Source organism: Mchenga conophoros, linkage group LG20, assembly GCF_057382185.1.
Source record: "Mchenga conophoros isolate Kocher_MC1m ecotype Shallow Benthic linkage group LG20, M_conophoros_male_GT1.1, whole genome shotgun sequence".
NCBI lineage: Eukaryota > Metazoa > Chordata > Actinopteri > Cichliformes > Cichlidae > Mchenga > Mchenga conophoros.
Genome location: NC_140545.1, coordinates 30,783,874 through 30,844,821, shown reverse-complemented (window position 1 = coordinate 30,844,821; position 60,948 = coordinate 30,783,874). Strand labels below are relative to the sequence as shown.

At 38.8% G+C, this 60,948-nt stretch overlaps 1 protein-coding gene across 1 annotated transcript; it reads right to left on the bottom strand.

Annotated features, from left to right (window-relative positions):
- Positions 1 to 14,497: 14,497 nt before the first annotated feature.
- Positions 14,498 to 16,467, bottom strand: LOC146551132 (putative N-acetyltransferase camello). Its single transcript, XM_085260258.1, has 2 exons — positions 16,303 to 16,467; positions 14,498 to 15,762 (listed from the first exon to the last, which is right to left on the bottom strand). Exons 1-2 carry the CDS (start codon positions 16,319 to 16,321, stop codon positions 15,011 to 15,013), a joined length of 771 nt encoding a protein of 256 aa, XP_085116384.1. The 5' UTR covers positions 16,322 to 16,467; the 3' UTR covers positions 14,498 to 15,010.
- Between the last annotated feature and the right edge of the window lie 44,481 nt (positions 16,468 to 60,948).

Here is a 60,948-nt window from a genome sequence, read left to right as displayed (position 1 = left end):
AGCTATATTAGCATAATATAAACACAGTGAAGCTGGAGGATAAACGCTAACTTTTTTCCACTCGATAAAAGTTAACGTGAGGGTTCCCGATGGAGGACAAATGCAATCGCATGGCAGGATGCTGTAAACGGACCAAACTTCAGTCAGGAGAACAACTGAGATAATCCATCCACAATACAAGGTTACCGGTAGTTATTAACATACTACTGCATGGCTGAGCTGTAGTTACATGTAAGGTTTTAAAAACTGAGCTTAAAAATGATTAGCGGTAATAAAAACCAAGAGAGGCCAACAGTGATCACCGACTGTTTTTAGGGGCTTGTTGAGATTAAATAGAACAAGATTCAAACCATTAAAACATGTTAAAAACACAATAGCCGAGAGTAGTTTGGGCCCGGAAGCAGGATTCATCATGTCATCACTCAAAGCCCAGATAGCGGCAACCACCATGTGGCCTATTGTTTTATTATATTGAAATTAAAAATAGTTTACAATTATTATTATTATATTTGTATTCATCACAACTTAATGCATAACAAAATATTGCTGTAACCTCAAAAGCTGAGGACCACTCATGAATTATGCAAAAACATACAGTGCAAATATATTTGCAAACATGTGAGCATATATGGATTGGATTATTTTCAGATAAGTATATGATTTTAACAACAACACCAACATGCTGCCCACTGAGTCCACCACCAGCTCCTTGCTCCAGCTGAACGTCAGCAAGACCAAGGAGCTGGTGATGGACTTCAGAAGGGGTCAGCACAGAGACTACAAGCCCATTATCATCAATGGAGCTCCAGTGGAGAGGGTGCAGTCCTTCAAGTATCTTGGTGTCCACATCTCCTCAGACCTGACATGGGCTGCCCACATTCAGGTCCAGACCAAAAAGGCTAGGCAGCGCCTGTATCACCTACGACAACTGAGGAAGTTCAGGGTCTCTCCAAAGATCCTCAGGATTTTCTATACAGGCGCTGTGGAGAGCATCCTCACACAGAACATGACATCGTGGTTTGGGAACAGCTGTGTGAAGGACCAAAAAGCTCTCCAGAGAGTGATCCGCACAGCAGAACGCTGCTGCAGGATTGCTCTCCCCCCGCTTCAGGACACCTACACCAGGAGATGCCGGACTAGAGCAGCGCAGATACTGAAGGACCCGTCCCATCCTGGCAACAAACTGTTCCAACTTCTGCAATCTGGTAGAAGGTTCCGCATCATCTGGGCAAGGACAGAGAGACTCAAGAGGAGCTTCTATCCCCAAGCCATCCGTGCCCTAAACACACACACCCGCCCTCTCACATCATCTATAATTGACTGAGACAGGACTCTTCCAGACACTAAACCAAGGCACAATGTACATTTCATTTCCTTTAATTTTAAATATGTTTATATTGTCTATCCTGTAAAATAGTCAGATGTCTATTCATATTAATGTACAGAATTCACCTGCTTGCTGCTACTACTGCACATTCACCCAATGTATATACTACATATATATATATATATATATATATATATATATATATATATATAATGTTTTTCCTCTACACCCCCCCCCAATTTTTTTGCACATGTCGAGGAGCGTGTCAGGCTACATTTCACTGTGTGTTATACTTGTATAACTATGCATGTGACAAATAAAGAACCTTGACCTTGCAATATTTAGAAAAATAAAAAACAAACAAACAAACAAAAAACCCCATAATATTTAGTGTTGTTACCTAAGTACTAGTGCATAGTATAGCATAATTTCAGGAACAGAGTTGCAACTTTATAGTGATCTACCTCAAACTGTCTGGATTCCGCCATTTGGTAAGGCATGTAATCCAAGCAATTATGAAATCAACAAACTTTACAGGATTGAAAACACCTTTACACTCATCCGCTGAGTTTCCCTCAGGTACAAGAAGAATCCCCTTTATTAAAATCTTCCCTTGTTAGAAAAAAGTCATAGAAGTCACATTTGTGAAGCTTACTTCAGATACACACATTCTCCTGACAGGCTTTTAAAGCAGTCTTTTTTTTTCTGACAGCATCTTTCAGATTTCACATTTGACACGTTGCTTTTTTTCTGCCATGAAGACATTTTAAGTCTAGCCCACCAGCTTTAAGCTATAAACAACCCCGAATGCAATAGAAGGCTGGTGACATCAACATGGAAATACTCAATAAATCTTCTCTACATCCAACCATATTTTCTAGAAATGATGTTTATGCACTGCTAATGACTAAGGATTTGTTTTTCTCCCCAATTTATCTAAATGTATGTGTTAGTTGTTGGGAGATGATTGGGCTAGACTGTGGGTGCACACCGCATATGACTTTATTTCAAACATTTTGTTTGGTTGTAGATATTTATGAATGAAAAACCGACATTAAGAGCAAACGTTTGGTAAAGAATCTTACTATGATCATCCTAAGACTCAGCACAAACCACACAGGTCTGTGCTTTTTGATCAAAATGACTGACAGCAACCAGGCGTTACACTCAAACAATCCATCAACTGACAACCAGTTTTGATTTAGAAATATTGCTGACTGCTGCTGAAGTGAGTGTGACCTTACTTCATTTATGAGTCACATCCTATTTGAAGTAGAAAGGAGAGCACAAGGAAAAAACGAAATAAACAAAGCCTCTCCTTCAACCAAACAGTTTTATTCCTTCCAGAGAACATTGTGTTCGTGTAGCATAACAGTAGTAACTAAGAAGCGATGCAAAATATAGATTCTGGGGTCTTTAACCTTGTTACCCTTATTTTAGTGACAGTGTGGACACAGGACCGCTCATTCAAGTAGTGAATGTTCCCAATGATGTCACATTGTCATTGTTTCTGTTTCTGCTTTGATTAGTGCTTTTTAAAAAACACAAATGCTTTAGAGTCCCAGGTGACTCGCCCGCTTTATTAAACTGAGCTATTTATTCAGTTAATGTTTGCCACAGGTACCAAGTGGGTATGGTTATTCTGTCAGTCATTTTAAAGAGGAGCTGCTACATCGCTGCGTTTATCACCTGGATAAGGAACTTTCCAGGCTGGAAGTTTTCCGAACATTGGTGATGTTGTCGGATCTCTTTGAGACAGCTGAGCCGTGCCCTGGTCATGCCACACATGAAAAAGAAAACTGATCCTGCTACACTGTAAGCCTCAACCCGAGCAGCAATGACCCTCTTGGGAGCGAGAAAAACTTCACCTGCTGATGTGACCGTGCAACGCTTGGCTGGAAAATCTGCTTGAAAAAGGGGTTACCTTTGCTCCTGGAGCACTGACAAGAAGGTAGCAAGTGTTTGTTTCTCCTGTCACTTGCCGGCATGCTCTGAGCAACACATGAGATAAACTGTGTGCTATCAGTGCTTGAAGTGTGCGTTTAGTTTTAGTTGTTTTTTTTATTGTTTCTATACAACAGTAGTGAGAGATTAGTTCACATTGCAAGCAATGAATCAGAGTCATTCCTGGTGGGTGTTGGTCTCCACCAGGACGGTAATCTGTCAAAGGTTCTGCTCATAACTTTAATGGACAGACTTTCTCGGTGCAGCCAACAGGAGGAGGGTGTCAGATCTCAGGATCTCATCTTTGCTTTTTGTAGATTTTGTGGCTCTCTTGGCTTCCTCCAGCTCACACTGGGGTGGTTTGCAGCTGAGTGTGATGTATCAGGAATGACAATTAGCATGTCCAATCTGAGTGTATGGTTCTCAGCCAGAAGAGGGTGGGGTGCCCACTCTGGGTCAGGAATGAGGGGCTCCCCTAAGTAGAGGAGTTCAAGTATCTTGGGGTCTTGTTCAAAAGTAACGTGAAAGAGCATGAGACTGACAGACAGATTACTGCTGCAATGTGGATGCTGTACTGATGTGTTATGCGATATGAAGGAGAGAGGAGGTGAAGCTGTAAATTAACAGGTTGATCTATGAGTCTACCCTCAGCTACAGCCACAAGCTCTGGGTGGTGAAAGAACAAGATAGCAAATAGAAGCAGGCGAAGTCTGTTAGCTTGCGGAGCACAGCCAATCCGGAGGGACTAAAAGTAGACCCAGTACTCCTCTTCATCGAACGGACCCAGATGAGACGGTTCAAGCATCTGAATTTGATGCTTCCTGGATGCCTCATACATAAGGTTTTGGGCATGTCTGCAAGGAGGCTCAGGGGAAGGACATGTTGGAGAGATTAAGTCTCAGAGCTGGCCATTTGTTCTTTAATTTCAGTTATTTAATATTTAGGTCAAAATGAGCCCAGCTGGTCTCATAATACAAATACAACAATAATAATATTTACTTGAAATTACTTAAAGCCTGACACCAGAATCAAAACACAGTAAAGTGGATTATACTTTGGATAAAAGCTGAAAATTGTATTAAAGACAAGTGCAGAATTTCATTTTATAAAATATGCAAATGAATTCTAGCTATGCAAATTCAATATTTGTCCTTTTTTATTATTTAGATGAGGTCAATTTGATAACGAATAATGCTCTGATTAAATTTAAGTGTTGCTATTATAATTATTTTGGTGTTATTTGTTCTTGATGCCTCGAATCAGTCGTCAGTGTACAGGGCTGACATCCACCAGTTTAGGGTTGAAGATCTTACGTACCAAATGTTTGAGTCTTCTGAACTGGTGTAACTTCTATAAGAAGCAGTTGGCATTAATCAAATCCCAATCCTAATCCTAACTCTAGATGGACTGATAACAGCCTGTTGGATGTTGGTACGGTTGCAGAAAGAGGTTTCAGTTAAATGCTACAGTAAATCACAGTGGTTAGCACTGTTGCTTGCGTGGGTTTCCTCTTGGGGTTCCGGCTTCTCCCACCATTAAAAACTTAATTAAAACCTGAGGTGATTCGCCTGTTATTGTGCCCTTGTGCAAGGCACTCACCTATGGATGCAATTAGTCTCTGGGCGTTGCTTCTGCCCACAGCATCTGATGCTAAAGATGAGATTGTCCTGTTTATACATACACATTTATCCAAAATACTGATATTTAAAACTCCCATAAAGTCTCATTTTCATTTAGTTTTTTCAAACGCATACTGCTGGAAATCTGAATATATAGCTCAGGCAACGTTATGCTGGTGCTAGAAAAAAGAAGCATATGAAAGCGAATTTATAGAGGGGCCAGGTTTGCCACTTTCCCAGCTGCTGGACCAGCATGTCCTATCTTTGCTTGCATCCATCCATCCATCATCTTCTTCATTCTTATTTTTGTAAGGAGACTTATTTTGAACCTGTGATCTGCCTGCGTGGATTCTTTTTTATGATGCTCAGAGCTTTTTTTATATATATAATCCACACCGTTGTTGGAGGAACTGTACTGTAAATCCTATTTTCTCCAAGCTGGTATGTCTCTGTTTCATTTTGAGAAGAAATCCATTTCGGCCCTCTGCTCGAGAAGTAAGAATCCATCCCAAAATGATCCTCCGAAACACCTGAATTGTAGCAACCGCAGCACACTGTTTATAAATATCTTCTAGGTTTGTCAGCTTGTCCAAACATTAATACCCCTGAGAAACAGCATCATGAAAAATGTAAGTTGTTTCTCTGTCTGGGCCTATTAAATCCCCTATTAAGCTTCCAAAGGCAGTCAATACCCAGTGTCTGAACCATTTGATTCACTTTAGAGATCACATCTCACCTTGCACATTCTCCAGTCACACTGTGTTTTGTCTTGTTGCTCAGTGCTGACAGTGACACCCGGCTGAGAAAAACACAAAGCTTTTAAGACAGCTTTTAAGATGTATAAACATCCCACTGCGCTCTCTTATAACCAATAATTTATAAAATGCCAACATCCCAGCCAATAAAAGCTTTAATTTGACACTTTAATAGTCTTTTTGAAGTGTGTGCCAAGTCCAAGAATTGTTCATACATGTAAATTGCCTAAAATGAGAACAAAAGCTTCTGACGCGGCGTTGAAGGCGCAGAAAGGTTAGACCGAGCTATCTAGTGTTACAGCTGCTAATACAAACAGCAGCACGGCTAACAACTGCATAATCTGTCTGGATATGACAGCTGGCATGTATGGAGTTACATAACAGATGGCAACAAGCGCTCTATAACTGCGAGGCTGCTGTGCATCCTTGCAGTCGTTTCCTCGAGGAGAAATCGAAGTCCATAACAGGTCTATTTCTCTCACTCGGAAGCGCAAATCTCATCACCGAAGACTGAGACGTTATCCCTTCCTCACTTTAATACTGTGACACGTGGCAGATATCCTCACCGCAGCACAACTTAATCCGTGACTCACTGAGCGTGCATGATAAAGTGCCGTCGTCCAACTTCCTTGTCAAATCGCTTCTTTAATTAATACAGATATCGATCAAAGCCATATTTTTAATGGTTTATGTGGGCCAGTTGTGATAGGGATTATTTTCTTCACTTCCTTCAATAACCCTGGAAACTCTGAGATATGGTGTACATCATCAGAAATGATTGATTTTCCCAATATATTGGATCAGGACCTATGCTGTCATTTAAGAAATATAGAAAAAGTATCACGGAGCAAAGACAGAGATGTGGATTTATGTTTCACTTGAACGTTCATTTATGATGGTTAGTATAAAATAACACAGCGAAAAAACACTGATGCCAATAATATGTCTTTATGTCATCAATTATTTTGTCTCATTAGAAATTGACATTTTTTAGAAGCAGAAGAAATGCAAGTCTTTAATAATAGCTGTACATCATCTCTCAGAAAGCGATATTTCTCAGCAGGCTTCTTTAAGAAAGCACAACTACAGAAAATGCCTAGTAACATTACCCCGAACTCACTATCAAAATGTCCCCGACTGCTTCAACCAATGAATGAACTTAAATCAAACAGGCCGGCCTCGGCTGCTCGCAGTTTGGAACACGAATATTATCAGTTAATCAATGCGGCACCTCTTCTTTAGTCTGTAAGTGATGTGTTTTGACATTTAGTGCTGAGCTCTCATCTGTGCTTGCACTCACAAAAGATCTTACGTAATCACTCAGAGTTAAATGCCAATAAAAGTTTCCTCTTAAGGGATATCACAAGGCTGAAGCTTCCAAAAGTTAACAAAACAAATCATCCCTCTTTGATGTGGTAATACCACATAAAGCACCAATTTTGCTAGATTATTCAGGAGAAATCACAAACATTTATGTATTTTTGCAGCTAATGATTATTTAATGTGAACTTAATGAACTGTCGAACAAATTGGGGCCTGAAGAGTGCACTTTTTATTTGATGAATAATTCTATCAGATAGCTGAGGCTGAGATTATCAGCGCTGCAAGCTTTCTTTTTCCTGTGAACAAGTAGTATATAATTGTGCAAACGATCAGCGTCAGTGTTATTGATTTTGTTGGTGAGTCACATCACCCGCAACCAGTGTTGGGGAGTAACAGATTACATGTATCGGAGGTATTTAAAATACAAAATATGAGTAACTGTATTCCGTTACAGTTACCACTTAAAAATGTGGTATACAGAATACAGTTACTTTGTGGAAATATTTTTGGTAATTCCACGCCGGTGGAAATGGTAAATGGTATGTTGTATTGTATAGCACTTTACTCAGTCCCTAAGGACCCCAAAGTGCTTTACACTACATTCAGTCATTCACCCATTCACACACACATTGGCAAGCTACATTGTAGCCACAGCTGCCCTGGGGCGCACTGACAGAAGCGAGGCTGCCGGACACTGGCGCCACCGGGCCCTCTGACCACCACCAGTAGGCAAACACGGGGTTAGTGTCTTGCCCAAGGATATTAGGCATGCAGCCAGGAGGCAGCCTGGGATCAAACCACCGACCTTCTGATTAGTGGCTGACCTGCTCTGCCACCTGAGCTACAGCCACCCCTTTTATAAACACGCTGAATAGTTTTCTATACGAGATCGCTGCAAAAAGTGCAGTCTTGTCCACCCTACTGTTACTCATTTTATATTAAGATTCAAAAATCTAGTTGGTATTGGTATGACGAGCATCCTTCAGTAATAGTAATAAATCACACAGCAATAGTACATTCATGTAGTTGTAAAAAGCATGACAATATATTAAGTAATCCAAAGTATTCAGAATACGTTACTCTCATTGACTAACGTAGTGGAATACTTTACAAAATACATCTTTGGGGCATGTATTCTGTAATCTGTAGTGGAATACATTTTAAAAGTAACCTTCCCAACACTGCCTGCAACCCATGTGGGTTGCAGGTAATGCAGGTTTCCTACTGCAAAAATGTCTTAGTGTTTCTAGACCAACGGCTGGCACGCCCAATATTCTTATTGGTTTCTCCCAACTTGGTCAGGAGATATTTTTATCATTAATAAGACACTTTCTCCATATGCATATTAATGTTGTTGGACTATATTGCCAACCTTCTTTGATTGTCACAGCAAACCTAAACTGGAGCAGGTTTATTTAGTTAAAACAAGATGTAAGACCGACCTAAATGGTGTCAGTGAGTCATGGCCACTCCATTCATACAAGAGGAACCAGTTGCAATCTGTGCATTAGTAATAAGATTTCAAGTGGAAAGAATATAGCACAATCGTTATTATGATCCTTTAGCTTACCCTGACTCATTACTTTTTGAGAGGTGCCACTTCAGCCAGGAGGGAAAAATTCACAAATAGGGTTTATTAGCACCTATATTAGAAGCCAAGTGTTACATTTCCTGCCGCTGCTGCCAAATAATTATAAATGAGTAAAAAAAAAAAAATTACACAAAGGCCGTCCTTCCTTTTACATCTTCGAAAATTTGCTGTTATGATGATTTTGGTTGATACCCAACCAAAATGTGATGTTACATTAGACCCATCTGGTTCTGACTTGTTTTTCTTTTGTTTGTTTTTTCAACCTGTCCTCTTTATATTTGCTGTAACTGGGAAGAAACCCTTAAATGCACCTCTTTAGCGTAAAGTGTACATAAAGGTAATAGCTTCAAAGGAAGAAAACTGAAGCCAAAGCAGAAGTGCCTAAAACTACACATAGGAAAATAGCCTTTGGGATTCCTTTATCCATAACCTTGGCGAGTTTATGATCTCAACCACTATTTCAGAGTCTTATTTAATAAAGTAAAAGCTCTGCTTTGTGCCAGGGTTTTTAAAAAAAAAGAATATATGTCAGGTTCTGAGGAACGTTATGATTGACAAGTTAGCATCAGATGAGCGTGTAGAGTGCATCTTGGATTATTCAGATACAAATGATCATAAGATCATCAACACCATGGACATATAAAGGTTCAATGCAAGTAACATTTTGCTTTTGGAATTTGATTCTTCTACACCAATTCTCACACTTGTATTTTTCTTAGTTTAAACTATCCTTGGATTATTTTTATTTTTTAAGAGGGCTTCTTCTGTGAAGGTTAAGCTTTGTTACCTTAGAGTTGTTCTAATTTCTGCTTCCTTTTTTTTAACTACTATTACTGGTGTGCTGTAGTAGAAGCATATTAAAATGAATGCATTTCCTTAAGGTGAACTGTTTATCTGTTTAATTTGTCTGACGCCACCACTTCTCTCTTGTTTGTGCCGCTTTTGTGATTCCTTTAGGTCAAATTATCTGGTTCCTCTGAACCCTCCAATACAAGTTCTCATTCACTTCAAGTGAAACTTTTGCCCTCCCATGTTATTCCTTCAGCCAGAGAGTTGTCAGTCATGGTTTCCCTAGTTAGTCAAGAGTATGCAGGCACCTCGTACAGCTGAAGACATCTATTCTTATCAAATTGTCATGTGGCTTTGAAGAACAGAGCAAACTGCTCTCGCAAATGAAATGGAGTCTTTGAAGTGACGTAAGCAGACCAGGTTCTTTGCACCTTTCACATTTGTTTTGATTATTTGGGATGTGGACTGAGCTAAAGGCTTGAATAGGGCAACAGCTATAGCCGGTGACTCTGCTCAAGTCACACAAGCGTATAGCTCATGATCACAAGATAACATTAACACAGAACGTGAGACCAAAATAAATGTTCTGTATAAAAAACCTGGAAAAGGTGTTATGTAGCCTGCTGTTACATATCTGTTTTTCAAATAAGCAGCGTGAAAGACTGCAAAAATCTGGTCAGAGCTGTATGTTGTGTAGCTACTTTTTTATTAAATATTGTACGTAACGCAGCCATATTTGTGCCACAAATACAGGCAGTTGCTTTTTGAGATACTGGTGGGACAGAACCAAAGAACGAATATGAGCATGTATATGAATTATATCACTGGGGAGGTTTTTTGTTTTGTTTGGCCTTTTTTTCTGTTGTTGTTAGTTTAGTTTTTTATTAAAACAAATTTAACATTCAGCCTCCTACTCCAATAACTTTCATGTAAAAGTCTACAAAAGTATTTCATTTCAAGTCGCATTTGTACATTTTTAATAATATGCTAAACTCTCAGTGTGATTGAGATCTGTGTCTCAAGGTTCATTATCCTAAAATATTGCAGAATTATTTAAAGCACAAGAGGATCCGACTATAACTATTACCCTTCACCATATTGGAATGCAGCTATTCTGGGTAACTTGGCATTGCGTCTGAAATATGAAAAAAATTGATTGTCCCATATTTCTCCTAATTATAACAGCTGTGATCAATTTTTCCGTTGTTGTTTTGTCCAATTACTTGCTTGACCAAATCCCCACAGTCCTCTTGGATTGAAGCTGGAGCTCAGCAAACGAGCCACTGCCTAATACTGTGTGGAACATTTATCCATGATGTAGAGGTTCGCTTTTCGTGTAAACATATTTAATACCAACTCATTAGCTACATCTAATCCCACATTTATCCTCATAATTTGACTTCCAATCTTGAATGCTAATGAGACAGTAATTATGCTTTCAGACATGTTCCAGTCCTTAGGTATAATTCAATAGATGCAGTCAACACATTTGTCCTGATTTTATGCTTTAGTTGTTAGTGTCTCAGACTGCGCGCTGTGGTCTAATATTCTGCTGTTATAGATAAAAAGTATATTTATCATTCTTGAACCATGCAGCAAATAATTGACCAATTATTCAGTAAAAAGGAAGTGCACACTCTGCATAATGTCAGGTTCCCAAAATGCAGCAAACCTGTTTGTGTAAATGCACGGTATGCTGTTGTTACTTGTGATTTAACAGCTAACAGAATGGGCCAGGTGCTTTCTTCTGCAGTGAATTACAGCAGAACGGCCAAGAAAGTAACTTCCAGTGGTGAAACGAAGAAGATGAAAAGCGATTATGCGAGGCTGTGGTGAATAGTATATGATGATGTATGAGCCAAACAAATCTACTTTTGGCTTTCACACAACAGCACATAGGCGGCTGTTACCCTCATGTAATTAATCTCCATAATCTTTGCCTTTTCAATAAGGGTGCTAATCTAGAAAAAGAGACAGACCTCTTCACAAGCAGGCACTGTTTACAATGTTGATTACTTCCTTTGTTGTTGTCAGAGTTTGCCTGAAGATACATTAGCTCCTTTCTTATGATAAGCTAGATGGCGTAGATCTCGATATGAGTCCGATCAGTAAGATACTGAAAGAAATACGTTATTGTTAATATGCATGCATGCGGGATTTCTCAAGATAATCCCTGCCCACACACACACACACACCACACAGGTGTGCACTCACCATCCCACCCTATAGGGGACAAAAAGATGTTTTCCTAATCGGATTTCTGAGCTCATCCTATGATGAGAGTCTGCCCATTTTATTGATCTTATGTTATCTCAAATTGGAAACCTTTGGTCCAGTAATGAGAGATAGATGGAAGGACGTTTTAAAGTTTCTCTATTGATACCTCAAACCAGGAAAAAATAAATAAATACAAGAAATTTCAAAGTAATGCTTTCCTACCCTCGGAGTTCCTCTGTAAAGTCAGTACTCTAATTAAGAATACAAATAAATCAGTTTTTCTCTGTTGCATTTAATTTCTGTGCATGCATGGAAAATTACATTTCACACCATATTTCACTTCATTTGATACTTTCCAAATATTATTGTTTTACAACACTAAATCTAACCAGAATTAATGTCTGTTAATGTCTGTTTGCTCAACAGAAGCCCTTTCTTTACTGAGTGATAAGGTTAAATAAAATCCATATTTATTAAAAGCTATTAGTACTTACAATTAATCAAATGAAAATCACGTCTGTGCTGTGGAATGGTTTAATTTATTAAAGTGGATATGGAAACTTCAGCTTTTGCAACACAAAGCTACTTAGGAATGGCTTAGCAAGGGTCAACGTTGTGGAGCTGCCAAATCTAAATGTACGTGTGATTATTGGTTACACACAAAACACGTCACCATCTTTTTCTTCAAATGAAGTGCAAACAGAGCCTTCTCTATCCCCCTGAGCTTTTTTATTATCTCATCTTGGTACTATATGTGTATTTTATTCAATGTCAGCGGCCCCCAACCTTTTTTGCGCCACGGACCGCTTTATGTCCGACAATATTTTCTTTTTTTTTCTTTTCTTTTTTTTGCCTGTCCCGTTTGGCTCTTTTGCCATCAGAATTGTTGTCTAACGGCAAAGAAAGATGCCCAACGGATTTACTTTACCAAACTGACCATCCCAGCCTTGCCGTAATGGTCCATTTGATTCACCTTTTATTGTTTATTTTATTTTCACTTGCTGAATACGGGACAGACTTGACTGGGGGAAATAAGGGGAGAAAGAAAGAGGGAAAGAGAAACAGCTGAGAAGAGGGACGGGGGAGAAGGGCAAAAAACAAAAACCAACAGAATAAGCAGAGAAAAAAAATGCATATATCGATCACCTGGATCACCTGTTGAGAAAGAAAAAAGAAAACAAGCAGAAGAAAACAAGAGTAATAGAATAAACAACATCACAATGATATATGGGAATATGACAGTAAATACCAAATATTAAACATTATTGTGCAGCACATAAGATCAACAGCACACAGTGTGCTTTGAGGTAGGAGCCAAAAAGGGTGTAGTTTGTGGGTGTGACCACCCGTGTGTACACCTGTGAGCATGAGCGCGCTTGTTTTTTTAAAAGGTTCCTTCTTGTAATGATCTGCTAGACAATATTTTCACACCGGCCTTTAAGGTGTCACGGATAAATACAACAAAATAAAACCAGTACCAGTTCCAAAAAAAAGAAGAGTTATTCATAACACATGGGAAAAGACCCAGGAAAACTCAGTTAACGAACCCAGGGAAACCGAGCCTCAACTCTCGCGGCCTGGTACCAAACGACTCACAGACCGGTACCGGTCCGTGGCGCGGGGGTTGGGGACTGCTGTTCTATGTTGTAAATAAAGGTTAAAAATCAGCCTATTCATTTACATAATGTGATATAAACATGGATAGCTTTGTCCAGAGAATAAATTCCGTCTGTCTTTCTTGAATTTATACATCTGCCTCACACACTACTCCCAATTTGTATTTTACATTTATGTTTTGCTGTTAAAAGGTTATTTTCTAGTGATCAGTGCACATCAAGCGTGTGACATCATTGCTATGAGGCAATAAAACACGACAACTTCTGAGGGGCTGAATGGTTTTCATAGACATTGTGGCAGCATGGATTTTGACGTTACGGAGAGTAGTTGCACAGCAGCTTCATCTCATATCATTGTCCCCAAAATGGCAACTGACTCATCTGTGCAGCATGTGTATGACAGGAATTACAATCAAGCTGTCATTACCTTGAGGCCAATTGTACTGGTAATTGTGAGAGGATGACAACAGGTTGGCCAGAATTAAGGCTCATCTTCCTTTGGCTAGTTCAGCACCTGCCTGCTGGCCACAGGCCGAATTTTTTTCTGACAGCCTCAGCAGGAATGATTGATGCCTGAAGGCCTCTGATGGGTGTGTGTGTGTGTTTCTCAGTGCCAAGCTGCTTTATCCATCCAGCACCCTCTCTTGAAGCTCATTTAGGTCGCACCTGTCATTGCACACATTGGTTGCTTGATGTTTTTTCCTTATAGGCTCGTCGTCTGCGGACGCATACCCTTTAAAGAAAAGCAGCTACTGTGCGGTGATGATAATATTCTGGAAATTGTAATCACCTTTAGCAGATGTCTGGTGCAATGTAGGTTAAGAAAGGTGTAAATCTACATTGTTTAGCAGATGCTGCACCATGCATGTCACTAGGTTTTTCCTGCATCAGGTTCTATAATGAACAGAAATGCTGTTTTTTGCATTGTTTCAGAGTCAACGATCACATTTTTTATTTTATAAAAGAAAAATTTCCATGGGTTTTCCACCTGGATTCACCCAATCCCTCCTCCCATACACACACATACCATAGGACCACCTATAAAGAAACAGTTAAACTTTTTCTCTATTGTTTGGTGTTGATAATCTCAGTATTTGCCGTGTGTACAATGACCTGAATGCACTGCAGTATACCAAAGTCTTTATCCTATTTTTATGCCACACACTCACAGCTCTTTTAGCTCCAAAGAATTTTAAACCTCCCAATGTCCTGATACTATTGCATTTTTCATTGGTATTTTAAGCAAAGAGTTGTGAGGTCTTAGAAGTCAGCTGGCATTAATTCCTCTGAGGCAGAGGGATTCAGCCTCTCCCTGGAAAGAGGCTTAAAAGAAAGTTCTCCTGCTTCCAAATGACTACACTTCTCCTTTCTCACATACATTTTTATATTCCTTAGTGGACAGGAGAACAATAGATAATTGAACGTGACTACGTTTAAAATACAATAAATTCTTTTATTAGAAACTTACTGGGGTGTACTAGACTTGCATATGCAAATACGTTCATTTAACTAAGTTTGAGAAGTTGACTAATTGTCTCATTGTTCTCTATGTTTGTGGGAAACAGACTGTCAGGGGTGCAGGTGTATACATAATAGATCAAAGCAAGAAGAAATACGAGGAAACTGAGATCGTTAATCCTGCTTTGTGGAAAAAAAACATGAAATTTAATATATTTTTCAAACTACCATGATAGCAAATTTGAGAAACCAGTGACCAATATCACACAGAGTTTTTTCCAATGATGGTACAAGATTAAATTAAGTGACATATTCATGATATGCTGTACATTTTAGGTTCTAATAGCTGCTCGCTATATTAAATTTTATCTTTAAATTAACTTCTCCATTCGCATCACATTTATTCTGGCGAGGTTGGAGAACCAGCGGTTGGCGTGCGTGTTGCGATGGGATGAGGTTTGCACAAAGCCGGCTTTCTCGAACAGGGAAATGGCTGCTGTCTGTGGAGAGCTCACATCCAGGATTAGACGGCCGAAGCCTCTCTCTTTGCAGAAATCCAAAGCCTTCCGTGTTAACTGCGAGCCCAAGTTTTTGCGGCGCCACGAAAATGCCACGACCATGTGACACATCTCACCATAACTTCCATCCCCGGCATCTTGAGCCAGCTCAGAGCCTCCTCCCGTCACTCCGCCATTCCAGTCTTCAAACCTTTCGCCTTCTTCCTCTCCGCTTTTTCCAGTCACTGCCACCATCCCTACCACCTTGGATTGGCCATTGATGTCTGTCTCTGCTACCCAGAAGCCGTTATCTGGGTTTTCCAGGTAGCTGGCCTGAATGTCGGCCATATCTGCGCTTTGCCTCCTCATCATGTAGCCCTCATAGATATCATGGCAGCAATAATAAATAAGGCCAGCCCATGCACTGCCAAACAGTAGAGCTTGGAAGTAGGAGCTGCCTCCAAGCACATAACCAGCCATCGAAATGCTCAGAGCAACACCAATATGGTCTGGATGGCTCATGGCCTTGAAAAAGGCTGGGTAAACATGCTCAAAAATCCCATCCTTAAATAGTGACATGACCACATGTTGATCTGAAGGTCTATATTCCCTGATGGAGAACTGAACTGCATGTTAGAGGAAAAGAGAAGGGAGGGAGAGAATGAGAGCTCGGTGAGACTAATCTGCCTGTTGTTGCAATCAGAAATTCCTGCTGGATTTCACAATGGGCTAAATATGCTCACGTAACCTGTTAAATAAATATAAAATAAATCACTATGCCTCTCACTGATTCTTACCCTTTTCATTTTTAATTCATTTCTATTCCACATAAATATGAAAATGCCATTTTCATGTGACAACCTGAGGTGAAAATCACAATTAAAATTATTACTACTATTAAGATTCCAAGAGTGAGAGTCATTCTGGGGATGCAATACAATTAGGTCTCAAATGTGCTAATGATCGGAATCAAACGAAGGTGATCCTGAGGCAACAAACAAAAGCGTTTTAGTTTTATTGAAACGTGTTTATGTCATTAAGGGTTGTTAGTACTGCCATTCATCTGCACCCGTGCTGTCTTATTAGTTCTCTTGTTCATAACCAACATGACAAGAACAACAACAAAAATAGCATAAAAGATGAAAATAATCAGAAGTTTAACTTACAATTGTTTTTCTGGGCCATGCTGACGCCTTCCCCTCGTCTTTTGGTCTTTTTCTCACTCTGACAGACTTAAAGCTGCCCCAGACTTAATCTACAGATTGTGATAATCAGCCATTCACAAAAGGAATTGAAATTAGTCTGAGCATGCTCACCTATGAGTTCACACCACACACACACACACAGACCTGAAATGACTTTGAAGTATAACTGCTACTGTTTGTATAAAACATTGAGGTTTATATAAGAAATTTTACACTTTGATTTAGATTCTGTGGAAGCGTGCTTTAAGTTAATTGAAATTAAACACAGGATTGTTTTGGTTATTTAATTTTTTTTAACTTAATTGGGCTTAGTCAACAGAGTAAAGAACTTCATCACTGGATTTGTCAGGGAGGATGAGCACAGATCCTGAACATATTAAATCAGAAAAATGATCAGAATGTGAATTCAGGAACCATTCGAAAACTTCAAAGATACTTCCAAGAATAAAATGTTCTTATTAATCTCTTTTTTGGGTGCTTCAGTTTTGGTGGTTTTCTCTCGGGAATCTGCTTTGGATCTCCAGACCGCTTCTTCTGCACAATATAAGGTGAAAGTAAAATTAATATTGTCTAGGCCCCTGACATAAAAGTGTCCTATAGCGCTGGTGATAGTGTCTTGTGCAATAACCTGGTGGCCCTCTGACATGATTAAATTTCCTCAGCAGGAGAAAGGCCTTTACACCTGTTTAAATCAATAGCACTGCCTCATGAATCTGTGAGCCCTGGAAGGTCAAGCAACTGTGGAACTTTCTGAAACCATTTCACATCTGCAGAGTGAATTCTGAATGCAGAAGTGAAACCTCCTCCACTCCTGTAATCACGTTCGGTAAGCATGTGAGCACACTGTGTTCTGTTGATCTTATGTGCTGCACAATAATGTTTAATATTTAGTATTTACTGTCATATTCCCATATATCATTGTGATGTTGTTTATTCTATTACTCTTGTTCTCTTCTGCTCGTTTTCTTTTTTCTTTCTCAGCAGGTGACCCAGGTGATTGATATATGCTTTTTTTTTTCTCTGCCCGTTCTGTTGGTTTTTGGCTTTTGCCCTTCTCCCCCGTCCCTCTTCTCAGCTGTTTCTCTTTCCCTCTTTCTTCCTCCCCTTCTTTCCCCCAGTCAAGTCTGTCCCGTATTCAGTAAGTGAAAATAAAATAAACAATAAAAGGTGAATCAAATGGACCATTACGGCAAGGCTGGGATGGTCAATTTGGTAAAGTAAATCCGTTGGGCATCTTTCTTTGCCTTTAGACAACAATTCTGATGGCAAAAGAGCCAAACGGGACAGGCAAAAAAAAAAACAAAAAAAACATTCAGAGGCCTGTATCACAAAGTCCTTAATTCCCATCTGCATACACAATTAGTTGCATAAACCACGCCAAATTTACGCACTAATTAAAACCTTTAAAGTCATGATCTTTGGTTATGTGGCATATGTAGACACATTGAATTGAGAGTCCTGAGACCAATGTAATGCAACGATAGGTTAAATATTAGGCTTACCTAATAAACCTTTTACAGTTACAGTTTTTAAGTTATCACCTACCATGTTCAAAGAAAAGTAATTCAATTCAATTTTATTTATATAGCGCCAAATCACAACAAAAGTCGCCTCAAGGCGCTTCATAAGTAGTAACAAGCTGCTTTAAGTTGTTCGGTATTCATCGCATGTAGGGTTAGTCCTTATTCTTTGTGTGATGGTGAGAAAATAAATACCCTTCTGTACATCCATAATGATGATCCATCCAACAAGGACGGTGTGGAGCAGGGAAATTATTTTACTGCTATTGTTAAATAATTGTCATCATTACCACTGCATTAATAATATAATCTGGAGTTTATATTGCATTCAGGGGTTAAACAGTGTGTCTTTCAGAAAGGCTAAAAGTAACAGGACAGGAAACAGGCTTGGAGAGTTTTGCAGAAGTGAAAGTTATTTTGAGCAGCAGGCTAAGACGAGGCTTTAACAATGTAACAGATAGCTTTAAGAAGGCCTTAAGCAGTTATGACTATTTTATACACAATGCATATCTGTGCTTATTAAAGAGTTGGAGCTCGGTCAATTAATTGGGGGTCGGAAGCTTTGTTCGGCGCGATGTTCGGACAATCTATTGTGCAAGTGACTTGGAGCCATAGAAGGAATTGCAATACATGCTTACAAAACACTTATATATCAGATCATTTCATATTAAGGTTTAAGTAGAGGTTCTTGGTTAAAACATTTATTTAGTAGAAGACATACACATAGTCTCAGTGAGCCTCTGGTCTGGTGAAAGGTCAGAAGTGCAACAGGTGAATTGAGAAAGAGCATGTGAGGTCGTGACACACACACATGAGTTAAATTTATTTAGAGGAGAGATTAGTCATGTCTGGTTGTAACTGCAAAAGTGTCTCGGTAAAAGAGGAACCGTCCTTGTTGTCTCGGCAAGAAAGAGGAACAATTTACTTTAAGACAAGAACGGAAAGTACCAGCCATGAAAATAGAAGATGATCTTCTGGGTGAAAAGCCATTGTGGTGTTGATCTGATCTATGTATAAAATGTATCTGTGACGCATGAAGGGGCGTCAGTAAATCAAACCCTGATGCTATAAAATATCTGTTCATGCTTTGATTAAGTCGAGGACTACTGGCTGTCGGCGTACAGAGTGTCTTCCCACACGTGTGTTCATTAAAATCATTGTTGGACCAAGAGCTTCTGGACCAAGGGTGGTTTGTACTCTCCTTCCTCAATTTTGAACCTTAACATTGGTTAACCTGAATGAATATCCAGACTGAATACTGACATACAAATGTACTGAAGTGCAATTGAAAAGTTATACAAGCCCAGTCCTGGCGCTGAATGAATCTTAACAAAGTAATTCAAATCTGCAAAATAACTTCTGCTACTCAACAATAGATGGGAACATACTTACCAGCTTGCTGGTTTGCGTTGATGTTATAAATGGAATGGAAACAATTCAAAAGGTTCACATTCACTGACTATGAAGTTCAGTTTTGTCTGGCATTAATGCTTAAAGATACTTTTTTTGCACTAAAGCAACATACTCTGAAATCACATCATCTTTGAAAGACACATTTGTAATGAAATTGAAAGATGTTTACGGCGCAGTCCTAAAAAGGTCATTTTTCCTTCCATCCATCTTCGTTCATTTGTTCAGTTCAAAGTTGTGGGGAGGCTGAATCCTACACAGTATCAGCTATTTTAGGGCAATAGGTGGGGTCCACCCTGGAGAGACTGCCAATCCTTTGCAAGGCTAAAAAAAAATCAAAAATATTCCACATTCACAGCCAAGGCTAATTTAGACTTACCAGATAACCTAACACATGGGAGGAAGGAGTAGTTACACAGACAGAACCCACGCAAGCACAAACTTTTTATTTTTATATGTCTTTACTCAACAAATGTGAGTAAAATGCTGTCCTCAAAGTGTCACTTGGTTTATCCTGACTCTTGGTGATTTTCTGGGGAACATAATCGCAATCAAAAAACATGAATAAGATGAAATACTTGTTTGCCATCAAAGGCTACATATGGATTCAAACAGAATGATGTGTGGACAAATATCTTAAAAAGACAACACACAGTTGTGGTGTATAAACTCTTCAGAAAAGCAGCTGACAACAGCTCTTGGTCACCAGTTGGGGGTAAAAGCTACAGATTCAATCAGTGTAGTAAATTCACCTGTGTGATGACCTTGAAGACAAGCTTCTACTCCTACGTGCTGATTCATACTGAAAACCTGAAAAGTAAATGCTCTTTTCTTGGGAAAGAGTAGCATTCCGTAATAGTGTAGATCAGGGTCAGCAAATGATGTGTGAAGAAGGACAACCTAACTGTAAAAATCACTGTGTGTTGACAAAAGTACCTAAGGTGAACAGCATTATACATTACATGTCTGAAAAAGCCGATTATGCTCTTGGAGTCACCACCGTTCACCTTAAAGTTGAATAAACTATTGCTGAGCATTTTATTTCTAAACACGAAAGTTAAAACCATTATTTGAATTAATAAGAATATGCTGTAGCATTCATCAAGTCACACTTGTTCATGAAGTGTCACGAATTGCTTTCAGTACATAACACCTCATCATCACAGGTAATATTAATCTCACTTGATAGAATTAGTTAAGAGTGCTTCAGAATTGATTGCACATTGTCTTGAAACAAAAAGTCGCAAGTTAAAAAAAAAACTATTGAAGTTGCCCTGGAAACTAATCACTCTAGACTAACTACATGGTCCATTTATAATGGAGACTGTAAATTAATGAGCCTGTTTCATATGCTTGTCATAGAAGTATGACATTAAGACATTAACCCATTATATTACTGAGATTTTCTCATCCAGTCGCCATCATTTGAAAACACCCAAGAAAAAGTTATTTTCAACCCACTGCGTCTCCAACAGTTCTGAATTTAACTTTGTCATCTCCTGTGACACAAAAGTACATATACACTGAGCTAACACTCTCCAGAGATTTCCATTTAGCCTTGCTATAATGGTAGACAGTGGTGGTAGACAGTGTATTTTTTATCTTTAGGCTTTTTGCTCAAAGGCAGCATTAAAATAACATGCGTTGAGAACAGCGGGCAACATGTCATGTGACTGTAAGAAACTAATAACATCCACATTTAAATTAGCGTATTTACCATTATGTAATGAGTTTCAGAAGTACATGCAGGCAACTGCTAGCTGCTTTCTTCTGCGCTTTGTGCTAAGATAAGCTAGCTGGCTAACTGACCTATATTTACTTTGTGGCTATAAAGGCATAATTTAGTAAAGTTTTTATTAATGTTATTAGCAAAAAAAGCCCTGAGATGGAAAAAGACAGCAACTTAACAAAGCTGCAGAAAACGTCTGTCAATTTTCCATCCATCTCAAGCCACGCATTGCATTTTCAGATAAGTTTACAGTTACCATTACCGAATTTCTATCACCTAAAACTGCCATAGCCCCTAAGCACCACTTAAGCAGTGTTTGTTTTTGATCTTGCAAAGCAAGACCACTTATAGTTCAAACAGACCTATGAATTTTAGATCTTGATGGATCACTAATGCTTCATTTAGTAGGCATTAGTGATCCATCACATAATTAGTTTTTGGATAAGGGAATAATATTTTGGTTAGGTTAGCACAAGCCTCTGGTTTAATGCTAAACTGAATAGACTGAAAACTAAATACAAGAAACTAAGCCAAAAACTATAAACAAGGAACTAAAACTAGGAAACTGGAACATAGAACTTGGAATTATAAGGAGGACGACACAACAACATGCAGAGGAAGACAGAGGACTAAATACACAAAGGAAAAAGAAGCGAAACATTGCTGGAACAGATCTAACCGATTAGACAGAGAGGAAGCAAAACAGAATACAATAAACACAGGACAAGGGACTATCAAAATAAAACAGGAAACACAAGAAACACACTGACAGACAGATTGGGACTGGGGAAGAACAGACATGAGAATATAACTGACTAGGGAGACAGAAAGACAACACTGTTAGGACACAGGAGATGCACAAACATAGAGACAAGGGTGACTAGATGTAACACAGGAGAGGCACAGAAACAAAACCTAAAGACCAGAGACTACAAATATAACCAGAAAATAACTAAGAGAACTAGAAATACAAATGACTACACCATGAATAACACTAAATCCTCACAAGGGTTGAAAGAGAGTGTTTAACTGCAGTCCCATATTTCAGGCTTTGGAGGCAACTGAGACCAAACTGAGGGGCTAGACCAACTGAACAACATCCATTTGAGTATTTTGGCTCAACCAGCCTTGTAAAATTAACTGGTAGGCATGGTAGGCAGGCATTGATCTCCTCTAACTGAAAAAACCTGAGTAAGGGTAGTTCTGAAAATGCTAACCTACTACACTTTAATGCCATAGACTCATGCTTTCTGTCACTGCTGACCTACTTGATTAGCTCAAGATAACAACTTTAATCTTCAAAGAAAATCAAAGTCATGCCAATATTTGTTTCAATTGATGTGTGAATAACGGGAGACGCCCAATGGTAACTGCACTAAAAAGAACACAATGTCTGAATGCGAATCTGCAACCTTTCATTTTGTTTTTTTAATCACACATTGCAGTATAATTGTACAAAGAAACCAGGGTGCACGCTTTGGTTGTCTTGGACAACCCTTTTAGATTATGAGAGATAAGAAAGCATAATGAAAGTCTGGAATCACAACAGCCCCAAGAGGGGTGGAAGGCTGCCTTCCATCAAATCTTACTTTATAATCTTACTTCATCACAATCCAAGTCATGCTTCGTTCTTAGTAACTGCTGTGACACTTCACCAACTGTACGCAGACAAAAGCGATTGTCTCACCTCAAAGTGAGAATCCCAGGTAATTTTCATAGTGGAAATAATAGGATTTTAGTCATACATAACTCCCTGTTGCTACAGTTTCTTATATTTTAAATTCTACTGAAGAATAAAGGAAAGCTGTCTATAAACATATTGTATCGCAGAGGGAAGACGGGGTTAGTTGTAAACAAAGCGCGGATGAAGGATGATCAGTACTGGAGACGACCAAGCTTCCATCCGAGGCTCACGGATGTTTTTAGGGTTTTATTTGCAGCACTGAAGATTTTATACCGGAATAGTCTAAAAGTTAGTAATAACCATAACAGCCCCATGAGGGGGTATTCGTGTTATACAACAGACAGTCAGAGGCCTCAACAACAGAGGTACATGTTGTTATTCTGAGCCATCCATGAGGCAAAAAAGGAAAAAAGAAAAGAAAAAAGTTTGGGGGTTGTGACAGAAAAAAGGCCACATTGTACTGCTGCTTAAATCAAAAAGATTTATCCTCTGGGTGACATCAAAGTTTTATTTGTATTTGTTTTTTGGCCTCAGGGTGGTGCTTTAGGAAAGGTTATTGCTGCACACGTCTTTTTAAATTTTGGGATATTTTTGGATGGGACTCGTGTTTCTTTTCTGACGTGTTGCCAAGAATAATAATAAGATGACAATTTGCTCAATAAACGCACGTTTTTCATGCTATCCCCTGAGTTGCTCAATTCACCAAGAATTTGGCTGCAAAATGTGAGTACATGTTATCTAAATATATCTAGAAAATCTTAAGTGCGCGCATTAAAAAAACATGATAATAGAGTTAAACACTTTAGGAACCAAAACAGTATCAGTTCAGTATAATTAATTATTATTTTATAATTATATTTTGTTAATTATTTGTAGTGGCTGTGAAAGCTGAGTTCAGTATATTTACGTACCATGCCAAAACACCACTTTAGCTACACTGCAACCATGGGGTCTTGCAGTTAAGATAAAGCATTTGACACCATTTCACAGCAATAACACACTGTAAGCATAAATGGAGGCCAAGCCAAACAAACTGGCATTCCTTCAGCCATTATATTGCATGCTGTGAACCAGATTATTCTAGATATTTTGCTATCAACAGGGAACACCAGAACCTTGTTAGGATGTACATCTTAGCATGGATCGGTCTAAGAACTTTCCAGAAGCAACAGTTTTGATTCCTGTCTGTATTGACATATCCTCGACAACAACTCCCTGTTTTATATGCTTTGTAGATTAAAACGCATTTTTGTAAAGAACTAAAAAACATGTCAATCAAATCAAATACATTTTTCTATGATGCAACAGACTGGCAGATCTAAGTTATATTACACAAATGTAATATCCACTGGTACATTTTACGTGGTTTCTGCTTCCAGTTCAAGGTCTGTTTTCTTCTTTTGAAACTGACCTGAGAGACAGCTACAGAATAACTAAAAAAATAACCGTTTCCTCACCTCAGAGCAGTTAATGTATTAAAAGAAAAAGGAAAAAAATAAATACATTTACTTTATTAATGTAACTGTTTTCAGTGCAAGAGCAACGCAGCAATGGCTAAGTACTTTATAGATGAAGCAGTTAGTCAGTTTATCATCAGTGAATTTTGATTAATAATTAATTAATTCTTTGTAATTTATAAATGCGTGGCTAATTAAACCCTCGACCTCGCAGTAACAAAGCGACTCTTCTGCCATGGCTGACGTTTTTCTCTAAAGGTTTGGCTCTATCTACTACATAGAAGGTTGGTCTGAAGGGTCATCTATATCACCAACTGGATCATGAAAATGGTGTGACTCATCCGGCATTAAATATTAGATTAAAGCGTTCTCTACCCCACATTTAATGTTTCTTTATCTCTTCATTAGAGTCATCCAGAGACTTTGAAATGTCATAGTGCAGCGGTCCCCAACCCCCGAGTCGCTTGGAGTCGAAGCTCGGGTGTGAAATTTATGGTTTTCAGGCTTTTTATCGTTAACTCTGTTTCCCCGGGTCTTTTCCTGCGTTGTAGTTGGCCGTCTTAGTGTGAAAGAAGTGTTTACGCGTTACCATGGTGACCAGAGAGTATTAAGGGGAAGAGAGGAGGATGTTACTCTCATTGTTGTTGGAACATTTCAGGAGGTCGCTGCTAATAAAGTTACACAATTACATAGTGAATTCGCATTTATTATTATATTTACAAAATACCACAGTTTTTGTCTTGGTTGTATAATTTTATTATGTTGTATTTATCTGCACTACCTGAAAGGCTGGTCTGTGGCGCAAAACAGGTTGGTGACCGCTGTCATAGTGCACAAATTTCTGATGTATGCCTCAGTTTCCTCTGATGGGGTTTAAAGCAATGTATTTCTACCCTTTAGTCGTGCATGAAACCATTTTTAGTCTGAATATTTTGCAGCTATAGAGTTTACTTTTAGATTTCTTTACACAGATGGGCTGCTCTTAAAGCTTGATGAGCCGACTCCTCTGGAAAAACCACTGCACATTCCAGTGTTCCAAACCTGCTTCTGGTGCTTTTCATAATATTTCCAGCTTCTCCTCGATTTGATTCTCTGCTGTGTCAGCATCTTGAAATTTCACACTCCTACCAATTATATATATTTCTTTGTCTCTATACTCACAACTTATCGAATCAGGATGTAGTCTAGGGGGGCAAGGGGGTTTTTGATCGTGCCATCTATAGGTGGAGTCCTATGCAGGTATTATGCCCTTAAAAATGTGATTATTTAATATAAACTGATTTTAAACACACCTCCTTCATTGTCAGTGACCTTTATTTCCCAGGTTAACAAGGACTGTTTTAGATAAACCAGTAAAATTGGATGTCTGCACCTTCTTTGTTCAAATTATTGTCATGTTAATCTAAATACAAATGAAAAGGCTATACAAAGTCAGTGATTCAGCCAAAAAAAAATAAAAAATCTGGTAAGAGTGGCTTGCTTGCTCTTCTTCTGAATACAGATTGAACAACAGCAAAAAGCTTTTCAGCAGAGCTATATTGTGGCTCAGGCTCATCCAAGGCTCTCTGGGGATGGCTGGGCCAGAGAAGGAAGCAGCGGCAGCAGCCTGAAACTAAACTCCATCTATCACACTTAAAAAGCTGCCCACCTCCACCTAGCCACAAATATGCCAGGAGATGTTGGGGGATTATAGAGGGATTTTGCAGCGAGATAAAGCTGTGAATAACCATTGGCTTGTTGTTTTCCATTAAAAGAAGCCGATATTGTTTAAGGTTAATTACTGACTTGGGGACATGGTTCAAAAGAATACAAGTCCCTGCATAATTGTGGGGTATATTAACCAACTGATTTGTCTCAGAAAGGGTACATTTTGAAGAGAAGCGACTTAAGGTAAGTCTGATAAAAGAAAAGGCAGCACACTGAGGACAAAATGAATCAGAATAAGATTAGAGAAGCAGTTTTTCCCCCTCATTTAAAGTCTGATAATTTTACACTGATTAGCCATAATGCACATGTAAAGTACACTTAGTCAGATTTTGTTTCCGTCTCACTCATGCCACTTAAAAAATGCTTGCAGGGGATCTTTTATGGCCTCTGTGTCCTGATTTATTCCTGCACAACTTCCAATACCATAAAGACGAATTCAAAAGGAACCAAAGCTTCCCAAAAGAGCTCTATACTGCGACAAGATGATCAGTACTGGTTTACCCGTCAGAGGTTTTAATGTTTTGGTGTGCATGATGTGTGCATGGCCTTGCTGATACTAAGATTATAAGTACAGGATTACTTAAAAACCCTTAAAATAAAAAATGTTGAAGGCAAAAGAAAAGATTTATTGCACCCTTTTTGTATTTATTTTTTGAGGAGGGGCAATAAACCTGTTCAAAGAAACCACAGCTAACTTTTGTGAAATTGTTGACCATCAATCCCTCTGGCAAAATGATTAGAAAGCACTGGACCTGTATTTATCTACGAAGGCAGGGGACGCAAATCAATTAGTTAAATGATAAGCATGTCTTAAAGCCATAAAGGCCCGAGCGACCTGTAATTTTCTGCTTCTAAATTCAGACGCAATTAAAGTTATTATATTTTCGCCCCATTACATTTAGAAAGCCAGGTGTCCTACCAGATAGATACTCAAGACGACATTACCTTGGCCTCCAGAACAGCTGTCCTTTAACGTGCATATTAAGCAAATTAAAGAAAATCTCCAGGGCCACCGTCCTTCATTGGCTCAATATTGTCTAACTTAGGAACATCCTGCCTCAAAGTGATGCTGAAAAACTATTCCAAGCATTAGTTATTTCTAGACTGGACTACTGTAATACCTCATTATTAGGAAATGCTCCAGGGTGAGCACTAAAGGAAATTAGAAAGAGAGATCACATTTCTGCCACACTAGCTTCTATTCACTGAATCTCTTTAAGATCCAGAATAGAATTCAATATCATTCTCCTCACAAAGTCCTGAATGAACAAGCTTCACCATACCCTAAAGACTTCACATTAATATATTATCCAATTAGCGCACTTCGTTTACAGATGGCAAGCTTACTTGTGGTTCCTGGAGCTTTTAGAAGTACATTTGAAGGCACAGTCTTCAAGTGTTATGCTACTCTCCTGTAAAACCAGTTCTCAATTTAGGTTCAGGAGACTGATACCCTCTCTGCTTTTAAGACTGGGCTTAAAATTTCCTTTTTGATAAGTTTTACTGCCAGAATCAGGTGACCCTGAACCATCCTTTAATATTCTGATATTGGCCCAAGCTGCCAGGGGACCTCCCAGCACCTCTCCTTCACTCGCTTCTCTTTAACTCATCATTCATTTATATGCTACTAATACATTAACCTTGTAACTTTTCTCTACTGTAGTCTGTGCCATGTCCCCCCTTCTCTCTGTATATACCTGTTCCTTTTTGCAGATATCTCTGGCTCTGGTAGAGCTACATGTTCCTGGCCTGCACTTACTGGTCCCACTAGCCTGCCAAGAATATCAGCTTATATTTGAATAACAGCTGATGTCAGTAATTGTCCCACATATTTACTTGCTAACTGCTGAGCATCAAGCGTGCCTCCCGCTAGATTCATTTATTTAAGCAAAACTAAGAACACTTTTACTGCTCCAAAACTGCATTAAGAAGGTAAGTTGCAGCCAGAAGTTCAATAACAGAACATCACTCGGGTTCTGATCAGGCAGGCCATACATCCCAATCACGCCTCTCCAAGACTCACTGCTATTGCCTACATGAGCATTGAACTCTCCCATTGGGTGATGGAGCAGGTGGAACAGCTTCCAGCAGCTTCAAATATGCTGGGGTCTCTAAGCTGTTGTTTTCGAGTATAAGCACAAACAACAGTGAGAAATCGATCCCCAACCAGAAGGTACAATAAAGCAACCCTCTCGTCCACGTGCAAAAATCCAAATGTATATGTAGCAAGCTGAGGGGATACAAGGATTCACAGTTTGTCCACAGTGAACACCATATTTGAACATAAGGGTGACCCCATAAGTGCATGAAACATAACCATCCATCCATGCTCTTTCGTTTATCCACATCAGGGTTGCAGGACGGCTGGAGCCTCTTCCAGCTGCCACAGGACGAGAGGCGGGGCACACCCTGGACAGGTTGTCAGTCAATCACAGGCTAACATAGAGAGACAGACACCCATTCACACTCACATTCACATCTATGGGCAATTTAGAATCACTAATTAACCTAACCCCACTAAATGCATGGCTTTGAACTGTGGGAGGAAGCCGGAGTACCCGGAGAGAACCCACGCAAACACGGGTAGAACATGCAAACTCCACACAGAAAAGCCCCGTTCAGGTGGTGATGTCGAATTCAGGGCCTTCTTGCAGTGAGGCACAAGTCCGATCCACTATGTTGCTTGAACCATAACCACTGGGTGTAATTAGTTTTTCAATGGACTGCATAGAGGCCTGTTCCTTTTCTTTGGACAGCAGCAGCATACCTGAGAACCCGCAGCAATGCGATGCAGACATGGCAGGCCAGATCTTCTGTTTTGTTACACGTGAGAAAGGCAAAAATATATTCAATGTGTATAAAAGGTTTCTTCCTGTTCGCCCCTCCACTCCCAATCTTCGTCATTCATATGAATGTCTGACTTCACAGAAGCCTTTTTCCTGTTTCTCACCAAGTGCTTGCTCATGGAGGCAGACTGAATCACTGCATTTTCAGTTTGTGTGTTAATATTGTAGGGTTTTTTTATGCTACAACATAAAGTGAGTTCAGATGACTGTTGTTGGGAAATGATGTTATATAAATAAAAATTAACCGAACGGAAAATTTATCAATTTCGATGTCAGTGTTATTCATTTTTTCTTATATAAAAGTTGTCATTTCAATTTGTTCTCTATTGCTAATGTTAATGCACGACAATCTGATGGAATCCCCGCTTTATTGTAGATCTTAATTTTACATAGCTGTACCAACATAGAAGTAGCGTCTGTTATTGGCGTTTTCATTTATTTATTTTTCCATTACCTGGTAGTGCTCAGTGTTCATTTAAAAGTAAACAGCCTCCTCTTTGACTGAGAGGATTTTTTAATGGACTCTGCCTAACCGTATCCCAAAATTGGGTTAGATGTAGAGAGCATTCAAGTGTAAAATGTTTCTATGCATCAAGTCATTTTATCTGATATAGCATATTACAAATGCAGATCCCATAATGCACTATGCCTAAAAGCACTGCTCTTTTGTCCTTTGACAAGGTGAAAGCACTATTTAAGAATGCAAATTAAACTCTGAGATTGAAAGGATGAACAAAAAAGCAATTTACTCTATCAATTTACTGTATTTTTGAGAATATTGTTAATCACTGCTCTTTGGATAAGGTTCCAGTAACAAGGCAATATTTTAGTAAGTAAACAAACCTAAATAAGTCATTATCACCCTAGCATCCAGCTACTAAACACCACTGTACAGTAAAGAGTCTCCATCTGACCTCTGGCCCAGCCAATTTCAACACCATATCTCTTCCTCACAGTGGAATTATAATTAGTAGGACAGATGCATAAGAAACTGCTGTATCATGCTGTCAGATGGTTTGAAACATTCAGGTTACTGGTCATCATTATTTTCATGTAGAGATACACAATTAAGATTGAACCTGAAAGTAACTTTGTTTTGCTTCTTGAATTTTATTTGCAGAAAAAAAAACCCAAAAAACAAAAAAAATACAGAAAAATATAAACTACACATCTTAAGGCAGGTTTGATGTGACCACACTATCAGACCTGCCTTCTCCTCAATAGTGAGTGGAAGCAAGGACAGCTAAGATTAGGGCAACTGATGAACTGGGCATTAATCAAACGTGGCAAGTGTTGTACAAAAAAAGCAGAAAAAATAAGAAGCAAAAGTTACTTCCTTACAAAATTATCAAAAGCAGATTAATGTCCAGAAAAAAAATATAATGTACTTTGTCTGAAAAGCAATAATACGCTAAGGCCTTGTCAGGAAGGATGTGTATTGCAAGTGGCCGCTGGGGGTGAGCTAAAATAAAAAAGAGAGCGCTACACACAAATTTCTTTCTTTCTGATTGCTATCATTGGAATCATTTGCATGAAAGATGCCAAGTTGTCTGCAAACAAACACCTTTTACCTTCCAGGCTGTGGTGAAACTAAGAAAAAAATGCAATGTAAATCAGAAATGGAGAACATTTGCCTTCAAAGTAAAAGCTGTCTCTTACTGCTGCAACAAATACATTTTAAACACAACAAATCTAACCTTTACCAACCAAATTTTACCTCCGGTTTGTGTTGCATTGTACAGTTTTGCTACCACTTGGAAGTTAGTTTGCAACTGTTTGCTGCCAAGTCAGTCTTTTCCATGGAAGTAATGAGTAAAGTAATGGATTACTATAGCAAAAAAGTAATTAGATTACTGTTACTTTCCCATAAGCAGTTACTGCGTTACTGTGCTACTAAACTGTGATTTTGTTTGAGAGTGTCTCATGACAATGACGTACGAGTGTGCGACATCTGTGGCAGCAACAGATGTGTGTAGATCCACAATGGATAATATGGAGTGTAGGAGAGAGTACGACCATGCAGCGTTTAAAGCTTGGAAGCACTGACATTACTTAGCGTTTGATTCCATAAATCAGAAGCAGAATACTTTATTAATCCCTAAGCAAATTATGTAAAATGTGTATGTAAAAAGTGGCAAAAACCGTCCACTGTAGACTGTACGTGGAAAGAAAACTTCTTTCTACAGCGATAAATTAAACTTCAAATCTGAGCAAGCACCTAGCACGCTGCCACTTGAATGTGAAATTCACAGAGAAACCCCTGGATCCCCCCCACTGGCATGACAGCTGTGGCTACCACATCCAATTCCACCAGGCAAACCTCCACCGGCCCCACCCCTGCTAAACAGGTGAAAATAACTTAAGAGCAACAGGACTTAGTGCTGCTGAATCTTTGATTTTATTCCTTTTTTGCTGTGTTTTACTTGCATCTATTTTAAAGAGTGAGCGTCAACACAACAAGTTATTTTATTTATATGCTGGAATATGCATAAAATAGGTTTAAATGTCAAACAAATTTCTTCAAGTCAAAGACAGTTGCATATAATTACATTTTTGCTTGATGCATAAAGTTAAAAGATTAAAACTAATAAAAACAAGTTTTAAAAAGAGACTTTTTCATTTGATTACATTTTATATGATGGATTATGCAGAAAAAACTGATTTGGGCTGAAAGCTCTATTGCTTTATTATATATTCAGGTTGTGTATCACGTTTTTAAAAAGCAACTAAGTAATAAAGTAACTAATTACATTTCAAAAATAAGTAATCAGTAAAGTAACTGGATTACTTTCCTGGAGATGTAATCAGTAATTAGTAACTAATTACTATTTTCAAGTAACAACCAACACTGGAAGCTACATGCCAGCAAACAAAGCAAGTGCAAAGACGTTTTTTGTGCATATATACCTCTTTGCGACCAAGACTTCCAGAAACACTCCCCAATAAGCCACTGAATACACACCAGCATCTGTCAGTTACCAGGGAGTCACTGACCACTCTCTAGGCTGAACTGACTTTAGCCATCAACTACTACCAAAAACCTCCAATCACCAATCTCAGCTTCCTCGGGAATACATATTTTTCCCTCTCAACGCCAGATGGTCACTAACCGGTATCAAGGCCTGTGCGACTGGTACCTAGGGAATTTAAAAAGAGACATTAACTTATTGATTCTCAAAACAACACAGATAGGACACTTTTCAGCCTGAAAATGTCACCAGAAAATTACTCCCACGTGTTTACCTATTTTAAAGCTCGTGTCCTCGAACATTTATCCGCCAAATGATTCAGTGCAGCCTAGCAGATGGTTTCAATCAAAATACTAAGCTTGAAGCTGTTCCACTTCACATTTTCAGGTGTATTTTATTTGTAGAGTCACTGTGATCTTTAAATTGTAATGTAAATGTTGTGAACATAGACTGACTGAATTTGGATAAAACAAATAACTAAATGACTGACACTGGACCCATTTTTTATTTCTTTTCATTTTAATCACTGCCTGGTCAGCCTATATTTTATAAACCAAAGCAGAATACACCATAATAACAATATAAAATAATGAAAAGCATTAAAACTAAACTTTGACACCCTCTCTAAGAAAGTGTAATATTATAATTTAGGGTCTACTGAAGTCATATTATACCCAGGTCCAGATTTTTATTCTGGGAATAAAGTAGCTTTGCTCAAAATAATCCTCTGGATTTTTTCTATTTTTATTCAATTCAATTTAGTCACTGTCTGAAACAAGTCGTTTTACTTCCTTTAAACTAATTTTTCTGTCCCTGGTCGCCTCGAGCAAACAAAAGCAGCAGAACCTCTGTGCTCACCGCCAGAGTTCTGTATCTGAGATTACCATATTCGTGAGGTCTGCTCTCAGTGACCCCACACGGAGCCAGAAGGTGATAAAACTGACTGAAACTTAACAGTGTGAAGCCTGAAATCTTCTGGTTCAGATCATAATAAATGCCCTTAAACCAAATTATTTAGAATTTTGTAATATTTATTTACATTTGCTACATTGCCAAGAGCTAGATGACAAGATACCTCTCTCTTATCTGTGCGCTAACTGTGAGGCAGGAAACAGGAGTTGCTCAAATTTGTTTAGCATAGAAACGAAATATTGAGAAACAGTTAGCCTTACTCTGGACAAAGTTCAAAAATAAGTCAACCGTAACTTTTAAAACTCTGAAATGAATACATTGCATCTCATTTGCACGGTTCACAGAGGATATTGTAAAAACAAGATGTTACTTTATAGGCAGATATGTGCAGGAACTTCATTTGGCTGTTGGATGCTGTTTGAACAGGAAGTCTAACTAATTAAATTCTCTGCAAGAAAGCAAATAAGCATGATTCACAAAGTGTCAAGCTATTCTTTTAACTGATAATGAAAGATCTGCATAGTTGATACTGTACTCTAGTGGTGCAAATTAGCAATTGATCAAATCAATCAAGGGCTGTGCAGTGACCTGGTGGTTTCTCCTGCTGCAGTTTCCTATCTTGCCTTATTAATGGCCCGTCCTTGTGGATATGCATTTGAAACAACGAATGCATCTGATCAGTTTTCTCAAATGCAATACTAATCCTAGTTTCTAAAATTTCAGTATCTTTTAAAATCTTATGAGTTCTCGGCAGCGTCGTCAACATATGACTGGTATTCATAGCACCCCTTCAAATTCTGCTATCGCATAAATTGGACTGAAAGAAGAAAAAAATCTAGGTTGTCTTTCTTCAAAGACTTTGAAAATATCACACTTAAAAACACCCAGAGAGAGACGAGCTCGCTGAAAACAAATGAGGTTAACAGCCACTCCCCACCCCAGCGGCGAGAAGTGATTGGCAAAGACAATGTTTTCATACAAATATGTTTCAATATCAGACAGTCCCGTCTCTCTTTCTGTGCGGACATGATGTTCATGTTTTGAAAATTCTTGACATTTCTTCCAAAGAATGATTTTTACACTGGGGGGAAAAAAAAGGTAATTTCTACTTTGAAGAAAAAGCCGTTTCATTTTTCTCCAAAAATGTAAAATATTCATCAGTTTACATCGTGCAACAATTCTTTTCATGCAATATCCAGTCTGCTCAACAGAGACCTTCACAGTAGCCACACTGCCAGTTTACAATTACACATTAGATGAGGCGGTTTACAAATATGCAACTGACTGATAAATATATGCCACGAATAGGATGAAATAGAATGGCATTCCCACGGTAATGCAGAAAACACCAACCCATACCCTCAAATGAGGTCAGTCTGTTCATATTCAGAGACTGCTGCAAAGCACCAGGAATACCTTTCGATCTACACTCATCACAAGGTTTTAAACAGCTACAAAAGATAATGCTATTAAACAAGATGAAGATAACCAGTTTTACAGGGTTTCTAATAAGTCGTTCTTTGTCGTTTTCTTTATGTTGCAAACATCGTGCATGCAATAAAAGTCACACGTAGGCTGGCATTTCAGTATGAGACACTTCAAATTGAGAAAATTACCATACGTAACAAATACTTAAAAAAGTTTGACTCAGTTCCCAAAGCAACACGGATTCTGAGATCTAACCCTAAACCAAAATTATTGCTTCCTGCTTAATAAGCATTCAAAAAAACACTCAAATAAATAACCGAGCCTCTGTGATCCACCAATATGAGTCTGTGCAACAATTTCACAGGAACTCAAGCCCTTCTCATCCAAGAACAGTTTTTATAATTTCAAGGCATCGCTGCTGTTTTGCTCATTTCATTTTCTTCATAAATAACAGCCTACTACTTCACTGTAATGCTTTTTCCCTGAGTAATTTCACTATTTATATTTAAACCATTCACTTCCTTAGTCCTTATAGCTGCGTTTCAATAAATTATTTTTATGCGAGTTTTATCACAGCTTTCTTTCTGATGTATATTTTTTGGGTTTCCATTATTTTATTTACATTATAAAAGCCAAATGGCAATAAAAAGAAGGTATCTTGGCACATATTACTTTTCCCAGACTATATTTACTGCCTTGTGCATCTTTCAGTCAGTTGTAAACCATTTCCATGAAAGGTGCTGTATAAATAAATTTTGTTTGATTTATTGATTGAGAAGTAGCTCGGCAAGCATGCTGGACGCCCTCAGGTAAACATGAAACCCCAGTGAAAGGAAATATTCTAAACTAAATACATCTCAGTTTTACCATCCATTTCTTAATTGTTTATCCAGCTAAGGCCGTGATGGAGTTAAGGCTAGCCCAGCTTAGACCAAGGGCACGATGACAGACAGCCATGCACACTTACGTTCACATCTACAGCCAATTTAAAACAAACTTCTTGTGGATTCTGGGGGAACGTGGGACCATGCAGGAAGAATGTGCAGACTCCACACAGAAAGGCCTCAGCTGAACCCAGAACCTTTTTCTACTGTGCTGCCCACTAAATTTAAAACCAAGCGTACCCCACCTTTTCTTTGGGAAGCAACAAAGATTGTTGCAATTTAACGTGATTACTTTGATAAACCCATGGCATGCTGTTAACACGCATGTTGTTAAATGAGAAATATTTCACCACTAAAATGGACGTAGATTCTTCTTTTATGCAAGTCAGGCCTCCCTTAAAGCAACTAAATTATTCATTACAAATGAGATGAAACTGAGATCAATTGAAAGTCCTGTTGTAAATGCAACGCTGATCATTTTCATGTTTGTTTGATTCTCAGTTGCTGATGAGCAGGATTGGAGTGATAAAAGAGAAGAGATATGGTGTGGACTGGGTATCTGTTGTTTATCTGGGATTGTTTTATTCAACAAAATGTATACTGGTTTTAGTTTTTGAAGAACGTTGCATAGGGATATAGATAAAGATTCTATTAGACTAGGATAACAACAAACAAAAACCACGATAATTAGATGAAAAGCACACTGGGGGTATGAGAAAACCTCAAAAATCATGAGTAGAAAATAAAATATGGCCCAATGATGACTCTGTGCATTGGCCGTAAGGCATGCAGTTGCCAAATAACCCAAGAAAAGGTTAGTTTAACTGTTGTATGGACTTCTAATAATGACCTGGACAATAGATTCTGAATAAATATGCAGAGATTCAGTAGTATAATAGTAAATTGAGCAGCAAGAAGTTCCAGTTTGTTTACAGGTTTATGCCAAAAAAACACCTGTCAAAATATACAAGCAGTGAAGAAATGCACAAGCAGCACAGCAGAAGATAGGTTACTTAACTTAGACCTTGGGAAGATGGCAAGTTGAAAGCAGCTGCAGAAATCGCAGCTTTAGTCTTGGCGATTTTCCAAAGTGGCAGAAAGACTCACAAAGTAATGGCATTGTATCTTTCCCAAGATGAGATGCAATAATGAGATCTAATAATGATATGATTGATTATCCAAGTAACAGAAACCCTTTAAGGCCATAAAGTCCTGCACCTGAATGTTTGTGACTATTTACTGCACGTACAAGTGAGCCAATCATCATTAGTAGTATCCTGGAATTGGTGATGTGCATCAGCCAATACAGACATTTCTTAATTATTATATCCAAACTAATGATAGAACTGTCCAACCCTCATATACCCGAGACAATGGGTGCTACAGCTGTACTAGCTTTCTACAGAGAGAGACGTGCAGGTGAGACAAAAAGAAAGAGAATAAATATATATGAGAAATCCCAGGTGAGTCATTGTTTATGTAAACCTCTTTTTTAACACAGTACACAGTACTCATCGACGTACAAAACATAATCATTAATGAGTGAATTCCTTAGTCTTGATGTCACTGCTATAAAAGAGCTTTTCATTTCATCCCAAACCCCAAAACATTTGCAAAGGCCATTTCAATAAATGGCCTATGAAATAATAACAATAATAATCATTAATTATAGAGCACAACGTGCTTAAAAAAGCACTTTAGAAGGCATAAAACCAAGAAAAGAAAGAATAATACAGTTTAACAAGTAACATTTAAAAGGAACAGAAATAAAAGTAGATCAGTAAAATTGAGAAATGCTTTCTAGTAAATAAAGAATAGATTTACATACACGCAACATTAAACACACACACTAACTGTGAATTTGACCAGAAAATTGCTCACATAGAGACAAATATATTTAAAAAATGGATAAGTCATTGTCTCAGCTGATCTTATTTTACCTAGGCTGTTCATTCTGTAGCTTCAGGGTATTACTGAAATGTAAATATTCTGTCACCTTCAGCTTTTAAACATGCCTTTGCAACAGATAAAATCACTGCTTATCCTTCTCATCTTTAATAGTAATTGTAGCTATGCCAACAACCATTTACAGGTAGGCTACATGTGTTTAATATGTGGCACACTGTGAAAGCATTGCTGTAAAGTCAATGTCTGCATTTCTTTGCAGTACTTCAGGCCCTGCCGACTGTAGCATTGTCTGAAAGGTGTAAAATATATGTGAGCACTTCAGTGTCAGTGGGTGCAAATAAGGCTTATATTTCCATCTCTAGGTACTGAGAACTCTAATAAAAATTTCCAGCAGTACTAATAATTTGAATAAAATAAAGCATATGCACATTTCGTTTTTAGTCATGCATTTGCAGCATCATTTACAAAATGCTTTGTAGGAATCATATTACAAATGTGTTTACATGCAAAGCAACAAAAAATGTGCACATGCATGCATTTTGCACAGTAACTTAAACTTTGCACACAATAGACAATTCTAATAAATACACGTCCACAGTTAATTATAAGCATTAAATGCAAAACTCTCATGAATGTAGGAATTATGGTAGTAATATGTCAAACAAAATTATTAGTATATTATTTGACCAGCAGCTCAGGTCAAAGAATGAGACAGTTATTAACAAAGTGGTCAAATGTGGAGGTGAAGTCCCAGAAGCTTTGCTGTAGTTCATATACAGGGAGTGCAGAATTATTAGGCAAATGAGTATTTTGTCCACATCATCCTCTTCATGCATGTCGTCTTACTCCAAGCTGTATAGGCTTGAAAGCCTACTACCAATTAAGCATATTAGGTGATGTGCATCCCTGTAATGAGAAGGGGTGTGGTCTGATGACATCAACACCCTATATCGGGTGTGCATAATTATTAGGTAACGTCCTTTCCTTTGGCAAAATGGGTCAAAAGAAGGACTTGACAGGCTCAGAAAAGTCAAAAATAGTGAGATATCCTGCAGAGGGATGCAGCAGTCTCAAAATTGCAAAGCTTCTGAAGCGTGATCATCGAACAATCAAGCGTTTCATTCAAAATAGTCAACAGGGTCGCAAGAAGCGTGTGGAAAAACCAAGGCGCAAAATAACTGCCCATGAACTGAGAAAAGTCAAGCGTGCAGCTGCCAAGATGCCACTTGCCACCAGTTTGGCCATATTTCAGAGCTGCAACATCACTGGAATGCCCAAAAGCACAAGGTGTGCAATACTCAGAGACATGGCCAAGGTAAGAAAGGCTGAAAGACGACCACCACTGAACAAGACACACAAGCTGAAACGTCAAGACTGGGCCAAGAAATATCTCAAGACTGATTTTTCTAAGGTTTTATGGACTGATGAAATGAGAGTGAGTCTTGATGGGCCAGATGGATGGGCCCGTGGCTGGATTGGTAAAGGGCAGAGAGCTCCAGTCCGACTCAGACGCCAGCAAGGTGGAGGTGGAGTACTGGTTTGGGCTGGTATCATCAAAGATGAGCTTGTGGGGCCTTTTCGGGTTGAGGATGGAGTCAAGCTCAACTCCCAGTCCTACTGCCAGTTTCTGGAAGACACCTTCTTCAAGCAGTGGTACAGGAAGAAGTCTGCATCCTTCAAGAACAACATGATTTTCATGCAGGACAATGCTCCATCACACGCGTCCAAGTACTCCACAGCGTGGCTGGCAAGAAAGGGTATAAAAGAAGAAAAACTAATGACATGGCCTCCTTGTTCACTTGATCTGAACCCCATTGAGAACCTGTGGTCCATCATCAAATGTGAGATTTACAAGGAGGGAAAACAGTACACCTCTCTGAACAGTGTCTGGGAGGCTGTGGTTGCTGCTGCACGCAATGTTGATGGTGAACAGATCAAAACACTGACAGAATCCATGGATGGCAGGCTTTTGAGTGTCCTTGCAAAGAAAGGTGGCTATATTGGTCGCTGATTTGTTTTTGTTTTGTTTTTGAATGTCAGAAATGTATATTTGTGAATGTGGAGATGTTATATTGGTTTCACTGGTAAAAATAAATAATTGAAATGGGTATATATTTGTTTTTTGTTAAGTTGCCTAATAATTATGCACAGTAATAGTCACCTGCACACACAGATATCCCCCTAAAATAGCTAAAACTAAAAACAAACTAAAAACTACTTCCAAAAACATTCAGCTTTGATATTAATGAGTTTTTTGGGTTCTTTGAGAACATGGTTGTTGTTCAATAATAAAATTATTCCTCAAAAATACAACTTGCCTAATAATTCTGCACTCCCTGTACAGGATGAACTTGAACTTGTACTGAAGCTAAAAACTGAATAAGTACAGACATGGTAATGAATTGTGTTGCAACTTCACACTGCATCCAAAATAGCTGCATTATCAGTATGAGTACACAACTCCGTTCAACTACTGACATTCCAATCTTTTTGTGGAAATGAAACATGCATGTGCTAGAGTATGCTTGTGAAGCCCAGGGCATCCAGTGTTTAATTTTTAATCTGTGTAGAATCAAACTGTCTGAAGACACTCGCTTTAGTCTCACCACAAGTCTAATTAAATCCAGTTTATGCCATGGACTGAATTGTAAGGCTACATGTCCATAGTATATAGAAAATATATAATTAAATTTTAAAAAAGGTAATCAAATGGACACTAATTTTAGATCACAAACAGCATATGAGATAATTCATTAAAAAATTTGTCATTATTCAACATCACAATTAATATTAATAAGATCTTTTTGTAAATGCACAGATGCCTTTACACAAACCCAGGAGGTTTAACCATCTTGCCTGAACATAAATGTATTTTTACGGCTGCTTATTGCTGTCTTACTTTATGTTGATAAATGACTTGCTGGATAAATCTTACCATACACAGTTATATCCTCATAGCATCAATGTAAGCAGCCAGATGTGTCCACATTCTGCTCCTTTTATAACTGCATCAAATATTTGTAGAATAGTGCTGCTGTAAGGCCAAAAGAGAGCTTTACATCAATTGATCACACGGGGAATTTATATAAATGTGTTGCAATGTTCATAAAATTATGTCAACCATTGAGCAATGTTGACAATGAAGCTGACCTACGTGCTTACTGTAAAAACATTTCCAGTAAATGTGCAACTGCAGAAATACTACATGTCTAGCTCCTTTCCATTGCTAGACATGCTCCTGGTTATCCAGGCAAAGATTAGCATCTTTAACTAAGCACAAACACTAACTAGTGACAGTTTTGGTTCTCCAAATTTATATAGCATCCAAATAGGGCTGTGGTATAAATCTGTAGGGATGGGAAAAAATGGGATGCTGTGTAAAATGTAAATGAAAAAATATAACACAAACGTAGAAGACAGTATAGAGTCATAAAGCACAGGTTTTTACAGAACTCTGTTTCCACAGCAGAGAAGAGCATAAGTAGTGGCCAGGTGCTGCTGATCAAAGGCTCTTGATTAATTGATCATTAGCCACTGTGACCACCTCTGTGAAAGTAGTGGCCTATTGGCATTTTACTGGTCTGCAGCATTGAGGTGTGTGTTAACACTATGCCACCATTTTCCCATGAGTGGATGTCCCACTGTAAATTCACCTCAAGTTCAGATGGAAAAATTGTTTTAAAAAAAACAAAGAGCTAAAGTACACGTCAGACTCCACAGGCCTCAGTCATGTCTTAAATGTTAAGGTTCATGACAGTACAATTAGAAAAAGACGCAACAAATATGACTTATTTGTTTGTACCAAGAGGAAGCCTCTTCTCTTTAAAGAGAGTAGAAATGTTTGACCATAATGTCCATGGATTTGTTTTACAGTTACAGGACCTGAGGAGTATGCTGGCCCCTAAAGAAACCAGGCTTAATTTGAGTTATCTGGCTTGACAAAACCTCAAACCCCCAGTTGGAGAGAGCAAGTATAACAATGAGGGCTATCAACATTCTCTCTTAAGCTAAGCATTCTGCTTCAGGCTCGGTGAGGGTGGACTTTAAAAAAAAGGAGTTTTATGCATCACATGACTCTTGTTGACCGACATCACATGACTCACACACAAAACAATCCCTGCAAGTGCCACCTGCTCCAATCGGAGATGTTATCTGATAATGTTGATGATAAAATGGTGACGAAAAGGACATAAAGGAACTGTAAAATGCAACCATGTTGCAAATAAGACGAGGGATTAATGCTGCAGAAAATGTTAATCTGGTGATTTAACACACAGAGCAGTAAACTAAATATTTTAATTCAAGTTAATCATTTCACTGATGAGTGCCCTCTCTGTGCTGCTGTTTATTCATAATGTGACAGCTGCACATTAGCACTGTGAAACTTGAAACTGGAAACATTTAAACATTAAAAGTTACTGCCCCATAGCCTAATCAAGAAGCCACGGAACTCAATTTAGCTTGTTGTGGATCAAAGATAAATTAATTTGATTTACATTTTCTGCATCACCAGCTAAATACAAGCAAATCCCAGTGAGAATGCAATGCAAAGACTGCGGTGCTGTAAACTTACAGTTCGACTTCAGGTTATAATGATAAGGTTATGTGTTCAGCATAAGTTACCATGTTATTTTTTAGCCAGGTAAAAAGAGGGCCACTTTTGTGACACAGAAAACCTTCATTTTAAGCTTGACTTAGCTCGTTAAGCCATTAATCGTTCTTCATAGTATAGCCCTCAGGGCACCTTGTAGTCATTGAGTCCACGATTAACTCCGATTTATATGAAAGTACTCTGGAGTCAAATGTGAGTCCATCTGTCTGACAGCTAAATGTGGCCAAAATTAGGTGATGCCGCAGGACAATGATTCCAAGCATAGCAGCAAATCTACAATCGAATGACTGAAAAAGAAAAAGATCAAGGTGTTGCACTGGCCTACTCAGAGTTCAGACCTCAGCCTGATTGAAATGCTGTGGTGGGTCCTGTGCATAAATGAATGACAACAAATCTCAGTGAACTGAAGCAACACTGTAAAGAAGAGTGGGCCAAAATTCCTTCACATTGATGTGAGAGACGGATAAATTCATTTCAGCTTTTTTTGATATGACTGTATCTTGAAACTTAGACATAAATCTCGTTTTAAATAGCTTTAAATAATAGTTTTAAATAAAATTAAATAAATATTAAATAAATACTTATTTAATAAACCAGCAAGATCTTTCAAAGAACTTGAGACATGTCAGAGTATATTTACCACTGAGCTGCAAAATTAAAAACTTTCTGTAAAAATATTAACATTTACATTGTTGTGATGTTTTCAAAAGGTGAAAAGGTGAAAGGTCACCTATGACAGGTCACCCACATTTTTTTTTCTTTGGAGGTATTAATTTGTGATACATACACATACATAGTTTGCATTCTCTTGTTGAAATAAGCAAGGTCCTCCCTGCCCAAACCCCCTACGCTTACATTAGGCATACTTTTTTTTTTTTTTTTTTAAACTTGCACAAAAAAAAGATTCTTCACCTTCAGAAAACACGAGGCAATAATTTTAAGTATAAAAATAAACGTTTATTCACATAAAATGAATACATACCAATCATGTAAATTTGATTTGACCAGATTCTATTAAGTGCAAAATGTTACATTGTGCTTAACAAATGCAACAAAATTTACATATATTTATATTTTGGGGCAGAATTTGTGTTTGTGTGTGTTTCAAACACCAAACTAATTTTTAAACGTGTAAAAAATAATTATGATTCAGCATAAGTTGCCTCATTACAGCGTAACCAGGTTTTACAGTGAATATTATTTCAGGTTTTTGGTTGTTTTTTAATCAGAAAACTGTGATATAGAGAGCTGAAGTGAAAAATTGTTGATTATTCAGTAGTTATGTTCTTTAGTGACCTTCGGTAAACACAATTTTCCATAAAGGTCAAATGTGTCTGCTCAAAGGGAGAAGCAAGACCTGGAGGGTGTTGAGGGGTTGAAGTTAGTTCACATAGCTTTAATAACAGCTGGACAGCAGGGTCTGAGCACTGTAGAAGCTTTTAAACAGCCGAAATTACAAGGAGATGATTTAAAATAACTTTGATAAGAAACTTAGGAAAATTTATGGATACAGCATTAAACGACTTGCTTTTTGTGTGTTCAGAAATTATGCGACTATTAAAATTACAAAGCTTTTAGTTTGTTAGAGGCACGACTCTTTGTTTAATTTTCCTAATAGTAAATTAAACTTCACCTATTTTTTTTGGTCTATGTTACTTGACAACTGGTTAAATGGTGACAGCAATGTGTTGAAAGCCATGGTTTGGGTGATCAGCTGATCAAACTACAGCACAGTATTAGAGGCTAAACAGCTGCTGGAGACCAGTGGAAAGAGAAATCTGCATGTGTCAAACCATTAGCTTTACAAATGCTAAAAACACATCCTTCCAAGAAGCTGCTCTCTTATGCTATTCATGGAAGTCAGGCATATGTTGTACTTGCATTCAGAGGTGGGACCAAGTCATTGTTTTGCAAGTCTCAAGTAAGTCTCAAGTCTTTATCCTCAAGTCTCAAGTCAAGTCTCAAGTAATGTCAGGCAAGTCAGAGTCGAGTCTCAAGTCACTGGTGTAAAAGTCCGAGTCAAGTCACAAGTCTGAAACTTTGAATTTCAAGTCCTTTCGAGTCTTTAAAAAAAAAACGAAAAAATAATGTTGCAGTTATGCTAAATGTAAATATTAGACCATGTAATTTTAAAATCTGTGTTTTTCTCAACACATGACAAAATAGTGAACTTAGAAAATATACACAAATTGTGAAATTGCACCTCTTTAAAATGCAGCTCAATTAAACCTAGCTCCAAGAATAATTTTCACCGACAGTTCTGAGATAAGCTGCATGTTATTCTTGGATGCGGTTGTAGGACTGGCTTTAAAATCGCATGACAAAAATATCATACACATAAAAAAAAACTGTATCACCAACGTAGCCTGGACAACATTTGCTAGTTAGATGAAGTCAGCTATCTCATCGTAGCATATTTATATGCATATTTATAATCATACGGTTCTTGGAGTGAGTGCATACACTCATGAAGTTTAGTAACTTCAGGGGCCCGTTCTTCGTACCTCGCTAAGTAGGTTAGCTGGATTTGATTGTTGACGATTTCGCCTGATCTTGGATCGTTCGGTTCCCCGAAGCTCATCCGGGACTTGCTGTCATAGCAACAGAGCCGTAAGCGTAAACCTGCTCGGGAGCAGGTTCACTTTATGTAAACAGGATTAGATCGCGGCCACGCAGGTATGTCCGCTTCATTTATACGAAAGCAACAGCGATATTCCACCACTGTTTCACCATAAATAAATAACATCAATGTAACTAAAGACAATGCAGCACCTGATCCATTTATTGATTTCACACAGATACATACAGGTCATTTCCTAAAAAAGGGAAATGTACTATTAACATTCTATCACATGTATGTGATTATTACAGATGTAATTCATATTTCAGAGTAGCAATTGCAAATTACTTTGTGTAATCAAGATGAGAGACCACGGCTATAAAAGCGAAGGTGGATTTGGGAAGCCTGTCGCAGCCATGTCCTGTCCGTATACGCGAGCCACCCTTTGCGGAAGGTGCAAGATTGATAAGGAGAGTCCTCAGAATTCAGCGTATATTGCGGGACAGACAGGATCCTTTAGCTCAGCGCGACAGTGTGCTCATAGAGAGATATCGATTTTCCCGTGAGGATATTATTTACTTAACCAACTTGTTGACGAGGGGGTGCAGGACCACCACCTGTCTTTTTTTTTGCTCTGCCCTTTTCTTGGTTGCTGTTATAAACAAACAGATCATTCCAGGGTCTCTTTCCAAGAGACGAAAAGCAATATAAGTGATAAATATTACCATTCTGTAGAATATTCTTATATTTCACTTTTACTTGTTCCCATGTTCTAGTGGGTCCTGTTGTGGCTCTAATGTGAAAGGGGATATAATATAACATATTATAATATAATATAATGTAATATAATATTGGATAATATAGTGTGATATGATAAATCTACCCTACCGCCTACTGGTGTTGGCCAGAGGGGCCGATGGCGCAATATGGCAGCCTGGCTTCTGTCAGTCTGCCCCAGGGCAGCTGTGGCTACAACTGTAGCTGCCTCCACCAGTGTGTGAATGTGAGAGTGACTGAATAGTGGCATTGTAAAGCGCTTTGGGTGCCTTGAAAAGCGCTATATAAACCCACTCCATTATTATTGTTATTATTAAATTACTTACGAGTTTAATTTGTCAGCAACTTTCTGCCAGCCCTCTCTCCTTGCTTTTGAAGCCTTTGCAGTGTTCCCTTGCGTTCTGATTAAACTCTGAAACTCCTGAAATCCCTCACTCAAGAGTTCTTGCTCTGCTGCCGAAAAATACCGAGCCGAGCGCGCTCCGTCGACATTTTCGCCGACCAATCAGAGGGTTGCCGATCAATGTTTCCACTATCGATGCGTAGCCCCTTTTACAACACCCAGTGATGTCACATTACTGCGTCCAGCTGTACTAATCGTCAACAGCAGGTGTGTTCGGGGAACCGGATTAGCGAGCTCACGGTTAGCGCGATGGTTTGGTCTTGGATGTGTCATTTGATCTTGGATGTAGTGAGCGACGTACGAAGAACGGGCCCCAGGTCACTGCAACAAGCCCAGGTACAGTTTACCGACGGATGGGTGCAGGACCTTGAAATGCACCGTGTAGAACGAAAGACCATCGTACGTATCATAAGTTTACCAGTCTCACAAATTGTCGTCATAAATACACATTCCTTAACCGTTTATTAATAGGACCTTTGAGCTCAACGGTAATTAATTAGTAGTGGAAATAATTTCTGGTAGCATCACAGAAATGTAGCAGTGACAATAATACTGTATGCTGTAATCGTACTGGGCAATTGGTGATACAAAAAACCTGTTTTATCCTGTGAATAAAAGTATATGTTTTTGTCAATGTACCATAATAACAGAAGCGAAACGCAATATTGTGTCAGGACAATTCACTATTTATGCACAATAAACACAATAAACAAAGGAGCATAGCGCGACAATTTCTGTTCAGCGCCAGACTTGCTTGTAACCTATATCACCAATTATGTTATGAAAATGACGTATTAACAACTAAAAAACACTGACCTTCGTGTAAATGCTTGGAGCAGACTAACCTGTGAGCTGGAGTGTTCTGGGACGTTATATTTGATCTTTGAATGGCTGCAATCCAGTCGCCTCTTTGTTACTTCGGAAACATGGCTGGAACAATTTCTCTTCAATGACGTAATCCGACCGATCTCTTTACCCGTCGGCTTCCCGTGGCTGTCATGCGACCGGCTATTGCAGTTAATAATACAACAGCTTCTTGCCATTTTTGTGTTTCTTTTTATCGCTGTATAACTGATTTTAATTGAAAGCCTGCGTGCGCTAGTACCGCTTGCCACGAGTTCCCAGAATCCTTTGCGGTTCTACCCGTGAATGACGTCACATTTTCAATCTCTATATAATATGCATGTTAAATTTTATATTTGGGGTAAAATATCAAGTCTTTTCAAGTAAACCGGTTCAAGTCCAATTCAAGTCCCAAGTCATTGGTGTAAAAGTCCAAGTCAAGTCACAAGTCTTAGAACATTTTTTCAAGTCAAGTCTAAAGTCATAAACTTAATGACTCGAGTCTGACTCGAGTCCAAGTCATGTGACTCGAGTCCACACCTCTGCTTGCATTCATATACAGTATGAGTGTATCAGCCAGTTGATTCACCGCAGGGTCAAAGATCCAGCCTCTGAAGTAGCACTGTTATGTGTATCTTTTTCTCTTACTAACATACTTTTAGCTTCAGTAGATAATACTGATAAAATATCTGCATTTACAATCATAGCAGGTACAGTAGCTGGTTTGCAGCTGCTATCCTGCACCAGATCTCCAAAACAGTATCTCCATGCAAAACATTTTCTTCACAGTTTATTAGTTGGGGTAACACCATTACTCTTATAAAACATTTAAATGTCAAACTGTATGTCACTGTCTGAATTAGGCTGTGAAATGTCTGCATGACAAAAACACAAGTTGAAGGATTGTCCACAGTGAATGACGCTTTAATCTTTTCTTTCACTCTTATCAAAGTGCTCGAGATATTATTCTTTAAAACGATGGCATGCCCTGTGCCACCGGATCAGGCTAACTAGAACAGAGCAAAAAGAAAAAAGAGGAAGAACAAAAGAAGGAGTTATGCTACAGCACTTGTTACACTGATAGTGGTAGTTTGACACGTAGAAGGTGCAACCACATTTCAACTATAACCATGAATATATTAAAGGGACTCCATGGTCTTCCATCCTTACAGCTCGTGATACTGGGCGCTCTCTCAGGCCTTCAAACTCTCCAAGGTGCAAGATCAAATCTGTAATGAGCCAGATTTTAGTTTTTATGTTCTCGGATGAGAGAACAGCTTGAAGATGATTTGTTTCATTGTTTCATGTTAGAAAATAAGGGCGGCATGGTGATGAAGTGTTTAGCTATGTCACCCCACAAAAAGAAGGATCTGGGTTTGAATCTCTGTGTAGCATCTGCATGTTCTCACTGTGCTCTATGAATTCCTCCAACAGCCCAGAGACACAAGTGTTAAGTTAGCTGATGGCTGTAATTGGTTGTAGGTGTGAACACGAACCTGTCCAGGTGTATCTTTCCCTTTTCCCAGAATGGGACAAGCAGTTAAGACATGTTGCTGTCTGTTTTATTTGTTGTTGTAATTTCTTGTAAAAAAAAAAAATTATAAAACATCTTTTTCTTTTACTTAGTTATTTTTCAGTGTTTTAATTCTCATGTTAAATAGTTTTATTCATTTCATTTAAACTTTCCTGTTGTCAGCTGTAAGTCACGTATAAGGGACGAAGGATAACAATGATAAGATTTCCTCATTTCTGTTTAAGTATTGATAAAACAGACTGTCACACACTGTTCACCCTGTAATGACTATAACCTGCTCAGATTAAATGTGCGGAATGATATGGATGGATATAAGCTTCTTTAATTTTAAATTTTTTTTTATTTAGTCATATATTTTTGTTAAAAAATTTTTTTTTTTTTTTTACAATACAATACAATTTTATTTATATAGCACATTTAAAAACCCAAAGGAACACCAAAGAGCTTCACAGTAATATGGAGAGTCAACATAAGTCAATAACAGAGTACAAATGAGGCACTAGCACAGACAGGATAGAGGCACTAACAGACCAGGAGAGTTCGATAAACACAAAATATGCTAAGAAGACAAAAACAGCAGTAAAATTAATAAAAAAAATAATAAATTTTATAAAATCTAATAAAAGATTTAAAAGTTTTAAAATGTAAAAGATTTAAAAGGGTATTAATTGGTCAGGAAAGCCAAGTCAAATAGATATGATTTTAATCTTGATTTAAAGGATTGGATAGAGTCCAATGCTCGAATAGAAGCAGGGAGGCTATTCCAAAGGTTGGGTGCAGCTGAAACAAAGGCACGATCGCCTCTGGTCTTCAGTCTAAACTTAGGTTGGGCCAGGAGTAATTGACCTGATGATCTTAACGCACGACAAGGAGTGTACAAATTGAGGAGGTCAGTGAGGTAGCTGGGCGCAATGTTATTCAGGATTTTAAAAGTGAGTAGCAAGATTTCAAACTCAATTTAAACTCAGTGTAGATCAACAAGAGCCGGAGTAATAGGGTCAAATTTTCTAGTTCCAGTAAGAAGGCGAGCCGCCGCATTCTGAACGAGTTGCAGCCATCGAAGAGAGAAGGCTTGGAGACCACAGTAGAGAGAATTACAATAATCTAACCTGGAGGTCACAAAAGCGTGGATAAGTTTTTCCAGGTCCCTGTGTGGTATATAATGCTTAGCTTTAGAAATCTGGCGCAGTTGAAAAAAAAACAGATTTAACTACAGATGATACTTGCTTATCGAGCTTAAAGGAGCTATCCAAATAGACACCCAGGTTACGCAGAGAGAGAGTTAGCTAGGGGCCCCAGCAGGGCAACAAGCTGGTCTCGAGGAATATGGCTATCGAACACCATAACTTCAGTTTTTTTCTAATTTAAAACGAGAGAATTTTCTAACAGCCAATCTTTAACCTCTCTCAGGCAATCGTACAGGGAGTTCAGTGATGCTGACAAATCATCAGTCAGTTGACGATAGATTTGAATGTCATCAGCGTAAATGTGATAAGAAATATTGTATTTTTCAAATATGGAGCCCAAGGGTAGCACATACAAAGAGAATAATAAAGGGCCCAATACAGACCCCTGGGGCACACCACAGCAGAGAGGGGCAACAGAGGAAGAGTATCCTCCCATCACAACAGAGAAGGATCTATCTGTGAGGTACGAATTAAACCAGTTAAGGGCAGAACCCTTGATGCCTACAACATGCTCTAGCCTCCTCAAGAGTATATTATGATCAACCATGTCAAAGGCTGAAGACAGATCCAATAAAACTAAAACGGCAGGGCGACCAGAGTCAGCAAATACAAGAAGATCATCATAGACTCTTAGCAGTGCCGTTTCAGTTTTACGGTGCTTGTATAGAAGGTTCTCAATCAATTAACCTAACAGGGTCAGTCCATATCCTTCTTATAAAACCTACTGTGCAGAAGAAAACAAAAAGAACAATAATATTACCAAATTATTCACACTCTTAATCTTTCAAAATATCTTTGTACTTTTATTTTGAAAAACCAAATCAAATTTCACATTTTTATAGTTATGCATTATTCCATAGTTTAACAATAAAGATTCATTGTGTTTAATTCTCTTTATTGGCTAAATTATGAAACCACTCAAATCATATTTACTTCTGTCCACTGAAAAAATGTGCACAGTTTGAAGTGATTAATAACCCATAATAGTCTGTAAACGTGCTTCCTATATTTTGTGTTGTTAATGACTGAACAAGTACACCAACTCTGTCTGTGAAGGTTCTCAGTCATCCAGGTCATCGTAGTCTAAGGAGCTTGGAAAGAAAAGGGTCTGGACTTCTTTAAGTTGCTTTAAGATGTTTCACCTCTCATCCGAGAAGCTTCTTCAGTTCTAAGGTCAAATGGTGGAGAGTCCCAGATTTAAACCCAGTGGGAGTATCCCCCCAAAGAGGGACAAAAGGACCCCCTGATGATCTGCACTTTACTTGAGATGTATTTTTCTGAGTACTTTTTACTTTTACTCCCTACATTTTTAAGAAAATTTCTGTACTTTTCACTCCTTACATTTTCAAAACAGGCTCGTTAATTTTGGTTTAGTGCATTTGGAGGGAGTTATTATTTCAGCACTGTGAGCCTTCAAACATCAAACCAATTTGAGCCTAAAAAGGAACACATCAAAATCAGGGATTAAAAATGGGTTGGTGTTTTGGGTGACTGGATATGTTTATTAGCTGCGGTACTTCAGCATCTAGCTAGCCCTACTGAAGAGGAGCGAGCATAAAGGGAGTCATATTATTAAGTGACGGGTGTTTCAAATGTAGCGTTTCTATCAGCATAACAAACATCAACAAACACACAAACTGTTCGTGTGCAGTTTGTCTCACAGTGTGTTGCTAGCTAAAGGACCAGCTGCTGTATTTTATAGGGAGAAACAAGAGAGAGAGCTAACTTCACTCAGAGATGGAGAAAGATAAGAAAAAGGACATGAGAGGAAGAAGAGAGGTTAGATGTAAAGTTAAGGACTGCTCAGTGGGATCTGATAAACTGGAAGTGTAAAGCTTACATGTAAGTTCTCGTGTTTTTAAATTAAATACTGGGTATGTACACGTGACATGTTTTTTCTTATTTTGCAAAACAAACTGATGTAGACTAACTGTTTTTTAAAGGTTGCATGAAAATCCTCTGCAGGTTAGTGCAGAATAAACAGGTTAGTTTGCTGTACTGTGGCTGTGGTTCATGGTCAGTTAGGTTACACAGATCCCTTTGAGCTTGAGATCTGTGGTCTATTTTAAAAAACAGCTAAAAACCCATCTATTACTTACTTTACTTACATCAAGGGTAGCAGAGATTCATCTGAATTTTTAGCTGATGATGCTGAGATTCATTGACTAAATTCCACCTTTATACCAATTTTATAATTTCTAGAAAAACGACACCATAAACAGTGTAGTGTCAGTGTAGAGGATGAAATCAGCCAGGCATCTGCTCACATCTGGTTGAATTCAATTGTGTAATTGAACAAAGAGCAGCAGGTCAGCTGATCACAGCCTGTACACTAAGAAAACCTACTGGAGCTCACAATAGAAATTATTATGAGTTATGATTCATTTCCCCACACTGAGCCATTACAACCAATTTTAGGTTTCCCACCTGCTGAATCCACTTTGACCTCTGCCATTTAGAGGAAAAGTCGCCCTCTATAATGTAGGCAACAGAAAATAAATTCTCTTTTTTCTTTAGATTCAAGCTGAATATAATTAGAATTTTAAAAAAACAACAACTTACTTTTACTTGAGTAAGAAGGTGAATAAGTTCTTCTATTTAAGTACAGACTGTCTGTACTTTTGCCACCTCTGCTCTAAGTTAACTCTGTTAGTATCCACAAAAATGCTCCAGGCCCACAAGTACCCTACATCCAGGACAATTGTGAGATGAAATGACACAATCCAGATTGTTTTTGTTTTTAACCACTGAGCTTCATCCAATTCAACCACTTACACTAAGGCTAGAGTTAATTGTGCTCCAGTATTATGCATCCCTTTTTGATGGTATTCTCCTCTGAGCTGGTCGAGTGGCCTAATTGAATGTATTCAATAGACAATTTATTGGCGGGATGACATTAGCTTACTGGCACACATCAGCATTACATTTGCCAGTTGGAGCTGACTGATGTGTTGAAACCGAAAGTGAAGTGAAAATACAGCACAGCACCTACCGAGGTGTTAATAGCAGAGATTCAGCAGCAGGATCAAGGTGAACAACACCCACAAACATCACAGTGTCAAGTTTTATAATGGAATTTATAAACCAGATGAATGAGGGTTCAGTCTGTGGGGACTTATAATGGAATTCTATGACACAGATGAACATAATGCTGAAACTTTTATTGCTTGTCTACAATGAACACACTTATTTCTTTTATAATAAAGTGATTCATTCTTCTTTTTCCTTCTTTTATTTTAAATAATTAAGCTATGTTTATATTTCAAAAAAACAAGAAAAGATGAACACCAGAGCGATTCCAGAAATCAGAAATGTCACCCTAAAGCGAGGTTATAAGAATATTTTCTGCTGCTGTTGTACCATAAATTGAAACTAATTAGGTGACAGTGGAGCTGAGTCAGTGCAAAACTAATATGACTGAAGGATCGCTGGTTTAAACGTGTACTTGGGGAAAATGTTCCTGGAGTATATTTGAAGCACTCATCTTTCTTCAGTAAACGTCATTAGAGTAATATTGTGCAAGACACGGAGGCCGCAATCGGTCTGCTGAAGCTGTCCAGTGGTGCATCAGCTCAGCGTAAGGTGGGGTGATCCGCCCACACTTTTATTCTTTGCTTAAGTGGTTCCTATCTAACACTCACACTCAATTTTATTTTTATTTTCATTTTTTTTGTAGAAGGTCTAAACCATGGGTCTCAAACTCAAATGAGCCGCGGGCCAATTCTGGCACTGTCATCTCATTGGAGGGCTACTGTAGTGTTCAAGTAGTGCAAAAAAAAAAGAAAGAAAGAAAATCCCCACTAATATTTCCTAAAATGTAGTGTTTTGTTGTTTTATTTAATTAAAAATATTGTATAACAAGAACGCATTTATTTTCCTCACTCTTATCTGAAGCCGTTCATTGAACTACCAAATAAACAAATTGGTACGCCGTGGCAGCACTTTTGCTATAATTTTGCTTGTATTTAACAAAATAAAAATGCAGACATAAGCATACACATTAGCTTTTGACTGTAAGTGAAAATGGTTTTCGTTCCAAATAAATCAGTCACCGAACTAATACAGCCAATCCCTCAACATGTTTGTCCTCTCTTGTTACCTCGGCCAGGTCCGCGGCTCCGAAACGTGGTAAGGAGACCTCTGGCTAATACTTCGGGTTTCGTGTCGGGCGTCAACTTTGCTAGAGACAGACAGAGAGAGGCTCTGAAAGGCTGCTCCAATGGAACTTATTGTTTAGGAGGAAAATACGAACACAGTGTAAAGTCGAGTCTTAACAGCTTACTTACAACTGGGCTCGTCAGGCACTCTTTTTGGCTGCAGTGGCTTTTATTATATTTACATGCATCCATCTCCCGTTTCTGGTCGGTACCACCTCATACTTTTCGACTTTGCTTTTTCTCCATCCACACACACACAGCGGGAGGGGCAGTCCCACACCTTCCCTGCAGCACGGACTACACCGCCCATGAGGCTACAGTCTTAAAGGGCCATGCCTGTAACACTCTGCTCATATTGCCTTCATATTAAATCATTTTTCGAATAATATTTTTTTTTAAATATTTATTCACATCAATATGCGGGCCGCAAGTAAAGGTGACGTGGGCCACAAATGGCCCGCGGGCCGCGAGTTTGAGACCCCTGGTCTAAACCCTTCTGATTAGTAGATGACCTGCTCCACCTCCTGGGCTACAGGCACCTCTAATGGTGACAGTTTCAGTAAACACAGTCGCTCTGGTTCTCCAAGTGGACTATTTACATACATGCACCCAAAAGCTTGGCCAAATATTAAGAGTCAATACTAAGGCTAAGTCCACATGTATATGGGTACTTTGAAAAAAAGAGAATTTCTGCTTTATCTTTGAAAGACACATCTGTCCACATGAAAATGTAAAAGATACCATGCTCTCTCAACTGCATACTAAAAACACCTCGCGGTTTTAAAGAAGGCCCAACCGCGTCTCCATGTTCCTGAGAATCCTCAGAAAAACGGACCTGAGAAAGGAGCTGCTGACCGTCTTCAACCGTTATATGACATATGGCATCTCTGTATAGTTCTCCAGCTGCACCACAGCACACAAAAAGGCACTTCAGAAGGTCATTAATATGGCCCAAAAAAATAATTGGACATCTTCTTCCCTCCCTGAAAGACCTGCACAGCACTCGCTGTCTCAAGAAGGCAGGCAGAATCCTACGGGATTGTAAACACCCAGGACAACCGGGTGTTTAAGCTGCTGCCGTCTGGCAGCAGCTGGTTCAGGCTGCTGCGGTCCTGATAGACTCCAAATAGACTCAAGGAAAGCTTTACAACAGGGTAATAGCCCTAATCAATGCAAACAGCTGACCTGGACTTTTTTTGTTGGTAACAAGAATAACAATAATAATACTAATAACAATGTGCAATAATAATGTGCAATAAACAAACACTCATTCTGCCTTTTATTACTTAAGTTACTGTGTTGTGTTATACAGTTTACCAATTTTATTGTACTATGTATGACTGTCCAATGACAATAAAGATTTTATCTATCTTAAAGAAAGAGTCTGTGTTATATTTGTAAGTGTATAGAAATGTTGGCTAATCAGAAGCCTAAAAACAAAAACACTGCATCCTATCTGATATTTTAAAAAGGACATAAAGGTGCACGCCTTTGACATAGCAACACAAAATCTTCACTTTCCCTGTCTGCATGTCAAATGCAGAATTCGAGTCTCTGAAAGCATTCACCTTGGAGGGACTTTTTTCAAAAGCTCCATTTTCAGTGACCCAAAATGCCTTTTATATGTGGACAAAAGACCTAAAGCGTATAGAGAAAGCTAAATTGACAATAACAACTCAAAACCCACAATCTTGTCCTTGGTCCAAAGATTCTGCATTTTCATACGCTGGTATCCAGACATTAGAGTAAATGTAAAAAGGAGTACAAAAGGAAATTTACTTGATCTTCCGGGAACCTCGAATACCTGAATAAACTATATAAACAACAGTATCTCTTGTACTTGGTCAATGTGAACCACAGGGGTAGACAAACGCACTGATCCAGATTGTCTAGCCCTTAACGAACACGACTTCCACTGTGACTAAAATGGTTAAAAGAAATCATCCACCCTTCCACAGAGAACACGCCACATATCACACAATGACGATGCAAAAATAACTGTTACCGCTGTGAAATGGGAAGCCCCTACCAATCAGAGTGAAACATATATTGATTGACATATGAGGGTCTGGTAAATACAAAAGAAAGATGCAACCAGAGCCTCGAACATCCAGTGGCAACCAACTGTCAGCTAAATGTGACAAACAAATCCCAGCTGTTATAGTGCAAGAGGTGGGGTATATTAGACACGTTGCTGCATATAACTCAAAATAGTTCTATAAAATCCCTTTAAGAGACAAAACTATAGTAGGTTTTAAACAGTCTGTTCTTTCTTTACATGCCGTGAAGCGTGCATATGTCCGTTTCTTCAAGGTCTTTGCTGTGTAACTGACAAAAATTTTAGGTAATGATATTCATTGATATATTTGGAGTCATTCTACTGTCTTTCATATGGTAAGTTATTGGTCTATTTTTCCATGGTGGATATGGAAATGTATTTCTGAAGTAATATTCTCTGCATATTAGGGGCTTCTGATTAAAGCAGCTAACTGATGGAAAGTTACAGCCTTAGACTCCCACAGATTTTTAGGCATTCTAGGTGGAGGCTTGGTAATACACGGGGTGAAAGTTTTAATTTCCAATTCAGCAATTCATAAATGAAAGATAAACAAATCTTTAAATAAACCACTGGATGTTGGCTCTGAGACACCAATTTGTTTTCGAAGCACTTATAAGTTCTGATTGCTGCACCGATGCCCCCCCCCACACACACACAAATTCTCACTGAGGGATCAGTCCACACACAGACTTGTCTTCATCATTCAGATGATTCATAAGCCGCCGCAGTGGAATTGCGCCTTTATTGTCTCGGCTGATCATCTTGACAGACAGTAATGAAATGAATGACAGAAGATATCCCAACATAGTGCTCAGCCTCCACACATAATGCGGTCCAGAGTCCCTGTCCACAGGAAGTGAAGGAATTCATTACCATCAAATTAATTAGTCTTAAAAGTCTCACAAAAACTTAGCGTGCCGTCTACAGTTTGAGCTGTGTGCCCTATCGCTGCCTCCTAAATGATCTGTGACATTTGTTGACACAGGTGCATACCTGGATTGTGCTTCTCGCAGCCCCCGACACGAGGTCTCTTCACTGCACTCAATCTCGCTTTGTGCTTTTTAGGCCTTCCCTCTTAATCCCCATGATATAGCTTACTTGACATTCTCTCATAATGCATTTCACTGCAGCTGTCAAGGCTAAGGACTCTTATATCCTGTCCCATCATTCAGAAATTCAGTTGGGCTTTCCAATCTACTTGACTGAAACACAACAAAGGCAGAACGGTGTAAGACTAAGGCTGCAACTTGTTACTGTTTTCACTTTGCTTGGTAATTGTTCTGATTGATCAGTTAACTATTTGGCATATAAATTGACCACCGCTATTTCTTTATGCTTCACTGATGTATTCAAATATCCAAACAGTCCAAAATCAACCATATTTGAGTAATAATATAAGAGCAAAGCATTAAACCTCTAAATTAGCTGTGATTAATCTGCAATCGACTGAGAAATCATCTCAAATCCAACCGAGGAACAAATCACTGCAGGCGTGTGTAATGGTGGTTTGCGTGAGATAAACTCTCCTACTTACAGAAATCTTTATCTCATCTAATGAACCTATAAAGAAATTATAATAATTATTGCTATTCTTTAGGGTTCACAGCAGAACCATTGTACTTCCTTCTAATCCCATCATACGTAAATTGCCTCCGACTTGGCCGGGGGGGCAGCAAGCAGCAAATTTGAATGAATGAATTGAACTAAACAGCAGGAATATTTAATAACAGCAGGTTCTGAAAAATGGCCGTGATAATGCGGCAAAACTGAAGTCTTTTTTTTTTTCTTAAAGAAATGACACCAATGCTAGCATTCTGCTGAGGCGTGCCTATTGGTCAATCAAGGATAACATACTGTAGTGACACCACCTTTCTAAATGAAATTACAACAGAAACTTATCTGTGTACAAACAGAGGTGTGGACTACTGTACTACTAAAGTTATTCTGAATGAGAGACAATTTTGTTGTTGCTTTTATAGCCTCATATCAATCCAAGGCTTGTGATTTCCACACATTCAAAGCGAATGTAACTCTTGCTGTTGTATTCAAACTGTCCTCAATTTCCAGAAACCAGTATCTGTGAAAACAGTTTACCGTGCCATTCATAAATCCAGGTTAAAGCTCTATGGTGGAAAGAAGAAGCAATATGTGAACATAATCCAGAAACACCAGCATCTTTTCTGGGCCAAATCTCATTTAGTGCAAGTGGAAAACTGACAAATCTATATTTGAAATTCTTTTTGGAAAACAAGGACACTGCATCCTCTGGACTACAGAGGAGTGGGACCATCTGGCTTGTTATCAGCACTGAGTTTAAAAGCCTGCATCTCTGATGATATGGCGATGCATTTGTGTCCACAGAACTGGCAGCTTGCATATCTGAAAAGGCACCATCGGTGTTGAAATATACAGGTTTTAGGCCAACATCTGCTCCCATCCAGACAGCATCTTTCCAAGGCGATGATAAACCACGTACTGCAGCTATTATAACTGTGTGGCTTTGTAGTAGAAGAGTCCGGTGCTGAACTGGCCTGCCTGCAGTCCCGACCTCTAACTAATTGAAAACATTTGGAGCATCATGAAACGAAAAAAATGACAAAGGAGCCTCAGGACTGTTGAGGTGCTAGAAACCTGTATTAGACAAGAATATGACAACGTTCCTCCCCGAAAGTCGTGCAGCTGGTCGCATCAGTTTCCAGACATTTACAGACTGCTGTTAAAAGAAGAGGGGATGCATCTGCTAACTTGGGCCCTATCCCAACTTTTTTAGAAGCTGATATTAAATTCAAAATAACCTTTTTTGGTGTTTTAATGATACACTTTGTCAGTTTAAACATGAACTATTGTGACTAAAATCATTTGAGATATGCAATTCATTGCATTCCGTTTTTAATTGACATTTTAGAGTAGCCCAGTTTTCTTGCAAAAATGATGTCGAATCTATGATATGAAATTTAAGTTCTCATATTTTTGTGAATTTTTGCCATTGTTACCAAGATATACACTGTTTTCATATTGACTATATTGCCTATGTTTCTGTCCTCAGTCAGTGCTTCTTTACAATACGGCCAAACCATCCATCCATCTTCTTCCGCTTTATCCGGGGCCGGGTCGCGGGGGCAGCAGCCTAAGCAGAGAAGCCCAGACCTCCCTCTCCCCAGCCACCTCCTCCAGCTTATCCGGGGGAACACCAAGGTGTTCCCAGGCCAGCCGAGAGATATAATCTCTCCAGCGTGTCCTGGGTCTGCCCCGGAGCCTCCTCCCGGTGGGACATGCCCGGAACACCTCACCCAGGAGGCGCATCCTTGTCAGATGCCCGAACCACCTCAGCTGGCTCCTTTCGATGTGGAGGAGCAGCGACTCTACTCTGAGCCCCTCCCAGATGGCTGAACTTCTCACCCATACGGCGAAACCACGACACCTTTCTAGGCCTCGTCCAAGTCCGCCACCAGCGTCTACACTTCCAGGATCTTCTCCTAATTCGTACCATCATTTTCAAGTAAGGACTCGGTGTTGGGGTTATATTAGTAGTCGTCTATACAGTTTTGCAGTTGAGTTTGCAAGTTTTGGACACTTTGCTTTTTAATTACTTGCATCCTAGCTTCCAATAGAAATGACTGCATTGAGCTGCTTGTTTATTTTTCTATCTTACCTTTTGGCCATTTAATCTATCATTAACATAATAACACTGTTCTATCCCAGTTAGAAATGTTCATTATACAGGTGCTGCTGTCCCACTCTTTTCTAACCAAAAAAAAAATCCAAACCTAAACTTTTACACAGGTGCTCACATTGCTAGGTCATCATAAAATCCTCAGTTTTACACGTATAGCCTTTCACCTACTTAAAAAAAAACATATACAATCAATTTATTCTGCATGTTTTTTATCCTGTCTTCCTTCTCTCACCCCAACCGGTCGCAGCAGATGGCCCCGCCCCTCCCTGAGCCTGGTTCTGCCAGAGGTTTCTTCCTGTTAAAAGGGAGTTTTTCCTTCCCACTGTTGCCAAAGTGCTTGATCATAGGGGGTCATATGATTGTTGGGTTTTTCTCTGCATGTATTATTGTAGGGTCTACCTTACAATATAAAGCGCCTTGAGGCGACTGTTGTTGTGATTTGGCCCTATATAAATAAAATTGAATTTAACTATTCCTTTAGCACTCCTCCAACAAACTTACTGTGAACGTCTCAAAACCCGAGCCCGTTTAGAGACCCTATGACCACCCAAAATGATCAAAACGCCCTCTACAAAGACGACATCCTTGTATCACCTCTGCAAACCTAATACTCCCCCCCCCCCCAATCAGGTCTGGCCAAGCATTCTGGTTTCCTGCCATCTTACTCCCTTTCCTTTCACCATTTGCTGTGAATTGTCGCAGAGAAAATAATTCCAGTCTATTAAAAGAGAGGAAAAAAAGCAGACCCGTATGCTAATAACAACAGCAAAATAACAACACGATGTACTGCAGGGTTTTTAATTTTGCAAATTCATGTAATATTGTGTTATTGAACCGCCTGCCATTTGACAAGCAGCACGCTGCATTGTGCTTTCGAGAGGGGCTGGATTGCTCCCCCTTGTAATGAATAAAAGCTGGCTGAGACAGAACAGCTGTAAGTGATGAAGAATGGCTGTAGCTGCTATGGATTTTTCAAACCGTCTGGGTTGACTCTCCTGACATTTAGGCTAACATACAGAGACAGTGAGCAAACACGATTTTTCACTGTAGCACCAGCGCAGAAAATGATATAAAGTGTGCACAAACTCTTCATGGAAAAACAAGGGATACCCGCTCAAACAACTATTTCTTTTTTTTATTTAGAAAGCAGGCAAATCAAACTGTCGTATATGTAATGCATGCAATTGATTTTTATGGGAAAATGATGTCCCAGGTGCATACTGCTGTTTTTGTTTTGGTTTATTTTACGTTTCATTCATAATTCTTCTGCAGGAGACATGACGTGAGCATGTTTGGACGTATATTTGCAATGCGCAGCTATATTGAGGGATCTCAGAAAGCTCATCTCAATCCTACTTATAGATACGAGCTCACTGAAATTACTGGGGAACTAGAGACACCCACTGGTATGTTTTTGCTGTTACTTTAAATCAAAGGAAGCAGAGCCTACTACATATATGTACCTTATTTAAAGTCACAACTTCAGATCATTTTCCTCCAAATAAAGGAATTAAGATGACAGTGTTTGGTGAATTAAACAACAGACTTCATCCTATTGAAATTGTGTCCAAACACTAATGAATCTAAAGATTCTGGCAGACTATACCCGACCTTGATTGAATATTCACTCCAAATCATGCCACTTTAAAAGCTATCAATCCAGCAGCGCGGTTGATAAATATCAACGTGTGCGTCATTTGAGAGGAAGCGAGGGAATGAGCGGACAGGTAAAAACGAACAGATGCGGGGGGCGAAGGGGCAGAGACTGAGTAAACAAGGCCATGAGGGAAATAACTCAAGTCATTTCCATGCATGTTCCTCTGAGCCTGAGGTTTAACAAGCTGTGCATAAAGACAAGCTTGTGTGGGCAGTGTTCCTCTTAATCATAGCTATGAATGTTCAGCAGGAACCCTACAGGGAGGGGAAACTTGTTAATTGAGATCTCGATTCTCCTGAGGTGTCTGCTATAACTCCAAGCTCTCCATTTCTTTTATTTTTTTCCATCCCAGACATTTTATTAGCTCACGCAGGCCACACTTGAGGGCACAATTTAATGAGGTTTGTGCATTGTTGATATTTGTGAGAGCCACCAACCATCCAGAACACTGTACATGCTGGATTAAAATGGAGGAAAGACATTAAAGACAACATAATTCATCTTTTAATTCTGCTGAATTGTTACAGATCAATGAAGTGCATTTCAGTTTGAACTGGGTACTAGATTATACTACCCCCGCCCCCCTCCTCCAACAACAAATACACTCACTCTCGTGCAGTCTTCTTGTTCTGATAATGTAATCAGCATTTTCAACATACACCCAAAAATCAAACTTCTGTGTTACCTA